The 72,089-nt window shown below is 38.4% G+C and overlaps 5 protein-coding genes across 7 annotated transcripts in view; 1 reads left to right on the top strand and 4 right to left on the bottom strand.

The window, feature by feature from the left end:
• LOC113013435 (uncharacterized) overlaps positions 1-3,002 on the top strand; it is a 5,563-nt gene extending 2,561 nt beyond the window's left edge. Inside the window, exons 3-7 of the mRNA XM_026154327.1 lie at positions 1-206; positions 1,055-1,162; positions 1,334-1,399; positions 1,608-1,727; positions 2,973-3,002. The exon at positions 1-206 is cut by the window's left edge and continues 43 nt beyond it. Coding sequence (XP_026010112.1) covers positions 1-206; positions 1,055-1,162; positions 1,334-1,399; positions 1,608-1,714 — 487 coding nt within the window. The 3' untranslated portion in view covers positions 1,715-1,727; positions 2,973-3,002. The remainder of the gene's footprint in view (positions 207-1,054; positions 1,163-1,333; positions 1,400-1,607; positions 1,728-2,972) is intronic.
• A 16,228-nt stretch (positions 3,003-19,230) lies between these two features.
• Positions 19,231-21,291, bottom strand: LOC113019608 (ladderlectin-like). The gene is made up of 6 exons (XM_026163383.1): positions 21,248-21,291; positions 21,100-21,167; positions 20,614-20,708; positions 20,386-20,514; positions 19,685-19,793; positions 19,231-19,596 (listed from the first exon to the last, which is right to left on the bottom strand). The coding sequence occupies exons 2-6, from the start codon at positions 21,158-21,160 to the stop codon at positions 19,502-19,504; spliced, it is 489 nt and encodes a 162-aa protein (XP_026019168.1). The 5' UTR covers positions 21,161-21,167; positions 21,248-21,291; the 3' UTR covers positions 19,231-19,501.
• Positions 21,292-28,848: 7,557 nt separating this feature from the next.
• On the bottom strand, positions 28,849-44,857 carry LOC113019604 (DNA ligase 1-like). Its single transcript, XM_026163379.1, has 12 exons — positions 44,807-44,857; positions 44,271-44,316; positions 43,978-44,060; positions 43,201-43,257; positions 40,568-40,615; positions 40,163-40,276; positions 39,901-40,017; positions 39,520-39,633; positions 39,278-39,394; positions 38,775-38,888; positions 38,542-38,643; positions 28,849-29,041 (listed from the first exon to the last, which is right to left on the bottom strand). Exons 2-11 carry the CDS (start codon positions 44,308-44,310, stop codon positions 38,599-38,601), a joined length of 849 nt encoding a protein of 282 aa, XP_026019164.1. The 5' UTR covers positions 44,311-44,316; positions 44,807-44,857; the 3' UTR covers positions 28,849-29,041; positions 38,542-38,598.
• Positions 44,858-54,685: 9,828 nt separating this feature from the next.
• On the bottom strand, positions 54,686-59,092 carry LOC113019606 (uncharacterized). Its single transcript, XM_026163381.1, has 8 exons — positions 59,035-59,092; positions 58,489-58,534; positions 58,168-58,272; positions 57,910-57,992; positions 55,990-56,097; positions 55,836-55,904; positions 55,570-55,668; positions 54,686-55,040 (listed from the first exon to the last, which is right to left on the bottom strand). Exons 2-8 carry the CDS (start codon positions 58,526-58,528, stop codon positions 54,924-54,926), a joined length of 621 nt encoding a protein of 206 aa, XP_026019166.1. The 5' UTR covers positions 58,529-58,534; positions 59,035-59,092; the 3' UTR covers positions 54,686-54,923.
• A 9,768-nt stretch (positions 59,093-68,860) lies between these two features.
• The window catches only part of LOC113019602 (myosin-2 heavy chain-like), an 11,830-nt gene continuing 8,601 nt past the window's right edge, over positions 68,861-72,089 (bottom strand). For 2 of the 3 annotated variants that reach the window (XM_026163375.1, XM_026163374.1), the window contains exon 18: positions 68,861-69,070. In XM_026163375.1, the coding sequence (XP_026019160.1) occupies positions 68,966-69,070 (105 nt within the window). In that variant the 3' untranslated portion in view covers positions 68,861-68,965. Of the gene's footprint in view, positions 69,071-71,819; positions 71,846-72,089 lie in introns of those variants that run through there. The other variant, XM_026163376.1, reaches the window with a different exon arrangement.

Here is a 72,089-nt window from a genome sequence, read left to right as displayed (position 1 = left end):
GGGAGATACTGTAATTCTGAACTGTAAATACATGGCCACTCTCTATGATAATGTCATAAGTGAATTTTACAAAAATGAGCTTCTTATTGGGCGCAGCTCAACAGGAAACATGACTATCTACAGAGTCTCTAAATGTGATGAGGGACTCTACAAGTGCAACATCTCTGGAGCAGGAGAATCACCTGACAGCTGGATGACTGTCAGAGGTAAGACTATTATTATTATTATTATTATTATTACTTCGTTTAACTGTAGAGTGAATTTTATTAGGAACAAATGTATACTGGCTTACGCCTACTGAATCTAAGCTGCTTTAAATTGATCAAACTGCTCCTGGCAGTGTGATGATATCAGGATGGTCGTATTTTGAAAGTTTTGTTGATGACTATGTGAATCGCATTTAACAACGTAACTGTTGGCTTACAAAGATAAATTCATCTAATCTTTTACTTAAAAGTGCTATTTTAAGTCAAAAAATGTATCCTGACAAGTACCAGTACAGACTTTGCTGGTACTTGATGGTGTAATAAAAGTAAAAGTTTGATTGTGAAGCGGTCCACTCCCTGCTGCCAATGTTCACCATCTTAGATACAGAGAGGAAGTAGGAGTAAGATGATTATGCTCATGCAAGTTATCCAGTTTCATCACCTGTCATTACATATGTTCTGGCATTGTGCAGTAATGGTTATGCATGTTAATTTGTCAAAACAGCAGAATTCCTCGACATCTTCAGAAAGTGTGACGTCTCACACATTGAAGGAGCGTTGTGGTTAAGCTTAGACTTCACAGCCTTCTCCAGTGACAACAGTGAAATCCTCTAAACTGGATGTGTCATGCATGTGCAGCTGACAGATTTAAGGAGGTGAAATAGTGCAATGACGTCAGGGGACTTTTTTTTCTGTTCCTGATAAATTGGTTGGCAAATCGAAGGATCCTCAGTTCTGTTCTGCCCTAAATCACTGATGATGAAAATAAAGAATAATAAAGAGCCATGTACACAGTGGACATAGTTGCTTCCATCATCATGCTAACCTGTGGTTTTTGTGCTTTGAAGCAGGACATCTTGAACTGCGTCATCCTGGCCTGACACACTTTCGGTTTCCTGTGGCTTGCATCTTCCTCTTATTGTTCTCAGCTGTTCTGCTCAGCGTCAGCAGCAAAGGTATGCATGCAGAAGAAATTACTATCTTGTGAGGTATGAAGAGTAACAATCAGAAGACTGTTACAGTTTCACTCCGCTAAAATACTGTAAATGAAACAAATAAACATGTGTCCAACTTTTATCATTTAAATGCTCTGCAACACTTTGCTTGTTTATTTTTTTTTGCTGCAGGTAAAATTGACCCTGTGGTCGTGCCGTACACTGAAGTCATCTACACACAAAAGTGCAGGAGAAAAGGTTAACACACATATACAGAGACCTTGTTATTAATCTAAATAATAATAATAATAATAATCATAATAATGGCACCAATTCAAATTTAAACATTGAGTCCCACAATCCAGAAATGACTCATATGAGTGAAATGCCCCCGACATGTTGGTGCTAAGCACGCTCATTTCCTGTCTGGTCATTTGCATCTTTACTTTTTTCTTTTTTTTGTTAGGTCGACGACTGAGGAAGAGGTCCTTGTTGTTATCATCTAAGGCTGCATACAGATGCGTTTGCACACACACGTCGTGCACTGTGCTGACATATAAAGCTGACAGCTGATGAAGAGATAACGGTGATATGTTTAAGCACTTTAACCCACTTTGTGGTCCACACTGCACCTGCAAAGAAATATACATATTAAAAAGAAAGAACGAAATAAAGAAATACACTAGAACTGTAAATCCCCACTGGCCTCTTTTTAAGTAAACCCATTTAAGAAATAAATAAATAAAAATAATAATATATATATATTTTTGATAATGGTGGTCATGAATGAACTCTATGTGTTGCATTTTAGTTTGTGTACTAAACGTGTTTTTTTTCCTTGAGTGCATAAGTGCAGAAAATTGACTGCCCCCTGTTAACTTTAAGATAAGATCACTTCTGATTCTGCCTTCACACAAAATGTAATGACACACACTGCATGCTCACAACATGTTTCATGTAGAGAATTTGTACACTATTTATACATTTATATCTACTTCTATACCGTTTTGTACAGCCACCCTCATCTGATCTAAAAATGCATTGGAGTTTGTTAACCTGTATTTCAGCTGCATTTATAAAACTATATTTTTCTTCTTTTTAACAAAGAAAAATGGAATACAAAAAAGTACATTATATTTGTCAGCATTTAAATGCTTTCATATACATTCTTTTTTAAACCTTAGTTAAACCTTTAACTTCTCCTGCTGTCATAGTCACGACAGTATTGCCGTCATTGTCGATTATTATAAATGCATAGTTAGAACTGACTTACACATTTGGCAAGTTGCTACAGCGATCAACCATATAATGCAAATACATTAAATCACTAAAAACCATGAAATCATTATAGTTATGAACTTTTCTGTTTGTGAACATAAACTGGGAATAGACCCTGTGCACGAGAAAATGCTAACTTCCTGGTTTGAGACCGGATGTAGGGTTGTACATTTCCGGTAGCTTTACTTTGTGGTCAATCGCTACCGGATATACTCCAAAATCATGTCCAAAACTCGAAAACGGAAAGATCGCGTTAAGTTACAAAGAGCAGAAGGTGGGAACACTCACCACTGTTGTGTCATAAAACAATCTAATGATCAACTTTGACGTTTAAAGAGTTTAGATTTAGTTACTGTTAATATCAAAAATATAATGCGGTCCTTTAAGATTTTAGCATAAGACTGTGAGTGTAATGGATCTAAAACTGTTTAAATCTTCAGAGCCCTCTACAGCCTGGTAACATGGAAACCTTTAAAACATCAGCAGAACGTTTCAGTAATGTAGTGTAATTTGTTTTTTTCATTTAATAATAGAGTCCATATTATATCAACAGCTACATTCACCCTGGAGAGAAACTATTGAGTGAGACCATGAGAACTAAGCTGGGTCTCTGGGTCCAGAGGTTTGGAGAAACTTCTTCCCTTTCTTTCATCACAGCTGTCCTGTGCCATAAGTTCTGTTGACCCACTGTAAGAGGCATCATTTAAGAAACACCAGGAAGACTGAAGCTCATGGCATTGATCAAGCAGGACTCATGATCTTCACCAGCAGCTCCCTCACAGGGAAATCTTCATCACTCCTCCGTAGGCCCAAGATGGATAAACCCAGCATTTCATGAACACTGTGATGAGACCTTTGGTTTGTGTAATGTTATAAATACTCAGATACTCCCCAGAGGCTCCGGACTTTTACATAAAGGTATTATATTCAGTCCTGTAGAAAGTTATACATTTAAAAATATGTGATCCTCTCTGGTTACTCTGGTATGAATAACTCTGAATCACTTCATGATAAATAACACACTATCTGCAGAAAATTGTGAAAGAATTCCAGATGACAAGTTTGTAGTTCATCATACAAGTGACGACCTTTGACCTTCATCAGGTTTTATTTAATTGTGTCAGAGAAAATCTCATATGCTCTTCATGCAGCTGAGTACATCAAGTGTTTAAAACGGAAGCTGTGCAGGTCTGAGATCAGCAGCTTTCTGAAACACCAAACTGAGGTCCTGTTAATGCTGATATATAGTGACATAGTTACAGGGGTGATTAATCCTTTTGTTTTTTTGTCTTTAACTTTATCAATAAAACAGCTGCAGCTTTCACTACAGCACATGTGGTACTTTAACCTTTGCACTGTTTTCATCAGTTCATTTTGCAGTTAACATGTGAACATGTTGGATGATCTGTCTGCTGTCACTGGGTGGTGCTGAGGTCTGAATCTGAGGGCAGCTCCTGTAATCACAAAGAGAACAGAACCATCAAACTCAAATGTAAATTCTATCCCTCAAAATTGAAATAAAGCTGATTCTTCTGTCCTCACACAGTCAGGATCTGAAGTTCTTCTCTTACATTTTTTTTCAGGTTTACAGTACACTACAGTACTTTAATCCATAGTTCCTGATTAATGAGGAGTTACTGAAGTACAAGCTTTTAAACAAAATAATTTCATGTTTCTATGGTGAACCTAATTAAATCATGTAGCATCTGCATGAAATTCAACAACTTAATTTGTTCTTGTTGAGATGACATGTTACAATCTAGTGAGAGTGCTTAGTTGCCTGGACTCATGAAATTCACAAGATCACATGAGATTTCAAACGTCAGTAAAATCACTGTAATCTTAGCTTTCCTACTTTTTTTAAGCCTAGCTTGAGAGCTCAATGGTGTGGTGGTTAGTGCTGTTACCGCACAGCAAAAAGGTCCTGGGTTCAAATTCACAATCAGTGTAGTTTCAAGTGGGTTCTCTCTGGCTACTTTGGTTTCCTCCCACAGTTAAAAATCATGCAATTAATAGACCTAGATTAATTACACTTCCAAATTAGCTATACGTGTGAATGAGAGCTAAATGGATGTCTGTCTCTTTGTGTTAGCCCTGCGATGAGCTGGCGACCTGTCCAAGGTTAACCCGCCTTCTATCAATTCTGGGTTATGCTCCAGCTGCCCTGCAACCCAGATAAAGATAGGAAGATCTCTTTTAATCACAGTTTCCTCCAAAAATGTGAGATGCTGTCAAAGATTTCTCTGCGGCTGAATAAAAGATGATATACACACAAAAACCAGGTTACACTTTCATTTTACCAATATAATGATCTGTAAATCATTTGCTTTATTTTTCAGATTTTAGTGTGAATCTAAAAAAAACAACATTATCAGTTCTTCTACTTTAGTGCTGTGATAATATGGCAAATACAGAGAAAAGAAGACAAACAGAGGTTTAAGAACGAAGAGGAAACAATCTGAGTGCTTTAGACCCAGACTACATGAACCATATCCACAGCCAATGACATTGTAATTATGTACTCGACTCATCCAACTCCCCTTTGAAGAGCTCCACTTCTTACTCAGCTTCCTCCCTCCTCTGTTCATCTTTTACCTGCTGCTGGACTTCAGTCACTTCAAACCTGGAAGAGAGAGAAGGGAATATAAGAAAGGAGGCTGATCTGTAATGAACGCCTACATAAGTTAAAGCAGAGTACATTTATTTGCAGAGCAGTCTCCCCCTGCTGGTCATAGAGGTTGAACAAACTTTGCTCCATTGTCTTCACTTTTCACACCCAGACCATAATTTGTTGATGATGCATATGATTACAAGATTTATAACATTTATCTTGATTGTAAGATTTAAAGATGAAAAGTGCAATGTAATTCTGGACAAAACACACACACACACACACACACACACACACACACACACACACACACACACACACACACACAAAATGTGTCAAATGCAATTTGCCAAACTTAGCTGCAGCTCCTGCTACACGCAGCCACTTTTAGTATTAGTATAGGTTAGTAATAAACTGAACTGAACACATGTAAATGAGGTGGGACCCACTATGTGCATAAATGGCTGAGGGGCGGAATCAACAATGACTTACTGAGGATGAATTAATCACTAAAAGTAACTTCTATTAAAGTATAAGTCAGATTAGAGTATTTATCATATTAGAGTATGTATGTATATGCTGGGTATTAACAAATATAAAACTGATATACCGCAATGCAATTTAACAGGAAAGGATTAAGATCACTTTATAGATAGTTTGAGGAACTTCCAATGTAAAGTTTAGGCCATTTCAATAAATTTGTCCTCTAATGAAAAATCAGTAATGAAGACCTTGAATGCAGTTAAATTAAAGATATGAACCTTTATGTCTTTGGTCTCAGGCTCCTTCATTCAGGATTTCAGGGCCATCTCAGCATCCTGCCTCCTCTGCTTCTCTTTCCCAAGCCTCTGCTGTAGCTAAACTACAGCAGAGGCTGTAAAAATGGTGATGGTATATTTATAAGAGTTCTGCATGCAGTATAATTACATACAATAAAGTTGTAATGAGAAAAAAATTAATGTCAACTTTGTTTTTATATTGTGAAAATAAATCTAAGGAACAAAATATGAACCTCTTTCTTCTCGGCTTCAAGCTTCCTATTTATGGTCTGCAGCTCCTTCTCATCTCGTTCTCTTCTATCTTTCTCAGCACGGAGCTTCGAGAGTTCAGCCTCTTTTTCTTTTAACTCAGGGGAAAGAGAAACATTGAACACATTTAACTAAACAAATCAAATATCAAATATTTAACCTGATTATTTTAGTTTATGTAATTAATGTAAACATAAAAAGACATTGAATAGAAACAGCAATTTCCAGAGAGAAACTGCAGCTAAAATATATTATCTTCAAAAATGTTGCTATTTGGAGTAAAATTCAAACCTGAATGTATAAAATAAAAGATATAAGGTAAAAGGTTAATGTAATAATAAAAAGAAAATGAAAATGAAGTTACCTCTTTATCGTTGGTCTCCACCTTTGTTTTCAGGGATTGCACGTTCATCTCAATATCCCTCCTCTTCTGCTCCTCTTTATTAAGCAGACATTGTAGTGTTGATACTTCATCATTCAGCTGAGTAAGGAGAAAAACGTTTGCTGTGATGGTTCCAGATTGTTTAATGTTTTGAAATAAATATTTTAACTACTATCTGCTGTGTGTGTCCTGTGAGTAAGAGTACTCACTTTGAATGATTCTAATTAAATGGTGATTTGTATAGTGCTTTTCTAGTCCCTAAGGACCCCAAAGCACTTTACACAACCAGTCATCCACACATTCACTAATTAAACTCAAACCATCGGATTCTTCATTGTAAGTAATGAAAAATTAACCTCTTTATTCTTTGCTCCAATTTTTTCTGTATGGTCTGTAGCTCCTTCTCATCTGCCCACCTCTTAACTTTCTCAGCACGGAGCTCGAGGACTTCATCCTCTAGCTCTTTGACCTTGGAGAAAAGGAAAAAAAAAAGTCATTCTTTCTAAAAGGGAAAGGTTTCTGTTAGGTACTGCATAGGTTATCTGTCTGTTCAGTTCAACTATGATAGGGGACATATTTACCAACCAAAATGAACGAATATTGATTTCAGATTTGAGACAAAATTGCAGCGAGCATCAAAAAACTAATAATAACATAAAGAAGAATATCAATATTAAAAACATCTATATTCTTTTAAAAAACAAAATATGTGGAGAACTGAGACATCCAGAGAGAAATTATAACAGATTAATAAAGAGTGAGTTAACACAGAATCAATATAACAGAATATCTGGTGTAATGGGTTAATGAAATGATACCAAAAATAAAAAACTGAAGTAAACCTTTGTACTGTTGGTTTCCAGCTCTTTCTTCAGTGTCTCTATGGTTATCTCAGCATCCTTCTTCTTCTGCTGCTGTTCCCTGAGCTGATGTTGAACTTCAGCTAGTTTATCATTCAGCTGGGAGGAGAGGGAAAAGATATGAAAGCTATCTTTACAAGAGGTTTCAATCTCTACCTTTTAAATTACATGTTAACATTTTAGGGGACAACGGATTTTAATACTTTGTTTAAAAAATGCTTTGAAAAAACAGATATGAGTGGAATAAAAAAAATAATCATATTTGATATCTAAAGATATAATTAAAAAAATGTAATTGGTCTCATGTCAACAGGCCCTATCTTAGCTTGAAAGCTTAATAGTACTAAAATGGTAAATCATGCACCTCTTTATTCTTGTCCTCAATCCTCAGCCTCATGGTTTGCAGTTCCTTCTCATTTTCTGTGCTCCTATTTTTGTCAGCACGGAGCTTCATGACTTCATCAGTTTTCTCTTTCAACTTGGGCAAAAGGAAACATTATTTCAAAAGAGGAATATTTGAGTTGACTGTTAAGTGAAGTGAAGAAAGCTCTCTGAAAGCCAGGTGGTTGGTGAACAAGCGTTCATGTTGATGCTATAAACATTGGTAACAATCTTAGCACTAGAAAATAGCTACATTTTGTTGTTTATAGTCCTCTTTTTGAAGGAGGTTGATGGAGTTATATAAAAATATTGAGTGTACTGAGATATTACTTGATATCTAATTGAATGTACAGAGGTAAAGGAAATAAAAGACAATAACCTCTGATTGGCTGTCCTCGAGCTCTGTCTTCAGGGTCTGCAGGTCTTTTTCCAATGATTCAGTCTTCAAAGAGAGTGACTGTACCCTGTCTACATTTTCCTCCAACTGAAAAATAAATGAAGAACCATGTTATTGTATTAGGCTTCAAATGTATTTCTTCTGTGTCTCTAAATCCAGGGTCACCTATAGTGAAAGGTCTTGACCTTTCCCTACAAAGCATCTTCAGATGACATGACTTGGTGCTAAAAATTTATAAAATGTTTATTAATATTTATTTATAGTTTATATTTTCACATAAAACTGATTCTCACAATGTAGAGATTTGTTTACTTTGCCTTCCAACTGAAGAGACAGTAAACATTGCTGCATATCCTCACTCTGCTTTTAACAAAGGCTTCATTCTCAAAGTGGTTTTGCCTCCCCATCATATAAGTCCCTTGAGATGACATGTGTTGTAATCTACCACCAAAACCTAATGGAACAGCGCTGATATTGTATGAGCACGTTTGTGTTTGTATTTGAGAATTACTTTCTCCATCCTTTTGATAGCAGAGGTAAGCTTGGTGAACTTCCGTTGTGACTCATCCAACTCATCCATCCCTTTTCAGCCACTTCTCGTCATTTCTCAGCCACTGAAGTCTCTCCAGCTAACAAAAACAAACACAGTGGAGAGGATCAATATTACATTAGGCATACTGGTTATACTCCTAGAGTTTAGCTAAATGGCTACATAATGAATGGGGGGAAGAGCCAATCTGTCTCAGCTCAAAAATGAAAAGAGCAGTAATAATAATAATAATAATAATAATAATAATAACAATAATAATAATAATAATAATAATAATAATAACAATAATAATAATAATACATTTTATTTATAAAGCACCTTTCAAGTTACCCAAGGTGTCATGGTCCCTGTGCCTCCCCGGCCAGCCCAGTGTGGCCACAAGTGTTTGTTGTTTTTCTCTCACTCTGTCTCTCCTACCTGTCTGCCTGGGCGGAGCTCTGATTGGGCTCCTGCCCTTGGCCCACGCACCTGCAGCTGATCTCGAGCGGATTGCAGTTCTCTGGCTCTTAAGGCTGGGGCTCTGAGCTGTTCGTCGCTGGAATATTGAGTAACTCTCGTTAGTATTGCCTGGCTTCCTTGCGATTCTACTGTTCCCGTGTTTGCCTTCGACTTACCCTCGTCTGTGTAAACAGGTTTACCTGGATCAGCCCTTTTGTGACCCCTGGACCCCGTGAGTAGGAGAGTGAGCTGAGCTGCTTGTGTGGAGACTGTTTGGACGAGGAGCAGAGCGAGTGCGAAGAAGTGTGTGTCCCCAGCCAAGTGATCCCCGGGACCCTGGTGTTTCCCCCCCCCTTCACGTGTATATAGTGCACCAGTGTGATTAATAAAGTGTCGTTGAACTGTGCTACCTCAGTCTGCGCCTGAGTCCGTTCCACTCCCGTGACACAAGGACACTGTACAATAGATAAAAACACATAATAGAACAATGACACAATGAAGAACAATAAAAACAAAAGCACAAGATAAAATAAACAAACAGTGGGTTCACAGTGAATATGCAGATGTGAACAGATGGGTTTTGAGTTGGGATTTAAACTGGCGGAGAGAACCAATGTTTCTTATATTTGGGGGTAGAGAGTTCCACAGCCTGGGAGCAGAACAGCTAAAAGCCCTGCTTCCCATGGTGCTGAGGCGGAAGGAAGGTACAGCAAGCTGGATAGAAGAAGATCGAAGTGAGTGGGCAGAAAAGGTAGTGCTTAACAGGTCAGAAAGGTAAGGAGGTGCGAGGTCATGAATGGCCTTGAAGGTGAGCAGAAGAAGTTTGTATATTATCCGGAATTTCACAGGGAGCCAGTGAAGTTTCTGAAGAACAGGGTGATGTGCTGGTAGGAGGGGGTTCTGGTAATAATGCGAGCAGCATAGATCTGAACCAGTTGAAGCTTATGGGGCGATTTTTGGGGGAGACCATGCAAAAGAGAACTGCAGTAGTCAATACAGGAGGTAACAAGACTGTGGACAAGAATAGACGTAGGCTGGGTGGAAAGAGAAGGAAGCAATCTGTTAATGCTGCGTAGATGGAAGTAGGCAGAACGGGTGAGATTATTAATGTGAGATTTATAGGAAAGTGAACTGTCTATGGTGACACCAAGGCTCTTAACCTGAGGAGAAGGGAAAACATTGACATGTTATCACATCCATCCATCATCATCCAGGTTTGTGGAATGGGGGCTGCAGTGTAAGCAAGAAAACCCCGGACCTCCGTCTTCCCAGCTCCCTGCTTCATAATGGGGGAACATCAAGCAGCTCCCAAGCTGGTAGAGACATGTAGTCTTTCCACTGTGTCCTGGATCTGGCCTGGGGCTCTCCTTCCAGATTAGAACAATGCTTTAATTTGTTATATAGAATTACCTCAGTCTTGAGCTCCTCAATCTCCTCATCCTTGCGCTTGAGTTCAGCTTGTGTCTTCTGCAACTGCTTGACTGTCTGCAGGTTTTCATTCTGTTCATTCTCATCCTGCAGCATCTGGACATCAGCTTTTATGTCTTTACTCAGAAGCTCAGTTACAGGCGTCTTCTTTCATTGAAGCATGGGCGATAAATAAATAAATATGAAATGTTTGGTCATATTATTTTAGTACTGTGTTTATTTGGTTAACAGAAATGTACAATATGCTATAGTGGTTAATAAGAACTGAAACCAAATATGAGTGTTACTGGAACTTAATCACTGTCTTAAAGGGGAGATAAAGAAATATCTTTCACGTTCACCTCATTGGTCTTGCTGTCCTTCATATTTATCTCATTCGTCTGGACCTTGTTGGCCTCGATTTCATTTGTCTTTACATCACTCATCTTCATCTCATTCTTCAGCTCATTAATCTTGACCATATTTATTGTCTTTGCTTCATTTGTTTCAATCTCATTCATCTCCACTTCATTTGTGTTCACTTGCTTTTCCGCTTCCTTCTGAGGTTCTTGGTTCTTGTCTTCCCCATCTGTCTGGTCCATAGCTTCATTTGCTTTAGTCTAGTCTAAGTGAGAAATATAGAATTGGACTTTAAAAAGTCATCTTAAAAGATAAGTTTTGCTCATCCTGACAACAGTGAAAATCTTGGCTACACAATAGATGAAGACAAATGATTTAAAGAGTTTTTCATGATCATAAAAAAAAAAAAACTAATATAAAATAACCAAATAGCTTTGCTTTACTTCATTTAATACTTAAATGTAATAATTGATTGGGTAGAAAATCTGACATTTTTGGTGAATAAAAAAATATTCAGGCCCTGTTTTAAAAACAGTCAGTATTTGTTTGTACATATATGACTGGGCAATAGTAAAACTCAGAAAAGTGCAATGTAAACCACAGTTTCACGACTGCTCAGCAAATAGTTCATGAGTGTTTGCATCTTCTATTCAAGATACAGGTGAATGTCACAGTCTGTTAGCCAGTGGTGGTTCTTGATATGGGCGACATGGGCAGTTGCCCAGGGCAGCATCATAGTGGGCGTGACAACCTGTCTGTGAAGTTTCTGAGGGCCGCATCACTGCATCGGCAAAAAAAAAGGTTCCTTGCATCCACGCTGCCCCGACATGCCAGCGCATTTTGGGGATTGCATGGACACCGATCCGTTTTCAATTGCTCATTTGCGAGAAGTAAGGGCGCCCTCCGTTTACAAGGTTTTGCCTGCTGCTTGCCACGCAGGGAGGAGAGGGGTGGGGCGGTGGGGGATAACCACCTAATAACCAACTCACAAAATTAAACAAATTTAAAAACAAAATAAAAACATTTCGGGCAGTTTGTCCAAAGTTTGTCATGTTGTGGGTTTGGGTGTTGATACTGGAGTGCAAAATTACTGATGGAAGGTGCACAAGAAAAGCACAAAGCCATCAGGTCCTCAGTTTAGAAAAAGAAGAGAAAAGAGGAGAAATGAGCAAAAGATACAGGTAAGCAGATGCGCAATATTAATTAGCCATTAATTGGAAGAGCCATATTGTTGATTTGTCTGCTATTCTCAATGTATGATGAAATATATTGGCTGTTTGTTAGCCATTTGCATACTCTCTCTTTCACTATTGTAGCTGTGGCTACAACTGTAGCTTCCCTCCACCAGTGTGTGAATGTGAAAGTGAATGAATAGTGGAATTGTAAAGCGCTTTGAGGACCTTGAATAGCACTATATAAATGCAATCCATTATTATTATTATTACTATATACAATATTTATCTGGTTAAATTCAGTATGGTTCCGACAACAGTTTTCACAATAACATATGTTAATCCTTCGTATGTTTTGTGTGTGTGTGTGTGTGTGTGTGTGTCTGTGTGTGTGTGTGTGTGTGTGTGTCGGGGGGGGGGGGGGGCATGGGGGGCAGAGGGAATGTTTGCCCAGGGCACCAAATGGCCAGGACCGCCCCTCCTGCTACGAAACAAAGCAGCAAGGACATTATCAGTCCACCATCATACAGCTCTTTGGGACCAGTTTCGCTAAGGGACTGCTGGAAAACTCCAAACAAACCACTCAGGGAACCTTTGTTTGCTAGGAGTTGCCAACCAGTGTAAGCTAGCGGACTGGCCATCGGGCATACCGGGCACTTGCCCGGTGGGCCGCTGGTGATTTTTTGTTTTTAATGGGCCGATAGATTTTTTTAATATATATATATAGGAAGGGTATATATAATGAAAGGTGTTGGATTGGCCAGTTGGTCATGATCGACTTTGGGCTGGACCAATTACAGCCGAGGAGGCCGGATGGACCCTCCCCCTTGTTTAGCAATCACGTGGCTTTCACGCATTGCATGCCGGGAACTCGTGGCAAAACAATCCAAGTACCGCATCAAATGCAAGCATTTGCAGCACCGCAAAACGTTCATTCTCCGGTTCCAATACCTTCTTTTTTTTCTTTGCCGCACAAAAAAGGAATGTACAAAACAAAAGGAGAACAATGCCGGTCCGTACAAAGACAGACTTGACGAAAAGACAAAGAAAAGATACGAGGAAAAATCAAAGGAGTGAAAGGGTCAGACCCTTACGAGCACACAGAGTGGACAAAAGACGTCAGCGTGCTGCCCAACTTTCACCACGCTCAGATTTATAATTACACGGTTCTTGGAGTGAGTGCATACACTCATGAAGTTTAGTAACTTCAGGTCACTGCAACAAGCCCAGGTACAGTTTGCCGACGGATGGGTACAGGACCTTGAAATGCACCGTGTAGAACGAAAGACCATCGTACGAACAAAGGTAAGTTTACCAGTCTCACAAATTGTCGTCATAAATACACATTCGTTAACCGTTTATTAATATAACCTTTGAGCTCAACGGTAATTAATTAGTAGTGGAAATAATCTCTGGTAGCATCACAGAAATGTAGCAGTGACAATAATATTGTATGCTGTAATCGTACTGGACAATTAGTGATACAAAACAACTGTTTTATCCTGTGAATAAAAGTATATGTTTTTGTCAATGTACCATAATAACAGAAGCGAAACGCAATATTGTGTCAGGACAATTCACTATTTATGCACAATAAACAAAGGAGCATAGCGCGACAATTTCTGTTCAGCGCCAGACTTGCTTGTAACCTATATCACCAATTATGTTATAAAAATGACGCATTAACTACTACAAAACTCTGACCTTTGTGGGAATGCTTGGAGCAGACTAACATGTGAGCTGGAGTGTTCTGGGACGTTATATTCGGCATATCCAGACCATCCGTCTGCTCTTACTTCGGAAACATGGCTTAAAACATTTCTCTTCAACAACGTAATCCGATAAAAACGATCTCTCTACCCGTCGGCTTCCCGTGGCTGTCATGCGACCGGCTATTGCAGTTAATAATACAACAGCTTCTTGACATTTTTTGTGTTTCTTTTTATCGCTGTGTAACTGAATTCAATTGAAAGCCTGCGTGCGCTAGTACCTCTTGCCACAAGTTCCCAGAATCCTTTGCGGTTTTACCCCTGAATGACGTCACATTTTCAATCTTTATCCTGGTGGCCCGGTCTCTAGTCAAAATGCCCGGGCCGATTTTTTGTCCCAGTCCAGCCTTGTGTCTAAGGCTTTGTGAGTGAGGTCTTACTGAGCTATGGGGTGGGGAATCTGTTAGGTTAGCTCAATCAGTCTCCATCTGCTAGAGCTCTGATATTTTGTTCAATTGCCATAGGCTTGAATTCAGGTGCTTCTTCTCAGTTTTTCCTGGACATTTCCCCTCTGTCTCCAATTTATAGACCCTAAGCTTTGTGCTCCCTTGCCCTAACTAGGAGAGCTGTGGTGTCTGGCTCCGTTAAGCACCAAGCTATTATATTACTTTCTGTTTCTGATGTCCCTCTCAAAATCAGAAGTCACACCAGAAAGACGCTGGTCTCTGCCTCAGTCCTGACAAACAATTGGATCCCCCATTCACCCTATTAACCTTATTTTCCCTTCTGCAAGTAACTGTGTAAATAAAGCCCCGGAAGTCTTTACCGCAAGTTCATGCCTGTGTTCAGAGAAACATTCAGTAGAAATTTGTTTGACATTTGTCTATATCTTCATCCCCTTCTCTATCTATTAAATTACTCAGCTTTGTGTTTCTGATTTATGTCTGACTGAACATCTTTGTTATTCAGATTAGACGTTACTTCTGAACCAAGCATCTCACTGTTTCCTTGGAAGCAGATAAGAACAATGTTTGTTTACTTACTGGTTTGGTCTCATTTTCTATAATCTATAATCTTTCTAATATTTGCTGACTTCCTCTCAGCTGAAAGTTAAAAATGTTGAAATGCTTTTCTATTCAGCTTCCTTCTTTCTCAAAAACATAATATTCATATTGGTAATTGTACATTAGTATTTTGTTTTTGTCTGCAAAAAGCCTTCATTTATCCAGGCAGTCTGGGAATTTGTAGCAACTTGAAAATACAAGAAATATTAAGAAAATACATTCAAGCTTTATTAATTTTGCTTAATAAACCTGTGTCACATTAGAACTTTTTTACTAACTGGTTTTCTTTTTGTTTCCACTTAGCGTAAGGACAACAAAACCACAAATGCACAAGGTCAAACGAAGGAAAAATGTGACATTTAAAAATGGCCTTCATATTTACATGGAGAGAACAATTACATTAAAATGAATAATCTATACCTCATTATTCTCTTTCAGTTCATTTTGAATAGTTTAGGTGTCAAAATAAAGAAAGTGATATGTGAACAATAATTTGCTTCATTTTAGCATAATTATAAATTAACAGATGCATAAATAGACTAAATATGTTTGCAGTCTAAAATACCAAATAACCGCACAGTCAATATTTACCTCAATGATCAAAAACTGAATGTGGTCCTTAAGGTGAGTATGACTCTGTAACTTCTCCTTTATACACTGCTAACAGCTCTGTGCTCTGTGTCAAGGAAGTCGTTTTGGTTTGGTTTTTTAAAATGATGGTTTCCTTTTAGTGTACATCAGAACAAAACTACACTAGATGGCAGTGTTTTATATTCACCTGCTGCACATTAAAAGCTACACTATGTTAGACCTTGCTGTGAAAAAATGTTTCTATGAGTGCACCTTTACTTTTGTTTAGATTTGTACACAGAAATGTACAGAAATCTTACAAACTTACAGAAATCAACAATTTAAACAAACAAAATTTAGATCAAAACACCTCATAAAATTATCATAGCACATATCCACCGATGGAAGCACACAGACACATAATTGTGATGGAAACAATCCAGAAGAACAGCAAATTAAAATGCATCTAAGAGACTTGATTGAAAGGTAAGGCCTTCAAGTTCATGAAACTCTGCTTATTTATCATGTGGCTAAATGAAAGCAGAAACTCGAGCCCAGCTGACATCTACTCATCACCTGGTAGTGTTAACAGGTTCAGCCTGTTCTGTAGGCCAAAGTTTTTTAAACACAATAAAAAGATCTAGGTAAAAGTTGACATAAGAAATGCACTCACCATGTATGTTAGGATTGAAGCACAATAAAAGTAAATACATTTTTTAAAAATGCTTATTTTAGAAGCATTGATTTATACTAGTGACTAAGAGATCTGAGAACCCTACAGCTAAGGAAAACACAGGTAACAGCTGATGCCACATAGATACAAGACTTACACAAACCCACTGAATTACAAATATAAATTAATTACTCTGACAGAATGTATACCCACATCTTCACTTTTACTTTTTGACAGATGCTTTATAAAGGTGGTGTATAGTTAATATCAATATCAAAGTTGATTCTGTTCATCTGGATGCAGCATTTTCATTGGGAGAAACGTTTCGTCACTCATCAACGTGACTTCTTCAGTCTCAGCTGACTGCAGGTTTCCACAACCTGATAAACATTTGCATTGCAGTACATTTGCATAATGACTGAAACTAGCACCACTGAAGGAACAATGGGCTGGGAGGTCAGTTCCTTGATTATTAATATGCAAATTCTCATGACCATTGATCAAAGCTGAGTAAATAAGAAAGAGGACAGGAGAGGAAGAGGAGAGGTTAGATTTAAAGGTAAGGACTGCTCATTTAAAGCTCATGTGTAAGTCCTCGTGTTTTTAAACCAGATAATGTGTCTGTTCATATGACAGTGTGAATGAGTACCTTGGACATTTCTTTACCAAAGTCAAACTAAGACTCAGGATTCCTAAAACAATAGTGCAAACCAATTAGTGCGTAAAGCTAAACATACTAATAACTGTCAGTGTTGCTGCATGCTGTCACACTGATCAGAGGACACCTTCACAAGACAGGTAAGCAATGAATTAAACAAAGACCGAGCAAACATTTGTGGATATTTTTTTCTTAGGGTTGCAAAGGGCACTCATGAGAGACACAAAGAAGAGGTGAGTCAACAGAGCAACCTTTATTCATTTCTTTGTCTAGTGAACCAAATACCTGCAGACCTCTTCTCTAGGACCAGTGACATGTATCATTCACCAGTGACATGGATCTGACAAACTGCGGTATGCCCTCTTTATATCCAACAACCCCAACACACAAATCTGGTCATTAATCATGAAATATTATTCAGTCTGACAGAAATCTGGTGGTTTTTGATTTTATTGCCAGTGGTGGTCCTAGCCTGTTTGGCGCCCTGGGTGAACACTCCCTCTGCCGCCCCCCCCCCCCAACACACACACACACACACACATATGAAGAGAGAGAGAGTATGCATAGTATACAAACGGCTACCAAACAGCCATCATAATTCGTCATACAATGAGAACAGGAAGAATCAACAACTGACAATGACTAATTAATGTTAAAATCTGTAACATAATGTATTGTTTGGAGTTCAGTCTGTTACTGTTACTATTTTTACCATTTCTTCTTGGAGCAACTGTAACCCACATAATTTCCTTAGGGATTGATAAAGTATTCTGATTCTGATTGTTCTTCTTTTCTTTTTTTTCTAAACTGAGCACCTGATGGCTTCAAACTTTTCTCGTCCATCTTCCATTGGTTTTAATTTTGCACTCCAGTATGAACACCCATCCCCCAACTCAAGAATCACCACAACATAACCTAATAGATCTACACCTTAGTTCACAGATTCACTTTGTCTAACGTGTATTTCTGGGATTTCACACAACCCACGATTCAAATCATGAATGCATAATCGGCTTGGAATTACATCATTATGAATGAAATGTGCTCTTTGGAAGCAGCCGGCCCCCTCCCCTTTCGAAGGGTTGTGTGTGAGACTTTAAATCAGGGGTGTCAAATTCCAGGCCTCGAGGGCCGGTGTCCCGCAGGTTTTAGATATCACCCTGTTTCAACACACCTGAATCAAATTATTAGTTCATTAACAGGCTTCTGGAGAACTTCAAGACATGTTGAGGTGATAATTTAGCCATTTAAATCAGCTGTGTTGGATCAAGGACACATCTAAAACATGCAGGACACCGGCCCTTGAGGCCTGGAGTTCGACACCTGTGCTTTAAATCATCAAGCTGTAAATTATAAATTTAAAATTGTTATTGATCCCTTTACCTCTGGTCCTAAAGTGTATATTTATTTTCTTACTCTTCTTGTATTTATTGTTTGTTTACTTGCACTGCTGTAACTGGAGCCTCGTCGTCTCGTCTCTCTATATACTGGACTGTATGTAGTGGAGATGACAATAAAGTTTACTTTGACTTCAGCAGCGAGCAGGCGCACCGAGGGCTCTCGCGCTCACTTTTCGCGTATAGAATTTCGAAAAAAACATCGGTGCAAATTATAAGTCTTATTATAATATCTGGTGTTTTCGTGTTTGTTGTTTTGTTTTTATTTTGTTTTATTTTGCGAGTTGGTTATTAGATGCTGCTCCAGCGACCAGTGAATCCCTCACCGCCCCGCCCTCTCCTCCCTGTGCCGCAAGCAGCAGGCGCACCTCGCACTCCCAGGAAATGGGCGGCAGAAAACCGATCGGTGCCTATGCCATTCCCAATATGCGCTGGCTGATGTCGGGGCAGCATGAGTACGAGCAAATTTACTCATGTAAAAATACTCATGCTGCCCCGACGTCATGCCAGCGCATTTGCCTTTCTGTGCTCTCTGTGTTTCGCTTTGTTCTGGGTTACTCCTATTCACCCTGGTTCTGTGTGTCAATTTTTAACTTTGAACACTTGCCCTTTCAAACATCTCTGCAAAGGCCTGGTGTCAAACTCCAGTCATTGAGGACCAGTATCCTGAAACTTTTGAATACGTCCCTATTTTAAGTTTAATTTATTTTAAATTACATTTATTTAAATATACTTGAGTAGGGTTAGGGGTTGCCACCTCAGCATGCAGCATAGTTTAACACACATTTATTTAGAGCAATAACATTGTCTGCACTTGATTTAATTAATATCAATAGTTTTAAACATCTGTTCTGTCCTTTCTATAGCAGCTGGTAAATAGTGCGCTTTTGGATGTACTGCAAAGATGAGTACTGCCCTCAATGCTTTACACTCTATATACACTCTATTTAAAAGGCACTAGAGTTATTGTTAACTGTAGTTAACTGGTGCTTGGCAAGTATAACCTCAATATGAAGGATATTAGGTTGAATTTTTAAAATCTCTGTCCACTCTTCTGTTTTATCATTTTTGGTTTGTTTGTTTTTTAAGATGTTGCAGGTAGATATTAATCTACACTTATATATGGCTAAACACAAGATACATGACACAGAAAATATGCTTGACTGAAAGCTTTAATGCTGCGTAAAACACAAAAAAAGTTTACTCTGCAGAAAAAAAGTGCTCAAATCAATCCTTTGGTAACACAATCAGTGTGCTACTGTTAAAGACACGAGGCCTAAAACACAGTTGACTTGTCACTTTGTTCATCTGGTTCGGTGCTAGAGGGAGAGGACAAATGCAATGGTGGAAAGTGAAAGAAAGCAAAATAGCAAGCAGAATATAAACACCATTATATATCAGGGTGTTTGTGTGGTAACGGCATTTTCATGCTTCAGTGCCGACCCAGCGTCTTGATATTTTCCTGGCACAGATAGATGGCAGATTAACATGACAGTGCTGATCATCCCAACATTTGGAACCTGCAATTTTCAAATTCAGAAATCAGTAAAATATTGTACACATTTTTTAATCACAAGAACTCATGTAAATCAATGTGATTTCAATTACCGCTATAATTTATCTGCAGACAATCCTGTTTCAAATAATTATTGGGCTCTCCTCCGCACCAGTTTTGATAGTTGAAACGGCTCCCATCACTCCACAACCAAATACCCTCCTAGAGGACAGAAATTGAACATAGCATTAGTCCAGGTCAGAATATTGAGGCTAGCCACAGTTTTTACAGATCAACCCACCGTCATAACTTTCGATCTAACCAATTAGCAAATCTCTAATAGGTAGGCAATATTATTTAAGCTGCTTGTAACTTTTTGTGTTAATCCCTGTAGTCCATCTCAGATCCTCCATTAATATAGACAACAATCTTTCAAAAATGATGGTGATGAGTCACTCTCATGACTCATCAAATGACACCATTGACTGGACACCTGGTGGCATGCAGTGTGTAGGCGCTGTATTTTCAGATCGAACCAGCTTGAAACCTTGCATCAGGTAGCACCACCTATTACCATCTAATGAAAAACCCTCAAAACTGAGTTTAGTGAAGTCAAGCTGAATACAAACTACTGGAAAAGATGCATATAAGAAATAGTTTAAAAAAAAAAATTCAGTTAAATTTTATTTATATGGTGCCAAGTTTCCTCAAAGTAGTTTATATTGTAAGATGCTAAACAGATATAGAGACAACTTCAAAAGACAGGAGAAAAGACATATCATAACACACTTATTGTAATGATAAAAAAAAATACCCCAGATGCATCAGTTCCTCCAACCCAAGTTACTCCGTAGCCATTATGGGCAGTCAGCCTCTGAATCAGCTGGTGCTCTGCGCTGGTGTGCACAGATGCAAGGTTTGCTCCCATGGACAGGCAGTTTCTCTTTAATGAAGAGTGACAGACAGAGCAGTTTTTCAAAGTCACAACTGGACTAACATGTATTTTAATAGCAGTGTTGGAGACAAAGTAAGAGAAGTTTACCTCAGCTGTAGCCCAATTCATGGCTCTTGGAACATAGAGAAAGCAGCGACGATGGATCCGAGACCAACCATTCGGACAACCCCTGCACCTCTGTGCTGGAGGAAAATAATTCATTGTAATAATTCAGAAAAACAATAAAACCGAGATTATGGTTCCTAATTTAGAACAACTATTTTTTTTTTTTTTTTACAAAATGTGCCGTTGCTCTTTTAATACTATGGTGTTCTTCTGAGTACAAGCAAAAAATATTAAACACACTTCTTGTGTCAGAAAAACAATAGAGTTGCTTGTATCTTTTTTTTTTCTCTTTTTGGATGCTCGTTCTCAATCCAAGTTCTCTATGTAACAATCCCTGCCTCCTCTCTTTCTCCATTATATGCAGTTGTATTTCATATTTAACTACATATTTAATTATATTTTTGTCATGTTTTCTCTTTATAATACAATGATTTCTTTATATAATGACTATTGTGCTGCAATACTCACCAGCAACAGTGGACATAGCCATCATCACACAAAGAAGTGCAGACACAGTCAACAGCTTCATGGTACCTCTGTGTAAAAACAAAGACCCAAAATGACTGACAGTTCATTAAATAAGTGATAGATGATAATTTGAGAGTTTGCAGCAGACCTTTTGTTGAGCGTCTTCACTCTTTTCAGTATCAGCCAGTAGCTTCAGTCTTCCAGAGTAGATGTGCGAATAGAGTTGGATCAGTGTTTATATACAGGATTCTCTTTAATTTACATAGTTGCAAAATCAGGAAATGACACTTGTCTAGGGTCTAGATTGACTGGGGTTGTTCCAGATATAGATGGGAACTGATGATGGATAACCACACAGCATTGGTGGTAGGCAGTAGTGATAGATCTCAGGAAAAACATCCAGGATCTGTCCCCATAGCTCAGACCAAAGAAAACCCAAGCATGTTTTTTTTCAGTGACTTTCTCTGTTTTTTGAACTTCCAGCTGAAATGTGCTGGGATGACTATGGGTGTACCTTTGAAAACCTGCTAGTGCCAAGGAAATGTGATGAGTTATAGGCTTAGCATTGTTATAGGAAAGTGTATCTTTTTGTCAACCGTGTCACATTTTGGCTTATTTGTCCTTTCTCCTTTATGATTTTACTTCTTTGTCTGGTGTGGGTTGCACCACTTTACCTTAGGAAAATGAAAATTACAAAGAGTGCTTCGTCATTCTACATTTACATGGAACTTTCTGATAGCTGTTGATTTTAATTTTTTAAACAAGATGTGGCAATAATGTGGCAGGATGTGGCCTATTCAGCAACTATTCCTCACTATTGGTTAGTGTTTGAAAAGTTACTTTGAAAAATGAGTTAGTTATAGTTACTACTTACTTCTTCAAAAAAGTAATATGAGTTGGTAACTGAGTTATAATATGACAAAAGTAAATAATTATTAGGAAAAGTAACTGTCATTGAAGGTTCTCAGTCACCATTTGACCCTAGTACTGAAAAAGCTTCTTGGATGAGAGGTGAAATGTCTTCAAGCAACTTAAAGAAGTCCAGATGCTTTTCTTTCAAAACTCCTTAGGAAAAGTAACTATTGCATTACAAAAAAAAAAAAAAAAAAAAAGACTACTTTTGATTTTATCTCTGCATTTCACCTTTAAAAGCTATTTATCTGCCTTGTTTGGCATCATTCCCTTCAGCACAACCTCATGCTGGAAAAAAAAGTTGTATTTTTTACCATAGCAACTGCAAGTATGTTTAACAAATCATCTTAGTAACTTGAAATGCAAATATAAATTGTACATTTTAAAAACCTATGCACACGTTTTGAAAACAGCAAAGTAAAACAATTTGCCATTTGCCACAGCAGATGCCCCCGATTTTCAGTAAGTGAATGTGTTTAATTGTAGGCAGGGACATTACTGGATATTCTTGTGTAAATGCTACAGAATAATTTATGTAATACTTATATACTTATATTGCTACAGAAGAATATTTATTTTATTATTTTACATTTACAATTTTTAGGCTGTGTATCTCTTAAGATCTCACTGTTGGGTTTGTAAGGCCATGTTACTCCTAAATTTCTATCTTGTTCAAAGTTCAAAGTTCTAAGCTAATCGACCTCAGTGTTCTCCTTTTTTAAAAATAAGAATCGATACAGAATCGAATCGTTAAACAGAATCGATAATGGAATCAGAATCGTGAAAATCTTATCAATACCCATCTCTATTTAGCATAGCTTCGTATTGCTATGTCATCTTAAATTGGTCATGTGATTGCTTTTCCATGACAACTTTATCCTTCCTCAGCCAACCTGCGGCACTTGTGTAAATATTTCACCCCCCAAGCTCCCGGTAGGCTGAAGACAGCTTCAACTGTCTGTGTTTTGAAAAATAATTATGCGCCCGCACCGCATTTTCTTTTTAGTAATGGTAACAGCATTGTAGTGATAGAAAAAGTAAAAAGTTACATTACTAGTTACTGAGGAGTAACAGCATTACTTTTAACCCCGTTATTCCCATCACTGCTATTCATCCATCTTCAACTTGTTGGTGACTTAGGCAGTTGTTCCCACATCATCGTGCCATTGTCAAATTGTCATTGTCAAACCTGTTGTCATTGATCGTGGACTTCAGGAAGACCAGGAAACATTTGACCCCTGTTTCAATCCAGGGGGTCAGTGTTGACATTGTGGAGGACTATAAATACCTTGGAGTACACATTGACAATAAACTGGACTGGGCTAAAAACACCACAGCACTTTACAGGAAGGGCCAGAGTCGTCTCTATTTTTTGAGGCGACTGAGGTCCTTCAACATCTGCCAGAAAATGCTGAGGATTTTCTACGAGTCTGTTGTGGCCAGTGCGATCCTCTATGCTGTTGCATGCTGGGGGAGCAGGCTGAGGGTAGCAGATGCCAACAGACTCGATAAACTGATTCGTAAGGCCAGTAATGTTGTGGGGATGGAGCTGGACTCCCTTAAGGTGGTGTCGGAGAGGCGGATGTTGTCCAAGATAAAGACAATGTTGGATAACACCTCCCACCCACTCCATGACATGCTGGTCAGTCACAGGAGCACGTTCAGTGAGAGACTGAGATTACGGAAAAACACCACTGAACGACACAGGAAATCTTTCCTGCCTGTGGCCATCTCCCTGTACAACGCATCCACTGTTTACTGCAACAGCTACACCCTTCTTGCACATGTTCTTTTTCAGCTATTTATTAATAAGTGACTTTTATGTATATATATGCCTGTATATATTGTGCTATTCTTACTTAGTGTATTTTCTGTCTTTGTTAATGGTTGTTTATGATGGAGCACTGTAACGAAAAATATTTTCCCCTAGGGATCAATAAAGTATTCTGATTCTGATTCTGAAAATATACTGTTGCAGTCAAAGTGGATGAGTTCTGCCCTTTGTTTCAAAAATCAGTTGAACGCATGACTCCCCTGCTAACCCATTCCAGTTTTCTTCTAGGACAAATAGACTGGTTTTAAGTTTAATTTCACTAATATCCTTCCATAGACCATGGCACTGTTTCATGCACACAAAAGTGTTGTGGTTTTGAACATGGATTTATTTTCAGGTACTTTTGTGACCATAGAACTATTTGTAATTTTTACCATTTTGTAATTGATTTGGATGTTTTTAAACACTTATGCTCATGGAGAAAAAAAATCATTCTGCTGTTGGAGATGGTCAAACATAGTAAGTGATAACAGTACTGCATTTATTTCAAATCAAAAATGGGAGAAACAACTCTGCAATCAAAAATCACTTCACAAACAGCCCTTATTATTCTGTCCATTTTCTGTCCCAGTCAGTGACAGTACAGTGAGGGTTTTCAGCAGCTCCGGGGACGTCCAAAAGCCGGCTGAATTCCACGGAAGATGTGCTCATAGTCAGGGACGCACCACGGCTTCCAGTGGAGCTCTTCCTCCAGCTGGGTGAAGGCTGCCTCCCGATGCTCGTACATCACGGAGTGTGCTGGGTCCATATCGTGGTCAGATTGTACTGTCACAATTTGCAGACATTTTTTTAATTAATTACTCAGGGACAGAATCATGGAGACAGACTCAATGATATAAACTTGCTTGACTGCAACAAAGTTAAATCTGAAGAAGCTAGCTACTGTATAATAGCAGTGATTCATATTGAACACCATAACGGAAGAGTGAACCAACTAGAAAAGTATGACTGTTTTTTGAAGTATTTTTCCGAACCCTAGAACAGAATCTGTGTTGCAAGTCTCTAAGAAGAATAAAAATCATGTCAAGTTGTTGAAAAATAAAAAACGCACTGTTTTATTGCTGAACTAAAGTATATGAATTTCATAATCAAAACCTTAGGCGAAGTAGAACCTACAAACTAAGGAATGAGGAAACTTGGAAACTAGAAGGAACAAATAAGAAAAAAAAAACAATACACAGCAAGATGGAGAACGCGGCAAAGGCCAGGCCTGAGACAATATATACAGAGAGGATAAGGAGGCAGAAGGCAAGAGGTGAGAACACAGATGGGGATAACTAACAAAATGCCTATGGAGGAACTAAAACTGGACGCCCAATAAAGGAAGAACACACACAGAAGTAAAACAAGAAATTAATGATACTAAGAGAAAGATTACAACAAAGAAACAAACTGGAGACATGGCAGATTTCAAGGAAAGAGCGAAGACAGAAACTGGGGACCAGAGCAGATAAGAATATACCCGATAATACAAAGAAAATAAAAAAAATAAATAACAAAAGATAGCACTGAAAAAAGATGATAACAAATATTACACAACTAGAACGATGACTAGAAGCTAAGATAGGAAACTCAGGTGCGCTAAGCACACAATGTCAAATTATGAGGACTAAAAATTAATCTTGAGCAAATTATATCAAAACAAAAATATGACAACTACACAAAAACTGAAAACACGTGAAGAAAAAAATATGTCATGACAGAAACATCTCAGAACATTTCTCCAAAGATTTACTAAACGTATGACATATTCTGGTAGTTTTTCTTCTTACACTTTTTCCCTTATTCATTTTACCATGCAAACTAGAGATAACCAAGAAAAGCATGCCAACGTCTGTGACTTGTGGATAAACTAATTATCATATAAACCGTTAAGCAACAGCACTGGTGAAATTTTGAGGAAGTTGGAGCTTTGTGGATATCATTTAAAATTGAAGTTGAGACATAATTTCACAAACGTTATTGCTCACTCTGACATTGAACTTTTTAGGTTAATTGAGGTCCCTGTCAGGCAGCACTCTGTGTGACTGGTAGAGTTGCAGACACGCAGGCAGGACTGAACTTAACAAAGGTTTTATTTCAGAATCAGAATCACATTTATTGTATATGTATTAATAAACTAATAAACTATTAGCCTCTGTGTGTTTCAGAGCACTAAAGAAAAAGCAAAATGATCCTCACTAGTTAAAATACCCCTAAACTAGTTAAATTAAATCATCTATGTCTAAATAACAGAGCTCTGAGACCTATACAATCCTTTAAAAAGAGTTTAATTAAAACACATAATGGTTTCATTAAATAAAACGCTATTAAACACATGTGAACTCATATGACCCCTGAACTCGCATGCACGTGCAAAAGTGGCTACTACAGGGGGACACGCACGCGTACACACACACACATGTACGTGCAGGGGGGAAGGGGAAGTGGGGGTGTGGGGGGCAAAAAAGTATAGGTATATTACTACTGACATCTTATTAAAATGGTGAACACAATTTACTAAATTAAACATTTATATAAAAATAATATAGTGAAGCGTAATGGAAAATTTCTACAATTCTCATTTAAAGAGTTTAAGTGCTTGTACATATGCTTTGTTGTGGCACTGTAACAGTGAAATAGTTTCTAAAGCTAGATGAACTTATTTCAGCCTCAGTTGATGGAGACGACAACTCCCTTTGCACTTGCTGATAACGCCAAGGGCACAAAACAGCATGCCCATTGTTCCATTAGGTTACATAGCGAGCCTTGTGATATGTGGTATGATCAATTTGTGACTTCCTGCCTTTCTCCTTGGAGTGCATAAAGGAGTGGGAGCACAACTCTGATTTCAGAGCTCTCCTGGCTGTATGAGTGTGATGTTTCATGCCTGTAAGCTAAAACTGGGTAAAACTGCTAAAATCCATCTAATCCATCTCTCTTCTAAACACCGTACAAGGAAACAGTTCTATTAACTAAATGCAATGTTACAAGTCATAGAAATTTCAAGCAGAAGAGCATCAGTGCCCTTCTTCACCTGTATGCAAGGAGTAATGTGTGATACAAAGATAAATGTATTTGTAGATGTAGATGTCATTCATCACAAAGACAAATAAAGTGTGTGAACTAAAATGCAGATAAAACTTTAAAAAGCAGAATTGAAGAGTCTTGCATTACATGTACCATTACACAACAATACAGATCTGTTGGAGCAGATCATTGTTCGTGCTAACACGGAAACTTGCCAAACAATGATAATTTCAACATCATTGAAATGATGTTGATTAAATGTGCCCCTTTCTTCCTCCAGCCTTTCCTGCCTTAGACATTGTCACATAATGTAATAACTGAAATAAGAAGTAGAAAAGAATAATAATAATACTTAAGAGATTCACGTGAATAAAACGAGCCTATAGAGATTTTACCGAGTTGTTCTTGGCAAACAATATGTGCTTGGCACCACAGTGCATTTGAAATTCTGACTTGAAAATCTGCAAGATAAAAAAATTAAAATGTTGTCCATACATTTCTAAACATTCCAGGATCCATGTGTGTGGGTTTGTAGGTCTGGTCTTGCAGTCTCAGCTAACTGCTCTGTTGTTTTACCCCTGCCACTTCCTTTCTGTGCTCCACTCGTGTATTGAACCATGCAGTATGCTTGTTCATCTTAACTGATATGATGGCTGACAGAAGCTTCCATGTGATACTGAATCAGGTTATTGGCTGGTAGTTGGATGGCAGTGGTCTCTTCTGGGTATTCTTGGAGATCAGGACTGTCTGGCATGGTCTAATAGCAGTTCATTTATAGGCTAATAGGTTCATTTGTGCTGCCAGATGCTCTTGGAGTGCAGTCAGCTTCTTTAGCCAATAGGCATGAATCAGTTCAGGTCTCTGTGTTTATCACTGTCTATCAGTTTGATGTTCAGTGATCCACTAGCCAATAAAAATTGTTGTTATGTGTTCTGTCCTTCTCTCATATCCCTTTTCAGTATCCCTCCATCTCCAGCCTTGGTGGGGTTGGATCAGGAATCCTGTTCCCCTGCAACTCAGAGTACAGCTGGTTTGTTCTCCTGCCTTCCATCTCTCCAGCCTTGACTCTCAAGCTAAGACTCCCAAATGTGCAAAGACTCCCAAATCTCTGAGAGTCTTTGCTTGGCAGTCTCCAAGCCCTCACTTATGGATAGCCTGCTGCCAATAGTTATAAACACTGCCTTTATTTTGGCCAGTAGTGGGATCATTAGGCCTGTTCTAATCCCTTGTCCATGTCTATACTTTCTTAGTCCAGTAGTCCACTTCTCAACATTGTGTCCTGGTTCCTCAACACCTGACAGGGACCTGAGGTGACATCCAAGCCAGTATGGCTTTAGTTATCTCTCTCACTCATGTCTGACCTATACATAACAGGCTATGCTACCTTTAGTAGAAGGCCTCAGCATGGCTGTGGAGTGAAGGGAAAGCTACCAATAAAATAGGATCGTCAGTTCATGAGGTATTGTGGGTTGTTGTTGGGTTTTGTTTTGTGTTTTATTTTATTTTTTCAAATCTGAGCTGATTTTCTGACTACTTTGACCTCATGTTCAATAATAAACAAAACATTTATCTTGGCAAAACAGGTAAATAGATACAAAAAAACAAAAAAACGTACATAAATAAATCTCCCTTACCAAGAATGAGTAGAAAGTAAATTGTCTATCTAGGTCTGGAGAAAAAAAAAACATCTGTACATACTGTCATGTAGCACTATGTACATACAGATGCACATCCACAGTGAGTGAGCACAAGAGGACTGGAGGACAATGACAAAAAGTCTTTTGTAAAAATTTTATTTATCTATTTTGTTACTAACATTTATCGTATGTGTTTGTTTTTGTGCAAACAATGCACGGTGTTATATTAATTAAACTGTGCAGGGACCCTGCTGCTGGTGTGTGGATGAGTAGCTCCGGAGTGAATGGTTTTCAGCTGCATGTATAAACTATACTTTTTAACTATATTTTTCTTCTTTTTAACAAAAACACCTTTTGCTTATTATGAATGTTCAAAATAAAAATGTGTTGTTAATTCCTAAATTAATAATGCATCTATTTTACAAATATACACATGTTAAGTAAATCCCATTTCCAACTCCTGTTTTAGGACCTCCCCTTGTTGCTCAGCTTCCTCTCTCTGCTGTTCATCTGTTTCCTGCTGCTGGATTTCCGTTATTTTATCTTCAAACTTGAGAGAGAAGGAAATATAAGAAGAGAGGTTAATCTGTAATGAATGACTACATAAGTTACAGCTGAGTACATTTATTTGCACAGTAGTCTCCCCCTGCTGGTCATTATATTTAATATAAGTTGAACAAACTTTGCTTAATTGGCTTCACTTTTCACACCCAGAACATAATTTGTGATAAATCCATGTTATGATGCATATGATTACAAGATGTATAACATTTAACTTGACTGTAAGATTCAAAGATGAAAAACTACAGTGTAATACTGGGCTTTACAATAAAACAATACAGAGATAAACAGGTAATTTTATTGTTCTCATGGTCAATTCTAGGATGGTGTGATGGCCAAACCCACGGCCACACTCTAAAGTTGGTAACATTTGTATTTTCATTCTTCATTTGAACATAGTAATACATTTTAGTTGCTAATAACTTCATTGATTGGTTTGGATACATCTGTTCTATTTGTAAGCGCGCACATTTAGTTCACTTATGTATTCATACTACTTCATTTCTTTGCTTTCTGACTAACCTTTGTCTTTTTATTTCTTACCTGCCATCATCCCTGGGAGTTGCTGGACAAAAGATGGTAGCCAGGGTTTGAAACCATTAAATACAAAGGAAGATAATTGGACCACACCACCACTTCCTGCTGAAGGGGGAATGTGTGTTTTCTTTACTTTAAAAACAAAGTATTTGTATTTAATTAAATATTTGAGTTTAGGGTTTAATGGGGTTTTTTGATTTTCTTCTTTAGTGTTTAGTTTATTAACAAACTAGATTGTACTGCATTCGTGATTTATGATTGTGTTTTGTTTGTTACCCCTCATGTGTCACAATGGTCTGCTCAGCCATTATATATACCCTTGTATGTCATTTCATGTTTAGGTCAATTATGTATGTTTGGGCAGTCATTTGGTTTGTTAAGTTTGCAGTCTTTGCCTGAGTTCAGTTTTGTTTCTTTGACCTCTTTTATGAGCTCAACATTTATTAGTCTTGTAAATATAATTTTTGGGGGTTAAATAAATGGAAACTATATTTTTCTAATAATTCCTGGGCTCCTCCTGTTTTTCAACTCGGTCCATCACATGTGGTGTCAGGAGTGGGATCCTTCAGTTGAGGAGACAGGATTTTTTTTTTGCATTTTTCTGCCCTTTTTCCTCCCCTGACAAACTTTTGAGCCATGCAGAATGCTGTGTGCCCAAAGAGAGGAAATAAAATGGAGGCCAAAGAGGCCTTGCAGCAGCCAGAGAGGGAGAAGGAGATGGAAGAAGGAATTTCAGTTGTGGCTGGAGACACTGAAGGAGAGGATACCAGGGAGCCAACTCTGCTTGATATTGCTGGGATTCTTCAGGCTTTCATGGGACAACAGGAAGTTCGAGATAAAAAGCAGAGAGAGGATGCTGTACTGCAAGAACAGCGTTTTAAGAGTTTGCAACACCAGTTTCGGCTTTTGCAAATGGAAGTGCAGGCCAGAACCACCCCACTTCCAGAGCCCACATCAACTGATCCAGAGTCTGTTGAAACTCCAGCTGATTATCAGACACAAGCAACATCTCAGCATGAGGGTTCTGGCTCAGCCTCCATATTAACAGGTCAGTCTGTGCATATTCGTCATCCTAAACTGGAGAAACTAGCTGTTGAAGATGATGTTGAACATTTTCTGACCACTTTTGAGAGAATTGCAGCTGCTTGTCGCTGGCCAGAGTCAGACTGGATTTTTCACCTCATTCCTCTTCTCACTGGTAAGGCTCGAAGTGCCTATGTTAATATGGATGTGGACGATTCACTGCAATATGAGAAGGTAAAAGCTGCCATTTTGCAAAAATATGATATAAACCCAGAAACATACAGGCAAAGATTTCGCTGTCTTGAAGTTTTTGATGAGAGTCCCAAGGAACTGTATGCAAGACTAAAAGAACTTTATGAGAAATGGATTCAGCCTAAGAACAGAACTATAAAAGAAGTTGGTGAAATTATTATCTTGGAGCAGTTTTTAAGAATGCTGTGTCCTGAGCTTCAGGTCTGGATTAAGGAGCATAATCCAAAGTCTGCTGCAGAGGCCGCCATCCTGGCTGATTTGTTTGTAGCTGCCCGAAGTAAGAGTCAGCCATGGAGCAACAGTGCATGGAAGGCTGCCGGAGATTCACGTCGGTCGCAACCCCCTCAGCATCCTCAGAGGTCAGCGACGGGTGTGGGTAAGCCCTTTACAAGGGAAAAGCAGCCTCTGAATACCTCGAAGCCAGGTAAAAGGCCACCAGTGTGCTACCTTTGTGGACAGGAAGGTCACACTAAGCCCATGTGTCCTAATAATCAAAGAAAATTATCTCAGATGTGTTTTGTGCCTCACCAGAATGTGGATATTAAATCTGAGAGAAAGCAGTCAAATAAAATCACCACAGTTAAGATTAATGGACAAGAAATTAATGCTTTAATAGACACTGGCAGCACACAGACTCTGGTACACAGGAAATATGTGTCAAAAGACTACACATGCCCCTCTGAAACCTTATCAGTTTGCTGTATACATGGTGATGAAAGACCATACCCTACTGCTGATCTGTTTATTGAAGTGCAGGGGACACCCTATCTGTTAAAGGTTGGTGTAGCTGATAATCTGCCCTATCCTGTAGTTCTTGGGGAGGATCTGCCAGTCATCTATGATTTGTTGAGAGAAGTGCAAGAGTGCAATGTTGCTATAACAAGGGCTCAAACTAAAAATCAGGATGAGCATTATGCAACCCTCAGTGCTTTACCCTTCTTTGAGGCTGAACTAGAGACAGATCCCGGGAAGTCTCGGAAGCCACACAGTCAAAGAAGACGTGAAAAATTTCAACACACTGTTGGAAAGACATCAGTTCAGGCTGCTCCAGATATGCCTTTAGGTTTTTCAGTACCTACGAACATCAGACAAATGCAGCAGGCTGATCCAACTTTGTCTCCCATGTTGCTGAGGGCTAAGGAAAAGGACTCTGTTGAATCTGACATAAATAAAGAGCTGTACATTCTGCAAGATGGCATTTTATACCACCAGCACGGCCAGGTTAAACAGTTAGTGGTCCCTAAAGTAGCCCGTGAAACAGTGCTTACTTTGGGGCACTCCATTCCCTGGCCTGGCCACCTGGGGAAGCATAAAACCACCGCTCGCATCAAGCGATACTTTTTCTGGCCTGGCTTACGCTCAGATGTTGCTATGTTTTGCAGGAGTTGTCCTCAATGTCAGAAGACTTCGATTAGAGTCCCCACCAAAGCACCACTCCAACCTCTCCCAATCATTGGTATACCATTTCAGCGTCTTGGCATGGACGTAGTTGGTCCTGTAGAAAAAAGTAAATCTGGAAATCGCTTTATGCTAGTCATTACAGACTATGCTACGAGGTATCCTGAAGTCTTTCCATTAAAAACTGTTAAAGCAAAAACTGTAGCTTCCTCATTGATTCAACTGTTCTCAAGGGTTGGATTCCCACAGGAGATTTTAACTGACCAGGGCACTAATTTTATGTCCACACTGTTGAAAGAGGTCTATAAGCTGTTAGGCATCAGGAGTATGCGGACAACCCCTTATCACCCACAGACAGATGGACTGACAGAGCGCTTCAACCAAACTCTCAAACAAATGCTCCGAAAGTTTGTCAATGATACAGGGTCTGATTGGGACCAGTGGCTGCCATACCTCCTTTTTGCCTACAGGGAAGTTCCTCAAGCCTCCACTGGCTTCTCCCCATTTGAGCTTCTTTATGGCCATGAGGTGAGAGGCCCATTGACCCTGCTAAAGGACTCATGGGAGGGAGAGCAAGGTAAAGAGGAATCGGTCAATGTTATTTCATGTCATTCATATGAGAGAAAAGCTTCAGCAGATGAGTGAACTGGCTCAGAGTCATATGGCAGCTGCTCAGAGGCAACAAAAGACTTTGTTTGATAAAAAAGCTCGCCACCGGAGTTTTGTCCCTGGCCAGAAGGTTTTGGTAATGTTGCCAACTTCTGACAGCAAGTTGCTGGCAAAGTGGCAGGGACCCTTTGAAGTACAGAAGAAACTTGGACCTACTACCTACAAAGTTTCCACACCAGGTCTCCAGCGAGGGAGTAGAGTGCTCCATGTTAACCTTCTTAAGGAATGGATTCCACGCACTGAGAATAAAACAGAGGGTTTGCTTATTCACAGCGTGGATGAGGAGGAAGAAGTTAATGACTACTTGCCTTCAGTAACAGTCTCTGTCCTGGACCTGAGCCATCTCACCAGTGAGCAACAGTCTCAGGTAACACCTCTGATTAATTCAGACATATTTCAAAAGTACCCAGGTCGCACGAGTCTGGTGGAGCATGACATTGTTTTAAAACCTGATGCAGCTGTGAAGCGTATGAGTTACAGGATACCAGAACTCTTCCTGGTGGAGTTAAAGGAGGAGGTGGACCTCATGCTGTCTCTTGGAATCATTCAACCTTCAACAAGTGAGTGGTGCAACCCTGTTGTGTTGGCTCCAAAAAAGGATAGCACGATACGTTTTTGCATCGACTTCAGGTACCTCAATTCCATATCAAAATTTGACTCTTACCCGATGCCACGCATTGACGATCTCATTGAGCGTTTGGAGAAGGCAAAATATCTAACGACCATTGATCTCTCCAAGGGATACTGGCAAGTACCTCTCACTAAACAGTCTCAAGAGTTGACAGCATTCCGTACTCCGTGGGGATTGTTCAAGTTCACAGTCTTGCCATTTGGTCTGCATGGGGCCCCAGCAACATTTCAAAGGCTAATGGATAAGGTACTCTGTGGGCTCTCAGCATTCACCTGTGCGTACCTTGATGATGTTGTTGTTTTCAGTGGAACTTGGGAAGAGCATGTGGATCACCTAAGAATTGTGCTGGATCGGCTGTGTTCCGCAGGCCTTACCATCAATCCAGAGAAGTGTGCTCTTGCTAGGACTGAAGTCCAGTACCTCGGGTTTACTGTTGGAGGTGGGACAATTAAACCACAGGTTGACAAAATTAATGCAATTGCATCATGTCCTCTTCCACAAACCAGGAAACAGCTGCGATCCTTCCTCGGCATGGCTGCGTTCTACAACAGATTCATTCCCAACTTCTCAGCTAGAGCAGCCCCACTGACGGACAGGATTGGCTCAAGATGTCCCAATAAGATTCGGTGGACAGCTGAAGCTGTTGCAGCTTTCAAAGACCTTCGCCAGTCCCTGAGTAAGGACCCCGTTCTGCACTCACCAGATTTCACAAAAGACTTTACATTGCAGACTGATGCTTCTGAAAGGGGTTTGGGAGCAGTGCTTCTGCAGGGACCACCAGAGGATCGACATCCTGTCGCCTACATCAGCCGTAAGCTGCTACCAAGGGAGAGCCGCTACGCAACGGTTGAGAAGGAAGCCTTGGCCATTAAATGGGCACTTGACTCTTTCAAATATTATTTGCTGGGAAGAGAATTCATCCTTCAAACTGACCACAAAGCCCTGCAGTGGCTGGAGAGAATGAAAGACACTAATGGGAGAATCACTAGGTGGTATCTGGCTATGCAGCCATACCGGTTTAAGGTTCACTATATCCCTGGTAAAGACAAAACCACTGCTGATTACCTCTCTCGCTGCCTGATGGAAGATCCAGAAGTGGGGGTGTGTGTGATGGCCAAACCCACGGCCACACTCTAAAGTTGGTAACTTTTGTATTTTCATTCTTCATTTGAACATAGTAATACATTTTAGTTGCCAATAACTTCATTGATTGGTTTGGATACATCTGTTCTATTTGTAAGCGTGCACATTTAGTTCACTTATGTATTCATACTACTTCATTTCTTTGCTTTCTGACGAACCTTTGTCTTTTTATTTCTTACCTGCCATCATCCCTGGGAGTTGCTGGACAAAAGATGGTAGCCAGTAGTGATGGCCCGCTTGAAGCTGACGCTCCGGAGCGTGTGTCGAAAAAAACAACACACTGGTTCAGAAGCACTGTGTCGAGGCTTGCTTCGTTTGGCAAAAGTCACGTGACCAGTGACGTCCGAAGCTTCATTACGCACGTAACTGCTTCGGTACCTGATTCAAACGGATATAAGGAAGTGAATCATCCACGGGATTCGTGGAGTGTGTTGATGGTGACAGAGAGCGAGGAGGTGATCATTCCACTGACAGATATGGAGCCAGAGAGGACATTCTGGCGTGTGGGAATATTTTGAGTTGATTTTGCTCAATTCATTTTATCTGCCGAAGTGAAAAACTTGAAATGTCCAAAATCATGTTTTCATAATGTAAATATCATTACAGCATATGACTTTAGGAACACTTCCATGTGAATTAAAGCTAATGAAGACTACAACAATGTATTTGACACTATACGTACATTACATTGCTACAGTTTAGAAAATCATTTTGTTTATTGTTTTTAGGTGATAGTCTGCAGGACCCAGGAATACCTGCATATCTACCAGCTTGCAGTGTGGTTCCTGCACTCCACAGCCTCTTCTGTTCCATGCAAGTGGATTTTCTCCAGGGCAGGAGAAACTATTTCTAAGAAAAGAAACAGACTCAGCCAGCGCACAGTAACACTAATCCTCTTTTTAAATGTAAATAACAAAAGGGCTACCTGACATAGAGCATGTTTTTACTTTGCAAGTTCTTGATTAGGGGTGGGTTTTGATTATCGCCTTTCTGATTACAATCCATGCTAAATTGAATAAAGTGATATTGATTCATTAAAATCCCGTGTTGATTTGTAAATTAACGTTATTATGCCTGAAACGCCAGCATCTCAGGTTAAACCTCACAACATGTCGTCAAACACCATGCAGCTAAAACAGTAACTGCGAGCAGGTTTACGGATTCTGCATACAAACGTAAACACAGAGCGCGGACCCGACGCGTCAGAGTCAGATTTTGGTGTGTCGTCGGGTCCGCGCTGTGTTTGCCTCTTTTTTTTTTTTTTTTTTTTTTTTTTTTTTTTCCCCGCTGGCTTCTGCAGCTGCAGGTTTCATAACTCTCTGTTTACATTTCTAATTAAGTCTCACATGTGTCAGCTTTCTTTAATAGATACGAAATTATGGATATATACTGTTAAATGATCAGAATTGTAATATTTCTGACTGAGGCAAAACTTGATTCCAATCAAATTGAATCGGATCCTGTATCGAATCAAAATGATTCTACAAATCAGTGACGATGCAGCCGTACTCAGCTCCCTAAGCATTTTCCCTTTCCAGTTCACAATCAATCCCACCCCTAGGTCAAAAATATGTATAGGACAATTGGCCTAATCTAATATTTTGTATGAACCTGTCCAGCTGTCCAGTGATTAAACGACAAGTAGATGGAGGCAGGACTTCACAGCAGGGGCATACTCCATAATGTGCTGTGCATTCTCATATGTATATTATATATATATATTGCTCACTTATTGTATTTACCAACATCAAGGAGTTATGAGCAAAGAAAGGCCACACCATAGTGCATGTTTAAATAGGGAAAGTTTATTGATCAAAATGTATTACGCAGATACGCATTACATTTTTTTCAGCCCCCCAATCGAGAAAACAAAACCAATTACATGTTCAAAGCAACAGAACGGTGGCCCAATATCAGAGAGAACTCCACTCTTGAGTGAGCAGTGATAATTGAGCAGTCCGTTTTATTTTGCAGATTCAAGCTGCTCTTCAAAATTTTCATCACCAGATGTCACCGGAGAGGACTGTGTTGAAAAGCTTCGAGTAATGAACCGTTTTTCAATACAAGCTTCAGTGCTTCGGAAAGCTTCATTTGGCCATCACTAGTAGCCAGGGTTTGAAACCATTAAATACAAAGGAAGATAATTGGACCACACCACCACTTCCTGCTGAAGGGGGAATGTGTGTTTTCTTTACTTTAAAAACAAAGTATTTGTATTTAATTAAATATTTGAGTTTAGGGTTTAATGGGGTTTTTTGATTTTCTTCTTTAGTGTTTAGTTTATTAACAAACTAGATTGTACTGCATTCGTGATTTATGATTGTGTTTTGTTTGTTACCCCTCATGTGTCACAATGGTCTGCTCAGCCATTATATATACCCTTGTATGTCATTTCATGTTTAGGTCAATTATGTATGTTTGGGCAGTCATTTGGTTTGTTAAGTTTGCAGTCTTTGCCTGAGTTCAGTTTTGTTTCTTTGACCTCTTTTATGAGCTAAACATTTATTAGTCTTGTAAATATAATTTTTGGGGGTTAAATAAATGGAAACTATATTTTTCTAATAATTCCTGGGCTCCTCCTGTTCAACTCGGTCCATCACAGATGGTTTCATGACACTATCAATTCAAAATAAATGAATAAACTCTGAGTATAACTATATAACTTTTAGATCACTCTCAATACGTATATGATAGTGGTATTTACTATGACAGACAAATAACTAAAACAAAATAGAACAAACAAAAAAATTAGAAGGAAATAAAAAAAAATGAGCTAGATCTCCTGCTACTGTTATGAGTGGCTGTGTGCAGGCAGGAATAGGACCCAAGGTGCAGACTCCGGAGACAATCGTGAACTCAAAACAGCTTTAATGTTAAACTCAAAATATAACATAACTGGGAAAAAATCAAAATAAACTTAAACCAGAGGACTGACAGAACACACAGCTAGGTAAACAGTAGATCGCGACACAGACACAAAGAAACACAGGGCTTAAATACACAGAGGGAGCAATCAGGGAATGGGTAACAGGAGGGAAACATAACTGGGGCAAATCAGGCCTAACGAGACAAGGGGAAGCAAAACCAGACACAGTAACATCAGACATGGACTTTCAAAGTAAAACAGGAAACCCATAACACAGACTGAACAAAAGACACAGGCTCACACGCAGGCACTACAACAGAGGGAACAGAGACGTGGGACCAGGGCAGACAGACACAGACAAACACAGACACTGACTGGACACGGGGATATAGCAACTAAGGATACAAAGAGACGCGAACTAGACAAAGGGATACAGCTGACAGGGGAGACAGAGCAACTAGAGAAGACAGAGACATAAACCATAAGACAGAACTCAAAGAAACCAAAGACTAGAAATAATAAATAATAAACTCAAAAACCCTGGGTCAACGACCCAGGCATCCTAACAGCTACACGCAGGCACTTTTTATAGTATGCAAGCTGGCATGATTAAAAGGCCATTCTGACCCACAACCCTACTGTCTATGTCTAAGTAGTATAATATAAAAAAAATGATGTAAAAATATAAAAGTAGTTAATAATAATGAATTGAACATACGTAAGTGGGGTGGGACCTACTATGTGTACAAATGACTGAGAAGCTGAAAAAAAGAGAAACAAAATTAAAAAAAATGTACAAATATAAAACCAATATATTTCCATGCACTTAAACAGAGAATAACTAAAATCACATTAAAGATAGTTTGATGAACTCCTAATTTGAAATTTTTGTTATTTGAATACATTTGTCTTTCAGTGAAAAATCAGTAATGAAGACCTTGGTGAATGCATCTAAATGAAAGATACAAACCTTTATGTCTTTGGTCTCAAGCTCCTTCATTCAGGAAGGACATCAGGACATCTGCTTCTATTTCCCACGCATCTGCTTTAATTTAGCTACTTCTTCATTTAACTGGGAGGGGAAGGTAAAATGGTACATTTGCATACAACATGATTACATACTGTGATGAGAAAAAACGCGTGTCAACTTTTTATTTATGTATAGAAATATTAGACATTAAGTCTAAGGAACAAAATATGAACCTCTTTCTTGTCGGCTTCGAGCTTCACATTTATGGTCTGCAGCTCCTTCACATCTTGTTCTCTTCTATTTTTTTCAGCACGGACCTCCAAGAGTTCAGCCTCTAGATCGTTGACCTTGGAGAAAAGGAAAACAGAGTCATTCTTAATAAAAGAGAAAAGCTTCTGTTAGGTACTGCATAGGTTATCTATTTGTTCAGTTCAACTATGATAGGGAAAATATTTACAAACCAAAATGATGGAATAAAGCTGTTATTGCGTTCAGATTTTAGACAAAATTGCAGTGGCCATCAAAAAAATAATAACAATAAAGGACAATGTCAACATTAAAAATATCAACATTAATTTTAAAAACAAAATATGTGGCGAACAGAGATCATTGGTTCCAGAGAGAAATTATAACAGATTAATAAAGCATGAGTTAACACAGAATCAATATAACAGAATATATGGTGTAATGGGCTAATGAAATAATACTTAAAACTGAAAAAACTGAAGTAAAAAACCTTTGTACTGTTGGTTTCAAGCCCTTTCTTCAGTGTCTCTACAGTTATCTCAGCATCCTTCTTCTTCTGCTGCTGTTCCCTGAGCTGATTTCGAACTTCAGCTAGTTCATCATTCAGCTGGGAGGAGAGGGAAAATGGTAGAGACACATTTGCATACAACATAATTACAGAAGAAAATGCATGTCAACTTTTTATTGTGCATTCGAATATTAGACATTAAGTCTAAGGAACAAAATATGAACCTCTTTCTTCTCGGCTTCAAGCTTCCTATTTATGGTCTGCAGCTCCTTCTCATCTTGTTCTCTTCTATTTTTCTCGGCACGGAGCTTCGAGAGTTCAGCCTCTTTTTCTTTTAACTCAGGGGAAAGAGAAACATTGAACACATTTAACTAAACAAATCAAATATTAAATATTTAACCTGATTATTTTAGTTTATGTAATTATTTTAAACATCAGTAATTATCTTCAAAAAAGGACATTGAATAGAGAGAAACTGCAACTAAAATATATTATCTTCAAAAATGTTGGTATTTGAAGTAAAATTCAAACCTGAATGTATAAAATAAAAGATATAAGGTAAAAGGTTAATGTAATAATAAAAAGAAAAATGAAAATGAAGTTACCTCTTTATCTTTGGTCTCCACCTTTGTTTTCAGGGATTGCACGTCCATCTCAATATCCCTCCTCTTCTGCTCCTCTTTATTAAGTAGACGTTGTAGTGTTGATACTTCATCATTCAGCTGAGTAAGGAGAAAAACGTTTGCTGTGATGGTTCCAGATTGTTTAATGTTTTGAAATAAATATTTTAACTACTATCTGCTGTGTGTGTCCTGTGAGTAAGAGTACTCACTTTGAATGATTCTAAGTAACCTCAAAATCATGTACCTCTTTATTCTTGTCCTCAATCTTCAGCTTCATGGTTTGCAGTTCCTTTTCATTTTCTGTGCTCCTATTTTTCTCAGCACGGAGCTTCATGACTTCATCTGCTTTGTCTTTTAACTTGGGCAAAGGGAAACATTATTTCAAAATGAGAAATCACTTTACAGTTGAGTTGACTGTTAATTGAAGTGAAGAAAGCTCTCTGAAAGCCAGGTGGTTGGTGAACAAGCATTCATGTTGATGCTATAGCAACTGGCAACAATCTTAGCACTAGAAAATAGCTAAATGTTGTTCATTCTAGTCCTCCTTTAGAAGGAGGTTGATGGGGTCATATAAAAATATTCAGTGCATTGAAATATAACTTGATATCAAACTGAATGTACAGAGGTAAAGGAAATAAAAGACAATAACCTCTGATTTGCTGTCCTCGAGCTCTGTCTTCAGGGTCTGTAGGTCTTTCTGCAACGATTCATTCTTAGAACAGAGTGATTGGACCCTAAGTCTACATTTTCCTCCAACTGAAAAATACATGAATAACCATGTTGTTGTATTAAGTTTAAATGTATTTCTGCTGTGTCTGTAATACCAGGGTCACCTAAAGATCTTGACCTTTCCCTACAACGCACCTTCAGATTACATGATTTGGTTCTAGAAATGTATAAAATGTTTATTAATTTATGTAGAGATTTGTTTACTTTGCCTTCCAACTGAAGAGACAGTAAACATTGCTGCGTATCCTCACTCTGCTTTTAACAAAGGCTTCATTCTTTAAGTGGTTTTGCCTCCCCATCATATAAGTCCCTTGAGATGACTTCTGTTGTGATCTGACACAAACTTAATGGAACAGTGGTGACATTGTACAAGAAGGTTTGTGTATGTATTTGACAGAGGTGGGACCAAGTCATTGTTTTGCAAGTCTCAAGTAAGTCTCAAGTCTTTATCCTCAAGTCTCAAGTCAAGTCTCAAGTAATGTCAGGCAAGTCAGAGTCGAGTCTCAAGTCACTGGTGTAAAAGTCCAAGTAAAGTCACAAGTCTGAAATTTTGAATTTCAAGTCCTTTCGAGTCATTCAAAAAAACGAAAAAAAGCATGTTGCAGTTATGTGCTAAATGTAAATATTAGACCATGTAATTTTTAAATCTGTGTTTTTCTCAACACATGACAAAATAGTGAACTTGGAAAATATACACAAATTGTGAAATTGCACCTCTTTAGAATGCAGCTCAATTAAACCTAGCTCCAAGAATAATTTTCACCGACAGTTCTGAGATAAGCTGCATGTTATTCTTGGATGCGGTTGTAGGACCAGCTTTAAAATCGCATGACAAAAATATCATGCACATTAAAAAAAAAACTGCATCACCAACGTAGCCTGGAAAACATTTGCTAGTTAGATGAAGTCAGCTATCTCATCGTAGCATATTTATATGCATATTTATAATCATACGGTTCTTGGAGTGAGCGCATACACTCATGAAGTTTAGTAACTTCCGGTCACTGCAACAAGCCCAGGTACAGTTTACCGACGGATGGGTGCAGGACCTTGAAATGCACCGTGTAGAACGAAAGACCATCGTACGTATCATAAGTTTACCAGTCTCACAAATCGTCTTCATAAATACACATTCATTAACCGTTTATTAATAGGACCTTTGAGCTTAACGGTAATTAATTAGTAGTGGAAATAATTTCTGGTAGCATCACAGAAATGTAGCAGTGACAATAATATTGTATGCTGTAATCGTACTGGGCAATTAGTGATACAAAAAACCTGTTTTATCCTGTGAATAAAAGTATATTTTTTTGTCAATGTACCATAATAACAGAAGCGAAACACAATATTGTGTCAGGATAATTCACTATTTATGCACAATAAATAAAGGAGCATAGCGCGACAATTTCTGTTCAGCGCCAGACTTGCTTGTAACCTATATCAACAATTATGTTATGATAAAATACGTAATAACTACAACAGCAGACTGACCTTCGTGTAAATGCTTGGAGCAGACTAACCTGTGAGCTGGAGTGTTCTGGGACGTTATATTTGATCTTTGAATGGCTGCAATCCAGGCCATCCGTCGCATCTTTGTTACTTCGGAAACATGGCTCGAACAATTTCTCTTCAACGACGTAATCCGATAACAACCGATCTCTTTACTCGTCAGCTTCCCGTGGCTGTCATGCGACCGGCTATTGCAGTTAATAATACAACAGCTTCTTGACATTTTTGTGTTTCTTTTTATCGCTGTATAACTGATTTTAATTGAAAGCCTGCGTGCGCTAGTACCGCTTGCCACGAGTTCCCAGAATCCTTTGCGGTTCTACCCGTGAATGACGTCACATTTTCAATCTCTATATAATATGCATGTTAAATTTTATATTTGGGGTAAAATATCAAGTCTTTTCAAGTAAACCGGTTCAAGTCCAATTCAAGTCCCAGGTCATTGGTGTAAAAGTCCAAGTCAAGTCACAAGTCTTAGAACATTTTTTCAAGTCAAGTCTAAAGTCATAAAATTAATGACTCGAGTCTGACTCGAGTCCAAGTCATGTGACTCGAGTCCACACCTCTGGTATTTGAGATTTACTTTCTCCATCCTTTTGATAGCAGAGGTAAGCTTGGTGAACTTCCGTTGTGACCCCTACCCCTTAAGTGTGTCATTTCTCAGCCACTGAAGTCTCTCCAGCTAACAAAAGTGGAGAGGATCAATATTACTTTAGTCATACTGGTTATCCCAGAGCTTAGCTTAATAGCTACATATAAATGGGGGAAGAGTTGCCAATCTGTCTCAGGTCAAAAATGAAGAGAGCAGTGACATATTATCACATCCATCCATCTTCATCTGCTCATCCAGGCTTGTAGAATGGGGGCAGCAGTGTAAGCAAGAAAGCCAAGAACTCCGTCTTCCCAGCTCCCTGCTTCAGCTCTGGGGAACATCAAGCAGCTCCCAAGCTGGTAGAGACATGTAGTCTTTCCACTGTGTCCTGGATCTGCCCTGGGCACTCCCTCCAGATTAGAACAATGCTTTAATTTGTTATATAGAGTTACCTCATTTTTGAGCACCTCAGTCTCCTCATCCTTCCTCTTGAGTTCAGCTTGTGTCTTCTGTGTTTAAAAAGATCAGGAGCTCAGTACATACATGTCGTGGAAGTTGTTTCAGTTTATGCAAGTGGATTTTTTATGCTTTTTTAATGGTTTGCTTTTAGTGTACATACTATTTAAAATGTTTTCATCAGTGCACCTTTACTTTTGTTTAGATTTGTACACACAAATGTGGCACCAGTGGCACTAAAGAGAGAGTGAAACAAGCTGTCAAAAGTCAACAAAGCAAAAACTTGTGTTTGCCTTACAACAGAGTCTCAATGTGATGGTTGGTAATTTTATTGTGGTATCTATTTCTACATTTTTCTAAGTGTGTCCTACTATCATGCCTTTACTCACAGCCATGACTGTCATTCATATTTACACCATTTATAATTCGTTTTTAGTGTAGTAGGTTAATTTCTCTCTCCTCCCCCCTGTCTTTGTGCTTCTGATTCATCTCTGACTGAACCTTGTTGGTCAGGTTAGACTTCCTTCTAACACGCAATTCTCTTTGTTTCTTTCTTCATCTGACGTAGACAGAAGAAATGTCCATTGTTTACTTATATGTTTGGTTTCATTGTTTTTCTTCAGCTCAAAGCCTCAGTTGAATTTCTGTCAGCTGTCTTATTTTCATTTTTGCTCTCTCAAAAAACAACACCTAAGTTGGTAATCATCAATTAGTGTTTAGTTTGTGAAAAAGTGAAAAAGGAATTTGTGATTTACTGTTTTTCTTTTGTTTACCTTGTATTTGACAAGAAGAACGGCCCCCGAGACAACAGTACCGACAACACCGATGCAGATGACCGGAGAAGAAGTCAAATTCTCTGAAGTGAAAAATTAAAGAAAATACTGAAAATAAAATAACTGTAATAATAATAATAATAATAATAATCTCCAATGTCAAAAACAAAAATGTTTCTTCCAACTGCCAGTAAAAAATAGTAAGTGAAGAAAAGCAGAGTTTTCTGAAGTATTTTTATACACATTTAAACAAGTACTGAGCTTTACATTTGAATACAGTTGTGTCAGGTTACCTGGGCTGACTGAGAATCCAAACCAGCTTTTCAGGCTCATTTTGTTCTGTAGAACAAGAAGGAAATCGTCACACTAAAGAGATATACCTCTGCATTCATGTTGTGCTCAAAAAATGTAGATGTTTAAAAACAGCATCCTATCTCAACTTGATGATCTATCAACACTCAACTATAATCAGAATAAATGATTTTATCTATTTTGACTCAAAAAAAGGTAAGAGTTCATGTTAATTAAGTCGTAATTATTTGTTATGCTTAAACTGTTTCTTCTCTGTAGATGGCCTTCATTGCACACACACTGTGTAATGTACAGCATAGAGGGATAATAACTATTACAATGAAGCTTGTTGTAAATTGCCTCACAAATAAACAAATACACCTTAAATCGCCACAGAATTTGCAAATGAGAACTAAAGTTTTACATTTTTGAGGCTAAAAGTTTAACAGTTTAAAGCTGTCAGTTAGAACCACAGAGACACACATTGTGTTTCTATTATACAGTAAATTAAACAAACAACCAAACATAAAGTATTTACCTCAAATATGTAACTGATGCATCTGCTTCCTTGCAGTGAGTGAGGCTGTGCAGCATGACTCCTTCAGCACTGGTTAAAGGAAACACTCACCTGCAGTAACAGGAGGCGTGGTTTCTTCAGAAGTCTGATGAGAAAAGAATTTGTGCCTGTCAGACAAACAATCAGTTCATCTGAGTGTGCGCATGTTAAAAGGAAACTTCAATAAATGCTTGTAATGCCAATGATATGGTCTGGTTGAGCAACTATTACAAACTTAAGGCCTTGACCTTTGACCGTGCTATAATGAAATGTTTTCTTGTGTGTCCATACTTTGTTTTGTTTGTGCACACAAACATGTCTCCAGGACAAACAAAAACTAACAAAACAAAAACTAACAAAACAAAGTTAATATGTGGCAAAAAGCTGTTGTTAGAATTTATTTAATATTAATTTCTACTATCAGCTGATGTTTGCTGGAGCCACAGCTGTAAACCTGCTGGTCATGATGTCGGTTTGGATATGTGGTGAGAGGGAAACATGAAGATGAAACCAGGAGATGTCCTTACTGTGTTATCAGAGCTGAACAGGTGATTGATTGATTGATTGATTGATTGATTGATTGATAATTTATTTCAACATGTGAACAATATACAAGTACATTTAGAAAAGAAATAAGAGAGAAAAAAAATACTATACAAATTACATACAAAAAAACATTCTGATTAATTTACATGTTGAAAGGGAGTGGGAAGAAGTATACACTTATTTAATCCCACCCCTTTGCCATAAATTATCAGTGAATATTTAGTCAGCTTCCTTACTGATATAATTTGTAATAAAAATAGTGAACAGATTTCTGATATACTATATACTATAATATCACATCATGAATTTTTTGTTTGTTTGTTTGTTTTTAAATAGAGACATTCACTTAATTTAAATATTTTCCTTTTCTTTATACATCGAGAAGATCATATTTTTATAACTCTTTTTGAACAGTTTTATGTTTGGACATTGCTTTAATTCCATATTCAGTTTGTTCCATAGTTTCACTCCATGAACAGAAACACAAAAGCCTTTTCTTGTAGTACGTACCTTCCCTGTTTTGAAGTTACAAAAAACCCTTAAATTATAACTTCCTTCTTTCAAAAAAAACATACTCTGAATATTACCTGGCAGTTCTTTATTTTTTGCTTTGAATAGAATTTGTGCTGTTTGGAATTTCACTAGATCGTCAATTTTCAATATTTCAGACTGCAAAAATAGTGAGTTTGTATGTTCCCTATAACCTGCATTGTGGATGATTCGAATTGCTTTTTTTTGAAGAGTAAAAAGTGAATGTAATGTGGTTTTATAGTTATTGCCCCAGACCTCTGCACAATAGCTTAAGTATGGTGAAACCAGTGAACAGTATAGAATATGAAGTGATGTTCTGTCGAATACCTGTTTTGCCTTGTTTAGTACTGCAATGCTTCGTGATACTTTGGAATGAATATATTTTACGTGAGCTCTCCAGTTAAGTTTTTCATCTATTATTACCCCCAGAAATTTATTTTCACTGACTCTTTCAATATCAACACCATTTATTTGAATCTTTGCATTTGTATTTAAACTACTATTTCCAAATAACATCAGTTTAGATTTATTCAAATTTAATGATAATTTGTTTTTATCAAGCCAGAACTTCACTTTACTTATTTCATTAGTCATATCCTCCAATAAATTCTGCAGATCATCACCAGAGCAAAAAATGTTTGTATTGTCAACAAAGAGAACCATTTTTAATACTTTGGACACTTTACAGATGTCGTTAATGTACAAGTTGAAGAATTTTGGACCCAAAACTGACCCTTGGGGTACACCACAAGCAATGTCCATACATAAGGAGCAACCACCATTTATTTTCACAAACTGCTTTCTGTCACTTAAATAACTCCGGACCCAATCTAAAACTACCCCTCTGACACCATAACGTTCCAGTTTTCTTATTAATATATCATGATCTATAGTGTCAAATGCCTTTGTCAAGTCTATGAATAACCCAGCCACATATTGCTTTTTGTCTATGGAATTTGTGATGTATTCTATTGACTCTAATAGTGCCAGTGATGGAGAAACACGTTTACCTTTTAGGTCACATGAATGAGTTGAAGGGAAGTTATGAACTGTTTCTGAGAGACAAATAATAATAATGGATTGGATTTATATAGCACTTTTCTAGGCACCCAAGCACTTTACAATGCCACTATTCATTCACACACACTGGTGGAGGCAAGTTACGGTTGTAGCCACAGCTGCCCTGGGGCAGACTGACAGAAGCGAGGCTGCCATATTGCGCCATCGGCCCCTCTGGCCAACACCAGTAGGCAGTAGGGTAAAGTGTCTTGCCCAAGGACACAACGACCAGGACAGCGAGCCCAGGGATCGAACCGGCGACCTTCCGGTTACAGATGCGATTCCCAACCCCCTGTGGCTGTAATGTGACAAAATGTGGGAAAGTTCAAGGGGGCCGAATACTTTTGCAAGCCTCTGTACATGGATACATCCGTAGACAGAATTCACAATGTGTTTTCGGGACTTTCAGGTGTATGGACCAGTTTTCTTTTCTTTTCTTACCAGAAAGTTTTAATGAGGAGCTGGATTTTTTCTCTCTTTAACTGGCTGGACACAGAGGACACCGAAATGCAGCTGATTGAACTGAAAACCTCGACTCTGTCGGGGTCAAAGTTTGCAGAACTACAGATGCAGTTGGAATCCACAGCTGTGCGTGTTCATGGAGCTGCATTTTCACCTGCTGGACATCACTACCTGACAAGTTTAACTGTCTTCAGAACATTGCAGAGGCCTTATTGACAGTATTTGGCTCTACATATCTGTGTGAGCAGATTTTCTCTCATCTACGTGAGGGTGGCTGTAGCTCAGATGGCAGAGCAGGTCAGCCACTAATCAGAAGGTTGGTGGTTCGATCCCAGGCTGCCTCCTGGCTGCATGCCAAATATCCTTGGGCAAGATACTAACCCCATGTTTGCCTACTGGTGGTGGTCAGAGGGCACCCTGGGATCGAACAAGGAATTATAAATGCCACATAAAGTGGGACACCAGGTCGCTTTAGTGCAGGAGCTCCAGTGTTTCAACTGACCAACAATCTACAAAATTATATTACAAATGTACATAATGTAAAGACTCCAGAGGTGTAGTTCAAAAACTGATTTAGGTATTAAAAGATAAATATACTTGATTGATTGATTGATTACTTATTACAATTATATTTATCTGTGACAGTGTATTTTTTGTATCTTTTTTGTTTGTTTGTTTGTTTGTTAAGCTTTTAAAAGTAAAGTAGAAGCAAACATTTAATCTGTTTTGAGTGGAGTTTTTTAAACCTGTTATCTGGCACTGTTTAGGCCAAAGGTTTGGAAATACCTGGAAATATCTCAGAGGTCATATCTCAGGCTTTAAGATCAAGCATCATAGGCCTACTTGTTAGTTTGATTGTTTATTTAGAAACATAAACCTGTTTTACTCAGGTGACCAGGAAATTTCAGAGCACTGCAGCTGAAGAAAAAGCAGAAAACAAGTAAGACAGCACTACATCCAATAACATGGCTATTGTTTATGTTACTTTTATTTTTTCATTTTGTCTTTCTTTTTGCATGTTTTTAAAAACCATCATGTCTTAAGCCCCTTTGTTGTTATACACAAGCATTAGTAAACAAAGCTCCTTTCCCCAGTAACCTCACACTGTACAGAAACAGTCGAGCAGTTTCTTCAAACCAAGCTGCGTATCTATTGCAGATTCAGTCTTCCCAGCCTGGAGAAGGTCTACAATTTTGTTTCTGGTGTTCTTAACTTCTCTTCCCTTTCATGTAGAGAGGACACCAAGCTAACACTTTTTTTTTTTTTTTGAAAATAGTGGGGTTTTTTAACATCCTTTTGTTAATTTTTTTGTAATTTTTTCAATAAATCACATTTCATTTTCCATATATGACAGTTAATTTGTATCATATTTGCTTATCTGTGTTTTTAATTACATAAAAATGTATTGTACCATTTATTTGTGTTTTTTTAGGGGGAAGAAATCACACTGATGATGTTGAAGTCCCAAAAACTGACAAAAAACTGTAGGCTATGCATGAAATATGACGCACTAGGCATTAAAGGGTTAAATGCAATTCAGGGGAACTTTTTTTTTAATCTCCAGCAATGTCACATTCTTATGGCCTCCTCAGCTTCTTCTTTGGTTTTCTGCAGATGATGCAAAGAAAAAATACACACAATAAGAACCAGAGTTATCTTTGTAGTGCAACCCTCAGAAAATGATCAGCGTGGTGTTTCATTTTGTGGTATGAATTTGAAAAGTCGTAGCTTACAGTGAGTTTACTCTGCTCATTAATTCCACTAATGACTCTATCCTTTGTTTTTTAGCGGCCACACTCATGTTGTTGTAGCTCTAGTTATTAGACATAATAGTAATAGCTTACCTTTGGGGACCACAGAGATGCAGTAGTGAAATTATTGGAAACACTTTTGCGAATATAGCCCACAATGCATAATGTAAATATTCCACATGCCTCAGTTATTATTCTGCACTGCTCTTGCAATACAAATATATACTATAGGCTGAAGAAAACAAGACAAAGGAAAGATTTTTTTTTTTTAACAGTCAGCTACAATCTGGGAATTTTAAAGAGACTTATTTTTTTCACGGCCACCCCCATATATTTTATTATTGGACTTTACTATAGTATCTCTGCATGGTTTACAGTTCAAAACAATCTCTATCTTTATACCTATATTTAATTGCGGCCACTGAATTCATGAGCTGAAACAGCGGGGGCATTCTTTCTCCTTTAATGACAGGATTATCTGATTTGAACAAGGTCAGTGTGGTTTATGTATCTGAGATAACATGTTAAGCATATTACCTCTCAGTGACACCATACAGTATCAAGAGTTAAAACAACCAAAAAAAAAACCCAAAAACCAAAGAAAACATTCCATGTATAAATAATCAGTGCTAACCAACAGCTCAGTGGATCTGCGTTCGACTACTTCGCCTAGGCTGCACTGTCGAGCGCAGATCCACTGAGCGCAGCGCAAGCTAGTGAGACAGAAGCTAAGCTCGTTGCAACATGGCAACTGCCTCAACGCTACCCGAAATTGAACCTCCCCCTCCATCATTCAGATCTGGCGTTTAGAACTATCTTGGTTTTCATGTGAAGCATGACCCTGATAGTAAGCGCATCATGGACAAAAGTAAAACAGTATGTTGGATATGCCACGCAATCTCAATTACATTGGTGGGAACTAGTGCGTTAGTGCAGTTAGCTTGCTAACGTGTTGACGCCATCCAGCCCCACACACGGAGCGATATGCGGTAACTTTCTAATGGAGATTTGCGGCATTATGTCGTTAATGTCATTTTAACAAGATTAACGCTGACAGCACTAGTGGGAACACAACGAATATGACTGCACATATGCATTTAATATGCTGCTGAGAATATAGCTCAGAAGAAGCGTATAGTATAGCTTTTATTTTGGAAAGAGCCATTTCTCTGTAATAAACTCTATTTCTAAAGATGAGTGATTTCTCGATCAGATAGATTTATTTTTTTTATTTCTTTTGTTGTTTCAGCAACATTAAATTTAAAAACTGTACTTTTGAGTTAAAATATCTATTTATAATTTTAATAAATGACAAATTAAAAAGGCACAAACATTTTTTTGTATCGAAAAAACTATTGAACCGTGACACCAAAGTATCGAACCGAACCGAACCGTGAATTTTGTGTATCGTTGCACCCCTAATATATATGTATATATATATATATATATATATATATATATATATATATATATATATATATATATATTAGGGGTTCGATATTTTTTCGATACAAAAAATGTTCATGCATTTTTAATTTGTCATTTATTAAAATTATAAATAGATATTTTAACTCAAAAGTACAGTTTTTAAATTTAACCCTAACCCTTGTGCGTGTTTTTTATTTTGACAGCGAATGCGCACCTGCGGACCACTTATGTGCAGCCCTGGTTATTTAGCTCATCATATTGCAGCCACATAAATTCTTTTGTCCATATAACCCATAAAGCTGCACTTTCTTTTGCCTTATAGTCTGATTTGTCAGAACTTCTCCGTTTTGTGGTAAGCTTTTCTTTGGCTGTCACTTCTTCACCCTGACCTGTCTTATTTGGCTCAGCAGAACTGAAATGCTTTTACACACACATAACGGTCAGCGATTCTCTGCGCGATCAACCTCTCACATGTTTAAGCTTGCTGCGGGAGATTTCACTTGTCATGTTTGCATAGTAAGCTAACGATTAATAAGACGATGTCAGAGGAATTGGTGCACAAATTATCATCACTCACAGATCAGTGCTGTCGCTCTCTATACACAGTTCGCACGATTGCAAAGTGAAAGCAAAAAAACAAGCGCAAATTCAAACGCGACTTCAATATGTCACATATTGACAGTGGCTCACCGATGCCAATGACATAATTACCCAGCTACATTTCTGAAAGAATGCAAAAGCATTGACATATATTTTTCCTACAATAGCCCGACGGGCAGGGCAGAGATAGATTTTGGTAGCCCGACTGAAAAAATCGCTAGCTCCGGGACGTCGGGCTAGCGATATTGCAAGCCCTGTATCTGATTGAGGAATCACTCATCTTTGGAAAAGAGAGTTTATTACAGAGAAATGGCTCTTTCCAAAATAAAAGCTATACTATCCGCTTCTTCTGGGCTATATTCTCAGCAGCATATTAAACAGCTGTCTAAATGACTCGGCTAAAGTTAGTAGCATGCTTGTTGTTTTTTTTCTGCTTCCACTTGTCTTTGCACTAGGATGATGTCGGCGTAAATGTGCAGTCATATTCGTTGTGTTCCCACTAGTGCTTTCAGGTTAATCTCGTTGAAATGACCTTAACGCCATAACGAGGCAAATCTCCATTAACGAGCTACCGCCGATCGCCCCGTGCATGGGGCTAGACGGCCAACACGTTAACGAGCTAACTGCGCTAACACACTAGTTCCCACCCATGTAATTGAGCATTGCATGGCACATCCAACATACTGTTTTACTTTAGTCCATGACTCGCTTACCTTCAGGGTCATACGTCACATGAAAACCAAAATAATTCCAAACGCCAGATCTGAATGAGAGTGGGGGAGGTCCATGTTGTCAGGAGAGCTTAACTTCTGTCTCGCTAGCTTGCCCTGCGCTCTTCCTTCTGACTATGCTGTCTGTGTTGAGTGCTCAGTGGATCTGTGCTCGACAGTGCAGCCTAGGCGGAGTAGTCGAACGCAGATTCACTGAGCGCTCAACACAGACAGCATCGTCAGAAGGAAAATTGATAAAATAAATTACAAATGTTGTATTGTTCGATACATATGCGTACCGAACCGTATCGAACGGTTCAATATCAATATCGATACGAATATCGTTGCACCCCTAATATATATGTGTGTGTGTGTGTGTGTGTGTGTGTGTGTGTGTGTGTGTGTGTGTGTGTGTGTGTGTGTGTGTGTGTGTGTAGAGAGAGAGAGAGAGCGAGAGAAGTAGAATCTAATCATCTTAAAAAGATCTCAGATTTTACAGTTTTAGATTATACAAAAAACATTTAAAGGTGAATACTGATACAGAATTGATGGGTAGATTATAAAATCACTGACCTTCTCCTTGTGTCTTTCTTTCAGTTCACAGTTTGTCAGACTTCTGGTTTGCTCTGTGAGAGACTCAAACTGACACTTGGACTCTTGTAGCTAAAAAAAACCCCAAAAAAGGATTTTGAACAAATAGTAAAGCGTTGAAAAACACACGGATATGGTGCATATGTCGATCTTAATGTAATGAATACGCACCTCTTTGTTCTTATTCTCCAATTCATTCATCAGAGTCTGCACATTCTTCTCAGCTTCCTCTCTGCTCTGCTGTTCATCCTTCAGCTGCTGCTGGACTTCACTTACCTTGTCTTTAAGCTGGAACGAATGTAGGGAAGTTTACATTGATTTTTTTTTTTTTTTACCATTAACAGTGTTAGCTGGTTTATTGTTTTTACGATTTGAAAAAAAAAACATATAATGCTAAAATACCAGTATTGCATCATATAAATAATGTATCTACACTTTATTGCTACAGCAGCACCTTCAGCATCCTCGTGTTCAAATGTAGTACAATGGTTCCTTGTTAATCACGGGAGTGACTTTCTAAAAATATCCCTCAATAGGCGAAATCCACAAAGTAGTCAGCTTTACTTTTTTACAATTATTGTATAATATTCTTATATGTTTTAAGGCTATAAAACCCCTCACTACACACTTTATACACTTTTCTCAGACAAGCACGAGCATTATCATTTCTCTCTCTCGTTTAAACACTCTCAAAGTTCAAACCTTCCTACAAATATAAGTCCAGTATTATAGAATAAAATCAACTTCAGCGTCACAATGCTAGCAATCGAAGATTTATGTAAATCTGACAAACTGAACGCAGAAATGAATAAAACGTTCGAGTGACTTACAGTATCTATGTAATGACAACTTTTACTATGCCCCAAAAATATATAGTTTGTCAAATGCACTGTGACCAACATGACACAAAGCTGAAAGTAAAAAGAAAGTATATTTATAGTTAATGATCAGTGGGTGTCTCATGTAGATTATGTGTGGAAATATGAGGACAAATATTGGCTGCCTTGATGTCTAACCTCACTAAACACACCCCCCAAAAAAATCAAGTTCATTTCTCAGATAGTTTTTATATCTGTGTTTTAGCTAAAATCATATGAATAATAAATACATTAAAATCAAGGAATTGACCTTCTTGATTTGGACCTCAAGCTCCTCCTTCAGGGAATTCAGGTCTTCCTTATGTCTCCGCTTCTCTTTATTGAGTTCGTTCTCAAACTAGAAGAAAAGGATGATCAAAATGAAACCAAAAGATCAGACATCCCCAGTCTCTGATCTTCAAACGGGTCACCAGGCTAAAAAGGGGGTTTTCTGTATACCTTTTTCCTGATCTCCCTGATCTCTGCATTCTTCTTCTCCAACAGATTTTGGGTTTGTTTCAGCTCATCAATAGTCTGACTTGTGTCCTCATGATCAGCTGATGGCTGATGGATCTATAAATCAGTAAAACAAATGTGATTTTTAAACTACGACACCTCATATTTTTATAAATATAAAATGAGTAGCAAATCATTTTAACCCATTGTGCCAATTATTCACATTCATGAATCTTTCATTCAGATTTACAGTAACACCAGAACTGAGTAAAGCTGTTGATGTCTTTTGAGATATGAGACAAAACTGCAGGGACAAATTATGATGAATAAGAACAATTACTGCAACAAAGATAATGAAAATAAACACCAATGATAACTTCTGTCCTGATTAGAGGCACTGAGCTTCATAGCAGCAGCTGAACCTCTGACTAGATATGATATCAAACATGAAAGAGACAAATATGAGATGAACTCATGGAATGAAACTAAAGGAAATAACCTGTTTTTTATTGGTTTCCAGCTCTTTCTTCAGCATCTGCATATCATTATCTTTCATTTTCAACTCTGCATCCATCTCTTCAATGACTTTCAGTGAATCATCAGGGTCACAGGAGAGAGGAGACTACGACAGACAAACCAAGAGACACAAATCAGGATGAAACCTGTGTTCAGATAAATCTTATCAAAGCAGCATTTTCCACTGTAAGTGGTTTACAATCACAGTTATGTAAATGTTTAATATATGTAGGGCCTAACAGGGCCCAAGTTTTATATCATCACTCATAATTATTTATAGTTACAAAAGTAGGACGGTTTAAGAACGTAAAAACATTTCAATTTTATTGCAATACATAACTGCTGTCCGTATTAATTTCTTATTAGTTGAAAAATATAAAAATATCTATAGATACATTAAAAATTAAAATAAATGTAATCACTTTTCTGTCCAGAAGATCCTCCTCAGCGTCCTTCCTACTCTGCTGCTGTGCACCCTGGAGCTTCTGCTCAAACCTGGCCACTATGTCGTTAAACTAGGAGAAGAGTGAAGTGAAGGGTAATCAAAAAAATCTGCATTTCTCCAACTCGATACAGAAGGAATGAAGGAACATCATACAAGACAAACCACCTTCTTCTTCCTCTCCAGCCTTTTCTTCACTTTAACATCCACCTCCCTCTGCTCCTCACGCTGCAGCTGCTGCTGTGCTGTAGCTACTTCCTCATTCACCTGAGATCACAGAGAAAAAAACAACATAAGAAATTAGTATATTAAATGTACATTTTCTTAGCATTATTAACAAAATACACATATTCTTGAATTGGTGAAAAGTGTAATCAGGTTGCAAAACAAATATGATTTTAAGTGATCTAGATCAAAAGCTGTACATTTTAATCCTTTTTAATTCTCTAAAAAACAGGTTTGGTACAGTGGTCATCAGCATTGATTGCCATTGCAGCTCATTTTCCATTGGCTGATTTTTACCACTGAAAAACTGATAACTGTGTCTTCTGAATGAAAAGACAAAAGTGTGTTTAATCAAAGAAAAGATCAAATACGGCTGTGCACCCCCAGTATGTTAAAGACTTTTTTTATTGTTAAAAGACGATGTTTCCTTCTAACCATCACCATGTGCTCACCAACTGTTTACTTTGTCTCCTGACATTCAAATGTAGTTCTTTAAAAAGTACCATATCATGGTTGTCCCGAGTTAGTGTAATATAAGGTCGTGTGTGCTGTAAGAGGTGATGTTGCTTACTTTGTTCCTCGTGGTGACAGCAAGGCCGAGGTTCAGCTGTGAAGAGGCCTCCTGCTTTTCTTTAAGCATGTCGGGTGTCATCACCTCAGTTTTATCCAACTAACAAACAGAAGCACAGCTGAGAGGATCAATTATTCATTCATTTAGGTTAGCATACAGCTAAGCATGGACTAGATGACAACTGGGGAAATATCTGAGCTGGTTTCATTCATTTAGACCACTTCATTCATGCTCTGCAGCCTTGTCTTCAGAGTCTGCATCCTCACCTCATCATGCCCCCTGTGCTGCTCCTCACCCTGCAGCTGCTGCTGTGCCACAGCTACTTCCTCATCCACCTGAGATTAGAGGAAAAAAATGTTAGAGCTTTTAAAATAAAGCTTCAAAATTTTGGAAGATTTAATTTGCAAAAATGTTACCCACAACATGGTTTGGTGAATTATTCTCCAGTGTCTGCAGGTTCTTCTCATCTCCTTCCTCAGTCTGGTGTTCATCACTGAGCTTCAGGGCTGCAGCTTCTTTTTCTTTTAACTTGGACAAAAGTAGAACATTATGAAAAAGAAGCACGTTTTGGAGCGATCATCAGACATAAAGAATATTGTGTGTGTGTGAAGGAAATGCTCTAAAAGTGAAATTTCAGACTATTTACAGTCATTTAGCTTAACACAATAAAACTGCCAGCATTATATCATGGACACTCTGCAATGCATCCTTCTGATGGAGGATAAGAATCTATATAGATCAGAGAAAAACACCTAAAGCCGGAATATTTCATCATTTTTTTTTTAAATAAGAGGAAGATGAGCTACTGGTCAAATATGGCTGTGCTCCCTCTGTCATGGTCCTGGGCCATGTTGGCCCAGCATTCTTAGTTTTCATGTATTTTTGTATTTTGTTCCTTATTTAGGCCATGTTTCCTGAGTTGCCCTGTTGTGTTGTTCCCTAAGTGCTTTCACTTCGTGACTCTTACCCCCTGTGTGCCCCCTCTGTGTATTCATGAGCCCTCGTCTCTCTCTGTGTTTATTCTATGTTTTCCCCAGCCCGTTATGTCTGTGTTCTCCCCGTGCTCTCTCTCCTCCTGTCTGAACCTCTGTACTTCCTGTTTTACCTCGCCCATCTCCCGTCAGTGTTGTGTTCACTCCTGACATGTTTCGTTATGATTATCAGTGTCACCTGTGTTCACCATGTGCTCCTACTTCCCTCGTTAACCCTCTGTGTATTTATGTCTGCGCCTCCCTCAGTTCTGGGTCGTGTTCTCCCTCATGCTGTGTGTGATTCCTCTGTGTTCCTTGGTGAGCTTTATGTTAGTTTTCCCCAGTTTAGTTTTGTATTTCCTGTCATCCTTTGTCAGCAATAAAGCTGCTTTTTGAGTTCATCCCCTGAGTCTGTGAGTTTTGCGATTGGGTCCTCATCCTGCCTGCCACACAGCGATCCATGACACCCTCAGCATGCCTCTGTTGCACAGGTGCATAATCTCAATGGTAAATGTCGTCAATTGAAGTCAAATCTAATGGATTATTTATTTTAATGACTTTGCTGAACTTAGATTGTATAATTATTGGCCACACAGATTCTGTGAAGGTGGTGTACTTGTTCACTGTAGTTGTACTTGCTATAAAATATTGTTTTATCAGTGGTGCTAATAAAGACTGAAACAAGCTGTCAAAAGTCAACAAAGCAGCAACTCTAAAAACTCATGTTTGCTTTACAATGGAGTCTCACTAAGATAAGGTAAGATAACTCTTTACTGTCATTGCACAGTCATACATAGTACAATAGTAAAATGAAATTGGAGAACTGTCCAATATCAGCACTAGATATGACATGACACCACACATCACAACACAGTAACTTAACTAATAAAAATGACAAATGAGTGTATGTGTATTGCATACTGTTACTATTTCACATTAATTATTATTGCACCTTGTTTTTTTGTTTTTGTTATAAAAATACAAAAATATTATTATTGTTGTTACCCCCCAAAAGAAGTCCTGGGAGGTAACCAATCAGGTCAACTGTTTGCACTGATTAGGGCCGTTGCCCTGTTGTAAAAGCTGTCCTTGAGTCTATTTGTCATTTATCTAAGTTTGCCCCACTATCATGCCTTTATTCACAGACATGACAGCCATTCATTTTTACACCATCTGTAATTTGTTTTTAGTGCAGCCTGTTCGTTTCTCTCTCCTCCCCCTGTTTTTTTCCTGAGTTGCTATCTTATCTTTGTGCTTCTGATTCATCTCTGACTGAACTTTGTTGTTCAGGTTAGACTTCCCTCTGACACGCAATTCTGCTTCTTTTTTCATCGGAAGTAGATAAAAGCAATGTCCATTGTTTACTCACATGCTTGTCATTTTCTGTTTCCCCTGAGTTCAAAGCTTCACTTGAATTCCTCTCAGCTGTCTTATTTTCATTTTTGCTCCCTCCTGCAGAAACACAAAACATGGTAGATTAGTGTTTTGTTTGAGTCTTATAAAGTCTTAAGTAACTTGGGTTGTATCTCTCATTATCCAACCTCTCTTAAAATACCATTATAAGGGGAAAAATATTCATATAGCTCATTAAACTTGTATCAAACTGAAAAATGAATTTGTAACTTACTGTTTTTCTTTTGCTTACACTTGTACGTGACAGTAATAACAAGAAGAATGGGCACCGAGACAACAATAATAAGGATGCAGTTGAGCACCGCAGGAGTCAAATTTTCTGAAGTGAAAAATTAAAGAAAATCATGAAAATAAAATAACTCTGATAATAATAATAATAATAATCTTCAATGTCAAAAACAAAAAGGTTTCTTCATAATCTTCTAACTACCAGTAAAAATTAGTAAGTGAAGAAAAGCAGAGTTCTCTGAAGTATTTTTATACACATATAAACAAGTACTGAGCTTTAGATTTGAAAATACTTGTGTCAGGTTACCTGGGCTGACCAGAAATCCAAACCAGCTTTTTAGGCTCATTTTGTTCTGGAAAACAAGAAGGAAATAGTCACAATAAAGAGATATACCTCTGCATTCATGTTGAAATGAAAAAAAGAACAAATCATGTGGTTTAAAAACAGCATCCTAATTCAACTTTGATGTATGCCACTATGTGATGATCTATCAACACTTAACTACGATCAGAATAATTTTATTTATTTTGAATCAAAAAAGGTTAGAGTTCATGTAAATGTTTATAATTATTTAACATAATTATGCTTTTACTGTTTCTTCTCTGTAGATGGGCTTCATTGCACACACACTGTGTAATGTACAGCATAGAGGGATAATAACTATTACAATGTAACTTGTTGTAAATTGCCTCACAAATAAACAAATACACCTTAGATCACAAACAAATCTGCATCTGAGAACTAAAGTTTTACATGTTTGAGGCAACAAGTTGTCACTTAGAACCACAGAGACACACTTTATGTTTCTATTATACAGTAAATTATACAAACAACCAAACATAAAGTATTTACCTCATAAATTACACTGATGCATCTGCTTCCTTGCAGTGAGTGAGGCTGTGCAGCATTTGTCCTTCAGCACTGGTTAAAGGAAAACACTCACCTGCAGTAACAGGAGGCGTGGTTTCTTCAGAAGTCTGAGGAGGAAAAGAATGTGTGTGTTGCAAACAATCGGTTCTTGCGAGCGTCCACATGTTAAAATGAAACTTCATTAAATGCTTTTAATGCCAGCGTGATGTGATCTGGTTAAGCTGTTACAATCTAAGGCCTTGACCTTTGACCTTGTTATGATGAAATGTTTTCTTGAGTGTGTCCAAAGCTTGTTTCATTTGTGCACACAAACATGTTTCCAGGACAGACACAAACTGACAAATCAACAAATCTTAAATCTTAACATTTGATCAGTTTCCTGCTTCTCTGGAAACTGGTGACATCATATCTGAGCTCTCATTATCGTTTGAGCATGTAACCCTGACGTGTGATCTAAAGAAGGAAAAGGAAATCTGGACTTAAAGTGTACATAAAAAGTAAGTTCTGAGTATTGTCTCAAACTAAACTCAGAGTAATTGCAGCCAAAAGCAAATATCTGGAATCAGTTTGTCTTCAAAAACAGAATTTAAAGCTGTTTGTATGTTGCTTCACTAGTATCAGTTGTTCATGTATTACTATTTCAGGAAATCAAATAAATTCTCATTTTAGTTTTTTGCCTTTGGTGCCAGTATTTGTTTTTTGCCTTTATTGAAATCAGCTTTAGTTGATAACATTTACTGATATAATCTAAAGAAAAAAGAAAACAAATCAAGGGAAACACAAACAGGTTTATGACTAGGTTTGGACAATGAAAGCATGAGGTCACCACAAATATTCAGTGCATTACTTGTCATAACAGCTGCTTCACTTCTTTATCTCAAAATCTGATCAGTTTCCTGTTTCACTGGAACAACACTGTTTTAGACTGTGGTGTCCTGTTACAGCTCACAGATTAAATGGGACCGGCTTCCATGGGTCCCATGTCTTCCCAAGTCCAATCTTTTTGGACATTATTGTTAATGGCTTTGGTAATACACCTCACAGGTAACGTTAGTATAACAATATGTGAATGATGACAATACTGAGATGTTGATGTTGATGTTTAGTATCTTGGTTTAAGATCTCACAGTGATAACACTTGTTAAATAGGGCATTACAATTTGTCTTGATAAGATTTGGTCATTAAGTATTGAAATGCACTTTGAAATTTAAACCTCATGATGTTAGTGGACAAATAAATAAATAAATAAATATCCTTTGCATTTTATCCACTGGCTGACTTTAAACCATGAAGCAAGAGGACAATTGGGACGATTCAAGCTCTCTGGGATCAATAAAGATTGACTTCATTCCTTCAAATGGTCTTTGACATGCACTTATCTGGATCAAAGACTGACGAGGAGGCACAGAACAACTCTGTCATCCCTGAAGCCGAGCCACAAATGATGCGGGCATCCAGAATTTTCCAGAGACTGTGACATACAAAAATACCACAAGAAATCGTATTTAGAGTAACTACAGTAGCTGGTAAAGCAATGTCCTCAATGTTGTTTTGAGTTAATAATTATCAGTTGAAACAATGAAGGTGTGCTCAACACTAAACAAATCTGTCTCTGGTTTATTTTTGAATGATGGATTGTCCTTTATGTTTCTCTGAATCAAGTTACTTTGGTGTGTTTGATTGTTTTCTTATTATCTTAGTGCTTGTGATGATGATGATGATGATGATTATGATGATGTTCTATGTTCCAGCTTATTCCGGTTTATTTTTAGTTCTGCCCGTGTTAAGTCTGTGTTTCTTAGTCTGCGTCCTTGTGTCTTATTTCCTGTTTTATTGTGAAAGTCTATGTCTTATGTTAGTGTGTGCAGTTTTGCTCCTCGTTAGTCCAATTTCTCCCAGCTGTGTCTCCCTCCTGTTGCCAATTCCCTGATTACCACCCTGTGTATATTAGCCCTGTGTTTTCCTGTGCTTAGTGTCGCGTCATACCCTTGGATTATGCCTGTGTGTTTTTGGTTTCTGTATTCACTTCACGTTTGGTTTTCATGTCAGCAATAAAACTGAGGTTTTGATTGACAATTCTGTGCTCGAGTCCTGCGCTTGGATCCTCCTCTCCGCCTGCCCGCACACAGAGCCCTGACAAAACCACCCATACCCTAACACACATGGGGTCAATAATCCAACACAGGGCATCAAAAAAACATGAATAAAATACTGTATTTCCCTCACTATAAGGGGCACTAAAAGTATTTTAAGTTTCTTTAAAAAATCGACGGTGCGCGTTATGTATGAATTCTGGTTGTGCTCACTGACCTCTAACCAATGTTATGTGGTACACAGCGCTCAAAAATCTGTCAAAAAATCTTTTACGACTTTGGTAAGCTACGAAGCAGCACTGCTTGATGGATTGTCAAAGCATTACGGCTGCCATAGTCAGGAGCCTTGCAGAGTAATCTGGGTCCAAAACTTCCGCTTCAGGTCCCTGTCACGGTGTTGGGTCATTTGAAATAGTGTTTTGCGTTTATTTTCATTATTACTATTTTGTTGTTGTTATTATTATTCTTTGTTCTAGTTTATGCTGATTGTGTGTTTGGGTTTACACCCTTTGGTTCTTAGAGGTTTGGTTTTGTGCTTCCTCTGTTCTGCCTGTACCGCATCTCTGAGTCCAGTCTGTGCATTTCCTGTTTTAGTTTGAAGGTCAGTGTTATTTTATCAGTGTGTTCTGTTTGTGCTTTCCCTGTCTCATCAGTGTAATCAGCGTCAGCCGTGTCTCCTGTTTCCTCTTAGTCCTGTTCACCTCTTGTATTTAGTGTCTGCGTCTTCCACTGCTTGTTGTCGTGCCATACCCTCAGTTTCACTGTGTGTTCTCTTTGCTACACTGCCTGCCTGTTTAGTTTGTCTTTATACTCTCAGTTTGGTTAGTTTTCTGTTCGGTTGCTATCCAGCAATAAAGCTAAGTGTTTTGAGTAATGTTTGCCTCTGTGAGTCCTGGATTTTGGGTCCTCTCTCCCTGCCTGCCTGCACAGAGTCATGACAGTCCCAAAGTCAAACGAACACTGCAGCATCACTGAGAGTTAAAAGCATTCTAAATTCTTCCATCTTTAATAAAATGATCAGTGTTGCTGCTTTACCAAGTGTAACGATGAAGTTTAACATCCAGGCATCCACGAAAACAGAATTTATTACATTTAACAGAGTTAGAAGTTAACAGGAAATTAGCGCGCCAGTTTTCGCTTAAACATGCTATACCATGTTTGTTTCTTTGTATGTTGATATATATATATATATCTGTATATATATATATATATATATATATATATATATATATATACATACACATACACACATATACATAGTGTTGGGGAGTAACGGAATACATGTACCGCCGTTACGTATTTAAAATACAAAATATGAGTAACTGTATTCCGTTACAGTTACCGTTTAAAAAGGTGGTATTCAGAATACAGTTTCTTTGTTGAAATAAATGGATTACACTGCGGTACTTTCCTGTTTCATATTGTCGCGGGTCAGGACTGTTTGGGTTTTGTTTGACAGCTACGTTCTGTTGTTCCAGGCGGCAGCGTTACGGTTGCCATGGTTACAGGGCGACATTCTCTCTCTCTCTCTCTCTCTGCGACTGTGTGTTTCCTGGGTGAGAGAGCGCCTTTTCGTTGTTGTTGTTGTTGTGCTAAGCTAACAGGCAGAATGCTACAAGCATAGCTCTAAAGAATGTAGCATCATGGGCAGTGTAGTCCGTGTTGCAGGGAGAATGGACTGCCATACACGTTATGGGTCTGTGAGCGCGAGGAGGGAGAAAAAGGGGAGTGGAAAGGTAGGAGTTGTCATCGAGGAAAAACGGGAGCTGGAAGCATGTAAATATAATAATAACCACTTCAGCCAAGAAGAGTGCCTGACGAGCCCAGTTGTAAGTAAGCTATTAAGACTCGACTGTACACCGTGTTCGTGTTTTCCTCCGAAAACAATAAGTTCCGTTCGAGCAGTCTTTCAACGTCTCTCTCTGTCTCTCGCAAGAAAAGTTGACCCACACAACAAAGTAAAGCTATTTTTCGGCTACGAGCCGACAGGGACCCCGCCGTATTAGTCAGAGGTCCCTTTACTACAGTTCGGAGTCGCGGACCTTCAGTAACAGTAATAAATCACACAGCAATAGTACATTCACGTAGTTGTAAAAAGCATGATAATATATTAAGTAATCCAAAGTATTCAGAATACGTTACTGTCATTGAGTAATGTAACGGAATACGTTACAGAATACATTTTGGGGCATGTATTCTGTATTCTGTTATGGAATACATTTTAAAAGTAACCTTCCCAACACTGTATATATATATATATATATATATATATATATATATATATATATATATATATATATATATATATATAGTGGGGCAAAAAAGTCAGCCACCGATTGTGCAAGTTCCCCCTCTTAAAATGATGACAGAGGTCAGTAATTTGCACCAGAGGTACACTTCAACTGTGAGAGACAGAATGTGAAAAAAAAATCCATGAATCCACATGGTAGGATTTGTAAAGAATTGATTCGTAAATCAGGGTGGAAAATAAGTATTTGGTCACCTCAAACATGGAAAATCTCTGGCTCTCACAGACCTGTAAAGTCTTCTGTAAGAAGACTTTCTGTCCCCCACTCGTTACCTGTATGAATGGCACCTGTTTGAACTCATCATCTGTATAAAAGACACCTGTCCACAGCCTCAAACAGTCAGACTCCAAACTCCGCCATGGCCAAGACCAAAGAGCTTTCGAAGGACACCAGGAAAAGTATTGTAGACCTGCACCAGACTGGGAAGAGTGAATCTACAATAGGCAAGCAGCTTGGTGTGAAAAAATCAACTGTGGGAGCAATCATCAGAAAATGGAAGACATACAAGACCACTGATAATCTCCCTCGATCTGGGGCTCCACGCAAGATCTCATCCCGTGGGGTCAAAATGATCATGAGAACGGTGAGCAAAGATCCCAGAACCACACGGGGGGACCTGGTGATTGACCTGCAGAGAGCTGGGACCAAAGTAACAAAGGTCACCATCAGTAACACACTACAACGGCAGGGAATCAAATCCCGCAGTGCCAGACGTGTTCCGCTGCTGAAGCCAGTGCATGTCCAGGCCCGTCTGAAGTTTGCCAGAGAGCACATGGATGATACAGCAGAGGATTGGGAGAATGTCATGTGGTCAGATGAAACCAAAGTAGAACTTTTTGGTATAAACTCAACTCGTCGTGTTTGGAGGAAGAAGAATACTGAGTTGCATCCCAAGAACCAAGCATCAAGGTCTGCACCAATAAGCTGAACTGAATTTACCTGAATATTGATCAGTGAAAGAGGATCTGTATCCTCAGGCCAAGTTCTACAAAAACATTTAATAAAATAGGTTGGATCTGCTCCTGTTATTGTCTTCTCCTGAAACCTCCCAGCTGCACTTTACGGTCTTCTCCTTCTTCCTTCAACTGCTTCACTCAACTGCCTCCATCTGCATGTCTCCTGCCACATATCCACGAATCTACCTCTACTCCTCAGCACATATCTAAACCATCTAAGCTTCTCCTCTCTGACTTTATCTCCAAACTGCTGAGTTTTGTGTCTGATGTACTCATTTCTAATCTTGTCCATTTTTGTCAATCCCAGTGAAAATCTTAACATTTTCAACTCTGCCACCTCCAGTTTTACAAGTCAACATAAACACACACAGATATTTTTAGAGCCCTGACCACCATGTGGTACCAGAGCAAACACATTTTATTCTACAACTAAGTTACCACAAATCCAAAACAGAGTGATTTTGCCCAATTAACATAAAGAAAACTGGATCAAACGATGCAGCGATTCCCCGAGGGGTCGGTACTCAAAAAGGCAGTGGGTGACAACAGGTGATTTATTTGAGAATGCACTTCCAACTTCATTCTTTGAAATTATATGACATTTATTTAGATAAAGATATTTCCACCAGACCCACACAGTGTGCTCTTAATCCCTTAATTAATGGGAGGGTCCAAAGGTTAACAGACCAATCACTTTTCTAAACACTTTTCCAAGAGTGAAATGAATTACAAATTTACATAACAAAACTAGGGTTAGTATATTTTTTACTGTTTTATAGAAAAACAAAAATGAACATTTTTACACCATTTCATAAACATTCAACAAATATAACATATTCCAGTTAGAAATATCCCAGTGGGAATGTTAAGATGATTTTTAGTATCATTTGCTTGGACAACTTCAGGGCTGTTGTGAATTTAGGTATTTGGTCAGAAAGTAAACTGAAACATGCATTTAAATTTTAACCTGATTAAAGTAGATGAAAATCAGGGGGTAACCAAAGCTATCAAAGAATTCAACTGCATCAGACCAAAGACTGGCCAACAGACCAAAACTTTCACTGATAGGACAATACTACCAACACAGCTGAAAACAATGTCGACATGCAGAACTATTCCCAAGACATTAGGTAAATCCTGCAAAAAAAACCTCTGTGTTTAATACAGATTAAATAGTGACCATAAAGTTATTAAGAAAGTGTTTACTAAGGTCATAAATTAATTAAACTTAATTGCTCCCTCCTGACTTTTAGAAACAATGCAGGTTCAGTGCAGTTCTGCATTAACCTTACTGTTAAGACCTAGAAGTTATACTATGTATAATGTATACTGTAATATGTATACAGTAACTGACTACCAATCCCAAAACAAGGAAAAAAGAAGAAGGCTGCACTGCTAATGTGACTAGACCATACATGACTCAGAATTAGAGAAGGGGAAATTATTTTACACATAAAAGATAAGCAAATGCGTAAAAAGCTTTACGTATAAAATTCTTCCTCTTCAACATAAAGCTGAATTGTAGTGTTTCTGTTGTCTGGACCAATGCATTCAGTCATAGGGAAAAGGAAGTTTTACGGGATTCTGGGTAGTATGCAGTCATGTGTTTATGATAACTTTTTGCAGTATGATTATCCAAATGTGCGGTTGTACATTGTGTCTAAACATCTCCCCTTTGATCTTGTTTGTCCAAAGGACATTGTTTGAGATATTTTGTGCTCTTGTTATTTTTAGCGAGAAGATACTTTCCTCTTTTAACCCTTCTAAATACAGTAAGTGATACTTGCTTATTCATTTAGTACTTTAAATGTCATTTTACACAATCTGACCTAAAGGTGAGTTTGCTCGCATATCCTCGGGGGACAATTGTATCATTTTATTAACACATACATGAAAGCTCCATAACTGCATTGGACCAAAGACTGACCAACTCAACAACTTTTATAAATGTTGTGACACTTTGTGATGATCTGTTTTCTGCACCTGGATGACAGTGACTCCATAATTTCCTATGGAAACAGTAAGGATGTACTTTTCAAAGGACTGAATGGGGATCTGTTAAAACTTTATTTTTACAACTGTGATCCCTCATCAGACAATTTAACTTTGAAGATTTTTAGTGAAATGTTTCCATTTTTCAGATTATGAAAACAGGGACATTCTTCTGTCAAAGGACAGATGTGTTTCAGCCCACCATGTCACACAAGGATAAAATCTGGGGTCTAGGTAAGGCCTCAAGTGTGCCACAGTGAACACCAATCAGTTCAACTACTGCTTGAACTGTACCAGTGACCTTGGCCTGAAGAGAACATGGTTTTATTTGGTAACTGAAGTTGTATTTGGGAGCAAACAATCAGACAGATTTGTGGTAAACAGACAAACAGCTGCACTATGTGTGCACTGTACCATCAACTGGTTATTACTAGGAAACACACTTTTTTCAAGAAATTATTTTCCAGGGAAACAAGTTTGTATGAAAGACAGGGATCAGGCCTTAAGACAAACGATGTGCAAATGCTCTTTCAAAGATAAGATACATTTCTGTGCTAACAGTTTCAGCAGTCAAGTCAAGTCAAGTCAAGTCAAGTTTATTTATAAAGCACATTTAAAAACAACCGAGGCTGACCAAAGTGCTGTACAATAAAATACAAATATAAAATACAATAAAACACAAGTACATAAAACACCTCACTGATAAAACAATAAATTAAAACAATAAGTTAAACCTTGCTAAAAGCCAATGAGAAGAGGTGAGTTTTAAGAGCAGTTTTAAAAGTTCCAAGGCTTGTGGAGAATCTGATGTGAGGAGGTAAACTGTTCCACAGTCTGGGTGCAGCCACAGCAAAAGCCCTCTCTCCCCTAGTCTTTAGTCTGTACCTGGGAACATCTAAAAGCATCAGGTCTGCTGACCTCAAAGATCTCCTGGGGCGGTAAATGCTAAGAACCTCTGCCAGGTAAGGAGGTGCAGTACCGTTAAGAACCTTAAAAACCAACAGTAAAATTTTAAAATCAATCCTAAAAGCAACTGGGAGCCAGTGGAGAGAGCAGAGGACCGGAGTGATGTGGTCTCTCTTTTTGGAGCCGGTCAGCATGCGAGCAGCAGCGTTCTGCACTAGTTGAAGGCGATGCAGGCAGGAACGATCTAAACCAGCATAAAGGGAGTTACAGTAGTCCAGCCGTGAAGTAATAAAAGCATGGACCACCCTTTCTAGATCGTTCCTGGACAGGTAGGACTTGACTTTAGCTAAAATCCGTAGATGATAAAAAGATCCCTTGACTACGGAGCTGATTTGTTTATCAAATTTAAAAGCACTGTCAAAAGTAACACCGAGGCTCTTAATGGAGGAAGTATATTCGGAAGTTAGGGGTCCCATAAAATCAAAGGAAAGGTTGGGGTCTTTAGGAAGCCCAAACACAATGACTTCAGTTTTACTTTCATTTAGATGTAGAAAGTTAAGAGCCATCCAAGTCTTAATGTCAGACAAACAGGAGAATAACGGCTGCAGAGAGTCCTTACAGTCTAACCTCAGAGGGAGGTAGATCTGAATGTCATCAGCAAAGGTGTGGAAGGACACATTATGTTTGCGCAGCACATCGCCCAGAGGGAGCAAATACAGAATAAACAGCAGGGGGCCTAGAATGAACCCCTGAGGTACACCACAAGTTAAAGGAGCTCTGGGAGATGACAGGTCACCGAGGTGAACAGAAAAACTCCTGTTATCCAGATAGGACTGGAAAAACTTTAAAACAGTACCTTTCAGACCGACACAGTGTTCTAGGCGGGATAACAGTATGTTGTGATCAACAGTGTCGAAGGCTGCTGTCAGGTCTAAGGTTACTAGGACAGCAGCACAACCAGAGTCTACAGTTAAAAGCAAATCATTAAAAACTCTCAGTAAGGCGGTTTCAGTGCTGTGACGAGCTCTAAAACCAGACTGAAACTTCTCATAGAGACTGTTGTTGTCTAAAAATGACTGGAGCTGCCTGAGGACAACTCGTTCCAGTACTTTGGACAGAAAGGGCAGATTGGAAATGGGCCTATAATTGGAGAGTATAGAAGAGACCTACTTATCAAGAGCTATAAAAATTAAAAGTAAATAGTCCAAACTAAACAGAAAATACTCTTAACAAAGAATATTAAATGTATATCCAATCTTTCAGCTATAAAACAATAATAATAATAATAATAATAATAATAATAATAATAATAATAATAATAATAATAATAATACAGAGTCACACAGTCAGAATAATGACAGAATAGTTTCATATGTGACTGTTACACTATAATAATTAGTGAATGAAGCACAAAACTAAATGTGAGTATGATAAAGGCCAGTGGCATTTAAGTAAACATATACGTGAAACATCAGAAATTAAAGTACAAACATCTGCATTGAAATCCTCCTGCTGTCACAGTATTATATTACTGCATAGATTGTCCAGTAATACAAATTCACAGTAAGAAAAAAGTGTAGCCTTCAACAATTCTGAAATTGATTCAATAAACAATCATGTAAAAGAAATATTGAATTACTGACATCAAATATTTAATTAATTGTCCGGAGCTTTGGTTGGTTCTGTTGGCACCAAATGTTCATCTCCAGAGATGTCACATTCTTTCACAGCCTCCTCAGGTTCTTCTTTGGCTTTTTGTAACTAAAGCAAAGAATTAATGCACACAATAAGAACCACTTTGTCATGGTCTGGGTGTGTGGCTGTAAAATTCCGCTGAAGGTCTGGACCTCCCTGGTATCCACCCATGGGCAGAGCCTACAACCTCCCTCACCTGAAGCTGATTGAGGCAATCAGGTCGTAGATTTAAGCTGCTTGCTGATACTGCTTCCTCGCCAGTTCGTCAACTACCCTATGTTGGTAACCGGGCCTCACGCTTCATGTCTATGATTCTCAACCTAACCTTGCAATCTTGTGGCCTGCAGTGTCACTTGCAACCTTACACCACCACGGGATCTTCACCGCTCAGGACACCACCAAACCCACCTGGACCGCACCACCTCTCCTTCAACGCTTCCATCTGCCACCTGCACAGAAGATTTTCATAGCTTCCACCCTCTCCAGAACTCCTCATTGGCTACCGCTCTAACACTGCTCTCCTCTCTTCCAGTACGCACCTAATCACCAGCAGCTGCCGCTGCTTTCTTGGACCTGTCCCCTTGCTTATCCCTCTCCCCTGGCCAAGACCCTCACACCCCATGTGTCAAGCGCTATCGTAAACATCATTTTTGTGCTAGTTAATAAACCTTTGTTAAACCCTTTCCTCAGCCTCCGCTTTGGGTTTTCTGCACGTGGGTTTGATCTTTGGTACTTGGCCGTTTTGTGACACACTTTAACTTTGCAGTGCACCTCTAAAATGTTCAGTGTGGTGTTTCATTTTTTGGTATGAATCTGAAAAGTCGTAGCTTACACTAAGCTTTCTCTGCTCATGAATTCTACTACAATTACTGTATCCTTTTTACGTTGTTGTTGTGTAGTTGTAATAACAATACCTTATCTTTGATGCTCATAAAGACACAGCAGTGTAACTATTGGAAACACCTTTGTGATTCTAGCCCACAATGCATAATGTAATAATTCCAGCCCAGCTGGCTAAAACAGCCCAGCTTCCACTCTTTCTTTATCCTTTAATAGCAGCTTTTTACTAATTTGAACAGAAGTGGGTGTGGCTTCCGTACCTGGGATAACATGATAGATGTATTACCTCTCAGTGACATCATACAGAATTAAAAAAAAAGTTTAAAACTGTCTCAAGCATAAGCTTTTGGCTCACACCAAGGCTGGACTGGGACAAAAAATCGGCCCGGGCATTTTGACTAGAGACCGGCCCACCAGGATAAAGATTGAAAATGTGACGTCATTCAGGGATAAAACCGCAAAGGATTCTGGGAACTTGTGGCAAGAGGTACTAGCGCACGCAGGCTTTCAATTGAACTCAGTTACACAGCGATAAAAAGAAACCCAAAAAATGGCAAGAAGCTGTTGTATTATTAACTTCAATAGCCGGTCGCATGACAGCCACGGGAAGCCGATGGGTAAAGAGATCGTTTTTTTTTTTATCGGATTACGTCCTTGAAGAGAAATTTTTTAAGCCATGTTTCCGAAGTAAGAGCCGACGGATGGTCTGGATATACCAAATATAACGCCCCAGAACACTCCAGCTCACAGGTTAGTCTGCTCCAAGCATTCCCACAAAGGTCAGAGTTTTTTAGTAGTTAATACGTCATTTTTCTTAACATAATTGGTGATATAGGTTACAAGCAAGTCTGGCGCTGAGCAGAAATTGTCGCGCTATGCTCCTTTGTTTATTGTGCATAAATAGTAAATTGTCCTGACACAATATTGTGTTTCGCTTCTGTTATTACCATGGTACATTGACAAAACATATACTTTTATTCACAGGATAAAACAGTTGTTTTGTATCACTTATTGTCCATTGCGATTACAACATACAATATTATTGTCACTGCTACATTTCTGTAATGCTACTGTAACCGGTTTCTGCTTCATCCCGCTGCAACAGTTCGGCCCAAACAGACTCCTCGACTCTGCGTTGTGTAGTGTTTTTAAAAAGACAAGGAGTCTCTGATCGATCGTTGCCACTTTATTTCCTGAATGGAAACAACGGTGTATTATCAGTGCACAAGCTCGCCATACACCACTCCGCACAGCACACTCTCGTATGGCTACGGCAGACTGGCAGCGATTACTGCAGCAATATTACAATTTCTAATATACAATAAAATAACAGCAACAACAAATTATGTACCTGAATGGAAACAACGGTGTATTATCAGTGCACAGGCTCGCCACACACCACTCCGCACAGCACACTACGGCAGAACATCTCATTAGCATTCCGCTTTAGCATACAGTTTCACACATTACAGTTTTTTACAGACGCTAGGACACATTTCTCAATACTTAGGTCACTTTTGCAAAACTCTTCACACAATTCTCCTAACTGACCCTCAGCTTGGCAAAGCAGTTCATTCCACATTCAAAATGCACTACAACTACCAAAACACTTCATTCAGGTCTCAAATAAAAACATTCCTCCAGAACACTAGCAAAGGTTGACAGCCGACAAACACACTTTGTCACCCACAAAACAATGACCTAAAAAACACTAACAACATGTAGCATTACACAGTGTTTTCCTGTGTAAAACAAGGACACATCTCTGTTTATAATTTCAATATATGTTACTGGAATGAATCAGACATCATGTATTTATGTTTATGTATTTTTATTTTTTTGCACTAAGTAATCCCAAAATACAAGAATTCGTATACACACCATCCACTGATACACATACAATAGTAATGCTAATCTACTCGGTCTTCTCCATTTGGCCACAGGTTCTCATCCACATCACATCTTATGTCATCTTGGGCAACACACCTAGGAAAGAATCTTCTGGCATGCCAGAATTGAAGGAGTTGAAAAATTGAAGGAGTAACAACTGTGTAGATGTTCATCCACAATGAGAATCAGCTGTGGCTGGTTAAACTGCATTGTTAGATTTAAAATATGTTTCAATAAAATATTGCCGTTGGATTTTGCTGTCTTTTCAAGTTTTGCATTGTGTTATTGTTTTGACCATGAGTTTAACAGTTTTGAAAACAGTATGTAAGCACATGCAAAATGTCCTGTCCGTACA

Source organism: Astatotilapia calliptera, chromosome 3 (assembly GCF_900246225.1).
Source record: "Astatotilapia calliptera chromosome 3, fAstCal1.2, whole genome shotgun sequence".
NCBI classification, from domain to species: Eukaryota; Metazoa; Chordata; class Actinopteri; order Cichliformes; family Cichlidae; genus Astatotilapia; species Astatotilapia calliptera.
This window is presented reverse-complemented; position numbering and strand designations above follow the sequence as displayed.

Coding starts and splice junctions, on each gene's coding strand:
- LOC113019604 (XM_026163379.1), bottom strand. CDS start 44,310: ATGAGCCTGAAAAGCTGGTTTGGATTCTCAGTCAGCCCAG. Junction 43,258..43,977: donor TTCTTCTTGTCAAATACAAG/GTAAACAAAAGA, acceptor TTTTAAACACAG/AAGACACAAGCTGAACTCAA. Junction 40,018..40,162: donor TTGAGGACAAGAATAAAGAG/GTACATGATTTT, acceptor CTCCTTACTCAG/CTGAATGATGAAGTATCAAC.
- LOC113019606 (XM_026163381.1), bottom strand. CDS start 58,528: ATGAGCCTAAAAAGCTGGTTTGGATTTCTGGTCAGCCCAG. Junction 56,098..57,909: donor AAACAGAAAATGACAAGCAT/GTGAGTAAACAA, acceptor CTTTTGTCCAAG/TTAAAAGAAAAAGAAGCTGC. Junction 55,669..55,835: donor AGCACAGGGGGCATGATGAG/GTGAGGATGCAG, acceptor TCTGTTTGTTAG/TTGGATAAAACTGAGGTGAT.
- LOC113019608 (XM_026163383.1), bottom strand. CDS start 21,160: ATGAAGCTGTTGACTGTGTCTGCACTTCTTTGTGTGATGATGGCTATG. Junction 19,794..20,385: donor GAGGAACTGATGCATCTGGG/GTATTTTTTTTT, acceptor TCTGTCCTCTAG/GAGGGTATTTGGTTGTGGAG. Junction 19,597..19,684: donor TCTGCAGATAAATTATAGCG/GTAATTGAAATC, acceptor TGAAAATTGCAG/GTTCCAAATGTTGGGATGAT.